This window comes from Chionomys nivalis, chromosome 5, assembly GCF_950005125.1.
Source record: "Chionomys nivalis chromosome 5, mChiNiv1.1, whole genome shotgun sequence".
NCBI classification, from domain to species: domain Eukaryota; kingdom Metazoa; phylum Chordata; class Mammalia; order Rodentia; family Cricetidae; genus Chionomys; species Chionomys nivalis.
Window position 1 is genome coordinate 11,370,621 of NC_080090.1, and position 72,089 is coordinate 11,442,709.

General features: G+C 44.9%; 1 protein-coding gene across 9 annotated transcripts; it reads right to left on the bottom strand.

Moving 5' to 3' along the window:
• Positions 1 to 5,489: 5,489 nt before the first annotated feature.
• Positions 5,490 to 46,306, bottom strand: Rcor3 (REST corepressor 3). Of its 9 annotated transcripts, none has more exons than XM_057769652.1 (12): positions 46,011 to 46,306; positions 45,711 to 45,767; positions 37,503 to 37,580; positions 34,864 to 34,916; positions 32,952 to 33,113; positions 31,825 to 31,949; positions 31,163 to 31,241; positions 27,213 to 27,431; positions 23,026 to 23,103; positions 15,914 to 15,971; positions 9,032 to 9,147; positions 5,490 to 8,454 (listed from the first exon to the last, which is right to left on the bottom strand). In XM_057769652.1, exons 1-12 carry the CDS (start codon positions 46,174 to 46,176, stop codon positions 8,110 to 8,112), a joined length of 1,536 nt encoding a protein of 511 aa, XP_057625635.1. In that variant the 5' UTR covers positions 46,177 to 46,306; the 3' UTR covers positions 5,490 to 8,109. The 9 variants fall into 9 exon arrangements, 7 of the variants coding, with proteins under 7 accessions (XP_057625635.1, XP_057625633.1, XP_057625634.1 ...); XM_057769650.1 differs by having other exon boundaries at positions 8,921 to 9,147; XM_057769651.1 differs by lacking the exon at positions 46,011 to 46,306 and adding an exon at positions 36,996 to 37,356 and having other exon boundaries at positions 8,921 to 9,147; positions 45,711 to 45,742.
• Between the last annotated feature and the right edge of the window lie 25,783 nt (positions 46,307 to 72,089).

Consider the following 72,089-nt stretch of genomic DNA (forward strand, 5'->3'; position numbering starts at 1 on the left):
CATCTTTCTGCTATCTGTAGTCAGAGCTCACCCACCCTGTGTTATAGAGACAGAACTCACCACCCTGTGTTATAGAGACAGAGCCCACCCTGTGTTGTAGACACAGAGCTCACCCACCCTGTGTTGTAGACACAGAGCTCACCCACCCTGTGTTGTAGACACAGAGCTCACCCACCCTGTGCTGTAGACACAGAGCTCACCCACCCTGTGTTATAGAGACAGAGCTCACCCACCCTGTGTTATAGAGACAGAGCTCACCCACCCTGTGTTATAGAGACAGAGCCCACCCTGTGTTATAGAGACAGAGCTCACCCACCCTGTGGTATAGAGACAGACCCTACCCAGAATGTTATCCCAGATGCCCTCCCACCCAGATAGATTTTTATCTTCATTTCCCAGTTACTAGAACCCATCCCTAGGGGAGATGTCACATGTACTTTGTGGCTTACCGACTTCTCTGCTATCTTGTCAGAGACCACACCAGATTCTAGCCTTTTAGCCTTAGAACCTGCCTTCATGGTCACATGTACTCTGTAGGGAGTTTCTGTGCAGCCACATATTTTTATTGAGCTCTACATTTTTCTCTGCTCCCCTCCCTGTCTCTCCCCTCCCCTTCAACCCTCTCCCAAGGTCCCCATGCTCCCAATTTACTCAGGAGATCTTGTCTTTTTCTACTTCCCATGTACATTAGATCCATGTATGTCTCTCTAAGGGTTCTCATTGTTGTCTAGGTTCTCTGGGATTGTGATTTGTAGGCTGGTTTTCTTTGCTTTATGTTTAAAAACCACTTATGAGTGAGTACATATGATATTTGTCTTTCTGGGTCTGGGTTACCTCGCTCAGTATGATGTTTTCTAGCTCCATCCATTTGCCTGAAAATTTCAAGATGTCGTTATCTTCTGCTGTGTAGTACTCAATTGTGTAAATGTGCCACATTTTCCTTATCCATTCTTCAGCTGAGGGGCAGTTAGGTTGTTTCCAGGTTCTGGCTGTGACAAACAATGTGTGCAGCCACATCTTAAGTTTTATTGTGTACCAGGAATGGGAATGATTGTTGCGTGCACGCCAATATCCAAATTCTATTGTGTCTAAATATGCCTACCTTAAGCTGCCTGGTGATGTGGGATTCCCCTCTCTATGCTGTGAATATGACTGGTTAATTAATATAGAAAACTGGCTTGGCCTGATAGAGTAGAGCAGAGCTAGAGGGGAAAACTAAACTGGATGCTGGGAGAAAGGAGGCAGAGTCAGAGAGAAGCCATGGAGCTGCCACCAGAGACAGACACGCCAGAACTTTGCTGGTAGGCCATGGTGATAAACAGATAAATGGAGATGGGTTAAAGATGTAAGAGTTAGCAAATAAGAAACTAGAGCGAATGGGCCAAACAGTGATTTAAATAATGTGGTTTCTGTGTGGTTATTTCGGAAGTCTGGGCGACCTCCCTATGACAGCCTGGCATCAGATTCCCTGAGGTTTGATGCAGGTTGTGTTCTCCCCTCCTCACAGATGGCTCCTCAGCCTTGACAGCTGCAGAGACACCCTCACTTGTTTCAAAACAAAGCAAAACAAAACATAAAAATGCCTGAAGGTATATGGGAAAGACAAAACATAAATGTATAGATAAGAAATAAAGCTGGATGACGTGGTTTAAGCCTGTGATCACAGTCTTCAGGAGGCAGAGGGAAGAGTTTGTCAGGAGTTCAGGTCAGTCTCAGATACATAGCAAGTTTGAAGCAGCCTGGGCTGCAAGAGACTGTTTCAACAAAACAAACAAACTAAAACAAAACAAAACAAAACAAAAAGTCAGGTGCCTTTAATCCTTGTGCTAGGGAAACAGGGAGTTCTCTGTGAGTTCAAGGCCAGTCTGGCCTACACAGTAAGCCCCAGGATAGCCAGGATTCTGTAGAGAGCCTCTGTGTCTCAGAAAAGAAGCACATAGACGTGTAGCACGCTAAGTGTATCCAGTGTGTCCAGCACTTGATCCATAGTAGCCCATTGTCTTGGTCAGTGTTCTACTGAGACACCATGACCACGGCAACTCTTATAAAAGAAGCATTTAATTGGGGCTGGCTTACAGTTTCCGAGGTTCAGTCCATTATCATCATGGTGGGAAGCATGGTGGCGCACAGGCAAACATCTGGATCTGCAGGCAGCAGGAAGAGCAAGCTGCTGGGCCTGGCTTGGGCTTTTGAAACCACGGAGTCCACCCGCAGTGACGTACTTCCTCCAACAAACCCACACCTCCTCCAATAAGCCAACACTGATGACCAAGCATTCAAATAGATGAGCCCATGGGGGCCATTCTTACTCAAACCACACACCCACTTAATTGTCATAGTTTTACAGATTGGAAAACTCATCTATTGAACCATTTTCTCCAAACCACAAAACTCTGAGGTGGAAGATGAACCCAGGAAGTCAGGTTTGGGCCTCTTAGCCATGACAGTACCCTGCCCTCCAAGGCAGCGAGGAGTGGGGACTCAAGCCAAACAGCCTGAAGACAGAGGCAAATCTGAGCAGTTTTATTATCTTAAAAATATTCAGTATTAATTTCCATATCATATTTAACTGTAGACTAATTTACTAAACGCTTAAACTAGATTCACCTACAAAGACAAGAGTTGGACATTACACACAAACTCCTCCTGCAGAAGGAACGGGCAAACACCCGATACTCTGGGCATGCAGTGGGTGCCTGCAGCCAGTGGTCTCACTTCCGGGAGTGGCTGCAGCCTGGGCTGCCAGCTGGTGACGAGGGGAGGCTGCCATCTGCCGGTCGGTGCCTTATTTCCCTCGTTTGACACCGAAGACTGCTGAGGTCGTGTTAGCGGAGGACAAAAAGCACACTTTCAATCACAAGAGATAGAAGTGACCAGACAAGGAGCAAACCTCTTTTCCTAGGACTTGGAATTGCACCGTTATGGGCGACAGTGGAAAGAATGCTTACCAGGGGACACGTAGAAAGTGTGGCACAGCGGCAGACCAGGGGAAAGCAACCCTGATAGCCTGCGTGTGAAATGCAGGCTTCCCAAGTGTGCTTCCTGACCAGTGGCAGACGATCCTTTCTATTCCATCAAATAACCGCCCTAGGCTAAGCTTTTTGTTGACTCCCACAAAAAGGCAGATCTCCCCAAACGGATATAATTAGTTTTGTAAGATACACTCTTTGGAGTTGGTGAGATGACTCAGTGGTTGGTTAAGAGCAATTCAGTTCCCAGAACCCACATGGTAGCTCACAGCTGTCTGTAGCTCCTGCTGCCCTCTTCTGGGTGCTGCCGGCAGTGCATTCACCAGGGTAGACCCAGGCATGCCTACACAAATTCCTGCCAGAGCCTAAGAAGTCCTCAGGATTCTGACACTTAAGGTCATGCTCAACTTCCTTAGCGATCAGAAAAATGCAAATCAAGACAACTTTAAGATACCATCTTACACCTGTCAGAATGGCTAAAATAAAAAACACCAATGATAGCCTTTGCTGGAGAGGTTGTGGAGAAAGGGGTGCACTCATCCATTGCTGGTGGGAATGCAAACTTGTGCAACCACTTTGGAAATCAGTGTGGTGGTTTCTCAGGAAATTCGGGATCAACCTACCTCTAGACCCAGCAATACCACTCTTGGGAATATACCCAAGAGATGCCTTATCATACAACAAAAGTATATGCTCAACTATGTTCATAGCAGCATTGTTTGTAATAGCCAGAACCTGGAAACAACCTAGATGCCATTCAATGGAAGAATGGATGAAGAAAGCATGGAATATATACATTATAGAGTACTACTCAGCAGTAAAAAACAATGACTTCTTGAATTTTGCATGCAAATGGACGGAAATAGAAAACACTATCCTGAGTGAGGTAAGCCAGACCCCAAAAGAGGAACATGGGATGTACTCACTCATAATGGGTTTCTAGCCATAAATAAGGACATTGAGCCTATAATTCGTGATCCTAGAGAAGCTAAATAAGAAGGTGAACCCAAAGAAAAACATATAGGCATCCTCCTGAATATTAAACTTCATCAGGGATGAAAGGAGACAGAGACAGAGACCCACATTGGAGCACCGGACTGAAATCTCAAGGTCCAAATCAGGAGCAGAAGGAGAGAGAGCACGAGCAAGAAACTCAGGACCGCAAGGGGTGCACCCACACACTGAGACAATGGGGATGTTCTATCGGGAACTCACCAAGGCCAGCTGGCCTGGGTCTGAAAAAGCATGGGATAAAACCGGACTCGGACATAGCGGACAATGAGGACTACTGAGAACTCAAGAACAATGGCAATGGGTTTTTGATCCTACTGCACATACTGGCTTTGTGGGAGCCTAGGCAGTTTGGATGCTCACCTTACTAGACCGGAATGGAGGTGGGTGGTCCTTGGACTTCCCACAGGGCAGGGAACCCTGATTGCTCTTTGGGCTCATGATGGAGGGGGACTTGATTGGGGGAGGAGGAGGGAAATGGGAGGTGGTGGTGGGGAGGAGGCAGAAATCTTTAATAAATAAATAAATAAAAAGAAAAGCAAAAAAAAAAAAAAAAAAAAAGAAGTCCTCAGGAAGACCCAGCCCCTATCAGTAGGCTCTAATTTGTGAATAAAGCTTGCAAATACCTCCATGCAGCTACTACCTGTCTTCACTGTTCCTGATTAAGTTGTCCAGGGATAAAAGCTGTGAGGAAAAGGGGACGGAACAGAAGACTCCCGACAAACAGAATGGGGGTGTAGATGCAAGGGAGGGTAGGGGGCTGAAGATGAGAGGGTTTTCTTGGAAACGCCATGCTACCCAATACTTGGTGTGATGATTAGAAGATGCAAATAAAAGACCCCCCAGGAGCCATGCTCCTTCATGGAGGGCCTGGAGAAGATGAAAGCTAGGGGAACGTACGTGTGACGGCTTGTCTTCACTGCTAACCACACCTGGAATCAACTCAAATCCAAGCAGTTTGGGCACCCTGTGACAGGTTTTCTAGATTGGGAAGGGCCATCTCAATATGGACCACGCCTACTGATAGCAAGCCACCTAAAAGGAAACGGAAGAAGTTTTTGTTTGCTTTTTCCTGCTTGATCCCACTCTCGCTGGCAAGGCCAGCTATCCTGTTGCTGAGGCATTCCTTCAGTGGTATCAGGACCTACTTCTTTGGGATTCCACCCAGACTGAAAATCAGCAGCTCTCTCGGACACCAACTCCAGGTCTGCGTGTGGAGACATCCTGTGACTTGGCTTTCGCTGGGCTGCTCAAACCCTGCCTGTAAGCCCCTCTAATAACCCTGTATCTATATGAAAACGTGTTTCCATACTCCCATGGGTCAGCGGCCGTGAAACAGATGTTTGAACTAATACAGCAAGGCTCCTAAGCTTGACTGGGTTCTTCCTGCACTCAGTTACTACCACCTTACAAATAAGGTGATCCTATAGGTGTCTAAGTTAAAACTTCAACACGTTTTGGTCTCTTGTTCATACTCTCCCTGCAATCAGAATGTGGTTGTTATTTATTTTGGGCAAGCCCACAAGAAAGGACAAATCTTTTCGAGTCCCAAGCTACCTTCTTTCTGAGGGTCCTGGTGTCCCTATGCTGCCAGGGCCAAGAATATTTAAGGGGCAGGAGGAAACATCAACAGAACATACCTAGCTAACAACTGAATGTTTGTACTTGGAACCAAAGCACTTCGTAATTTTAGAAGTAACGACTGTGGCGGTCCACATTAAGATAGAGTTTTGCCTTCTCTCACTTTCTTGTGTGCAGTTCTACTCAGCTGTCAGCTTATTCTTGGCCATCACTTAACTTGGTTCCCATGGTTCCCATCCACATTACCGTGACTTCCATACTGGAATTAAATACCTTTTTCTTTAATTTTAACCGCTGTAGCAACAGTGTGATTTATTTTTAGTTGCGCCATGAAAACAGTTCGGTGTAGGTCTCTGGGAAAGGTGAGTTTAGAATCGACAAAAATGGCCATGAAGAGAGTTCTAGGCTTTGTTTTATATCAAAAGCCTGCATTCAGAATTTTACAGTGAAGAGGTCCTAAATTCTCATACAGAATGAGATCATATAAAAATAGAAGACGTGGACACCTTTAAATCTTTAATCCTTTAGGCAGCAAGCATATTACTCTTCCAGGCCAAACACTGCTCAGACAGAAAAGGAAAATAATGACGTGCAAAATATTTACAAAATATGCAAAGCACACAATCAAGACATCTCACTATATACATGAATCATATTCTAATGGAACTACGGCTTTCCTACTGTGTGCTCTCGTGTTTGTAAGTAAAACTGCAACACATTCCTCTGATACAGCACCTAGGCCCATGTCTGGGACACAACAGGCTTTAAAGGAACCACAAGATACTGGACATCTGGACAGACGCTGGTCCTGACCATCTGACTGACATTTCCCCAGACTGTACTGATGGTCTACTGACAGGAGACAAGACGGTGAAAGCTGTCACGGTATAATATTAACACACAAGACAAGTGCTTAAAAGAATGCTCTAGACAGTTTGAGATACACAACCGTCTTCCATGGCTTTTAAAGTAAAAATACGTATAAATTCTTTAATATTACTTTTGAATCAGTTGCATTTTATATGGGACATAAACTATTAAGGTGATCCAATAAGAGAAAAAAGGGCCTCTCCTGCAAGCCACTTTTAATTGTGTCAGAATGGAGGGTCCTTATGAAGGAAACCTTGAAAATTAAAACTGGCCAATGAATTTAAATCTAGGGCTCTTTAAGGTGGGGGAGCCTTTACACAAAGGGACTATTTTTCCAACACTCAGGAACACATGACCTCTTTGATGTGGACAGTCTGTTGCAGACACTAGCAATCTATCCCTCTGCAACAAGCCATGCTTCCAATAAGAAATCATTGTATCAAAACTATCAGTAACACACTGTTGAAATGCTAACATTGCAAAATATTCTTTGTAGGTGCTAATGATTTCATGTTGGAACAAAAAGACTTTCAGTCTGTTTCTTCATAAAAACGGGTCTTAGTACTTTAGTTAACCGCACAATTATTGCAATACCACAGACTCTCAACTTCATCTTGTGAAGGGTGCTGAAGATTTAACCATAAATCAAACCACAAGCACAGGTTGGCTGCAAGGATTGCACCAATGTATCCAAATGTACAATAGAGATTTACCAAGAAAAAAAAACACCCTTCGTATTAAAGGAAGACCCTGCTAATGAGTATGAGGGCAACTTTAAGCTCAGAAGATAAACTGTAAAGAATGGCTTCCATAACCACCATCTCTACATAACCGACAAAATACGCTGTCTTCTAAATTCCAAACACAGGCGATACTAGCTAAAAGCAAATAGCATTTAGAAACTTTTTTTTTAATTAACAGTTTTGAAGAACTTAAAAAATCATCTCTCACCAAATTTTAAGTCCTTTTTCTGCAAGTAAATGATTCCAAACCTCTATTACTGATAGATAACAGGGTCAATGACCTTTAAACAAGGACTTTATGCTAAGACCCCAAACTCTGTTAAAGGATTAGCAGGTTCAATACATTCTTTGTGGTTTCATATAATTGCTTTGCAATTGATTTAATTGCTTTCTTTTAAAGGAATATATTAGAATTCCTTTAGAAAAAAAGCAACATATTTTGAAAAAAGGGATATGAAGCTATAATTTCTTAAATATGAACATATCAAAATCTGAAATGCAGGCTATTTATTCTTGCACTCCTAACATAGGAAAGTGTTTTTTTTTTAAAAATTTAAATTAAAGAAAAAAGCAAAAAGCTAAAAATCCTTAAGGAATTTAAGGAGTTTTTAACAATTCTTAAGTCAATATTTTTGTACTAATAGCTTTGAGTATGAAGAGGCAGGAAAATAAGAAACCTCAACAAAATAAATACAGTAAAAATAAACATTCCCCCCCCCCATATATAGAATCCTTTTCCTCCCATGAGATCCCACTGGTGAACACTTGGAGGCCGACAGGAGGCTCCCCGTGGTGTCACAGCCACTTCTGCTCGCTTGCTCGTCCACTCCATGGCCACAGGACTCGTTAGCAGCCTCGGTACCTAGGAAGGATGCTTTCCTCTTGGAGCACTCTAATGACGGGTGAGAAATAACTGCCACTTTGTCCAGTTTACTCTAGTGCAGTGAGGACTGTGATTCTGTCTGTATTCCAATGAGTGAAGGTGGCTGCTGGCCACCAACTGTGGTCAGCACTGGTCTTGGGTTTAGGCGGGGCGGCATAGAGTTAGCAGGGCGAATGAGAGGTGGCGGAGGCTGGTTGAGAGCTGGCCGGGGTTGGATGAACCGAGCCTGCTGCTGGAGTGGAGGAGGTTGCCGGTGAAGAGCAGGGGCGGCAGGCAGGGTTGGACGAAGAAGTGGTGGAGGCTGGTTCAGAGTGGCAGTGGGGACTGTGGGTGTTGGAGTGGGTGTTGGGGCAGGAGGTGATGGACCCAGAGTCCGAGGAGCCTGTGGGGTCTGTGCCTAGAGGTGAGGAAACAAAAATACATGTATGAGGTTTAAGTCCTAACAAACTTGATACACTATAGTTTGGGCTGTCACAGGAAAAAAAAATAACAAACCAAAACAAATAAAACCAAAACAAAAACATAACACCGGTGTTTATTGGAAGCACAAGCTTCTTTTATTTTTAACAAAACAAAAAATAAACCCTTCCTTCCCCAACAAAAAAAAACAAAACAAAAAAACCCAACAAAGCTACCAAACAGACATCTTTATTAGTAAGCAGTTTAACAGCAGGAATAATACACTTTCCGCTCTGCTAGGACCAGAAGTCGGCATGTCATAGGGACTTGGCATCACCAGAGAAGTGTCACCGAGGAAGTGCTCGCTTAGCTAGTCCTCACACAGCACCCTTACAGAACGCCACAGCCACACCGAAGGGTGACTCCTCAGCTCAGGTTAGCTCAAATTCCAGACACAAACACACCTCCTCTTCTTCATCAGTGCTCTTCCCTGACGGCACTTTAGAAGCACTTTCTGTCTCCTCCCCTAAAGCGGAAGCCTGGGTTCCTTGTTCCGCTTCCCACTCCTGCAATACCTCCTCTAAGTTAAACCGGCGCCTGTAGTTTACAAAGAAGTTCTTCACTTGGCCAACAGTCTTGTTGCCAATTACATCTGCAATAGCTTGAAAATCTTTACCATATTTGCGGACACCTGGAAGGCAAAGTAAATAATACACCTGTGAAGGATCAGTACGAGAGCCGTGCGCAGCACACGTCATGCACACACACACACACACACACACACACCAGCAACCAACACCCTTTCTCGGAAACTCTGTCCCTCCTCAGAGTTAGGTCATGTCATCGAGCCAGCCGCTTGCCTTCGGCTGAAGAATCAGACTTACCAGTTTTTACACACTCAGTTATTTCCTCCACTGCTCTCTTCAACTCTCAAATACAGTCCATTTATTGTAAAGCATTGAATTCTTTGTTCCATCCTCAATTCCACATTCATTTATTTCCCTAGTAGCCAGTCACCTAGATTTGAGCAACACCGTTTGTAAACAAAACTGGACGGACAGGAGCCACCTCTTTACCCCTCGATGGACCAAGTGGACCGTGTGGACCGAGTGGACCGCGTGGCTCCCCACAGTGAAAAGCAATGCAATTTGGGGCTTAATAGTAACAACTTCACCATGATCACGTGCCTACCCCACCAGGTGACCTACAAATAGAAGTAACTAAGTTATAAAATCAGAGCTATGGTGATCTAATGGGCTAAGGAAAGGGCCTTCTATCCCTTGGAGCCCATGGAGCAGCTCTAGGGCCTTGTGTGGGGGACCGCTGGTGCGCTTTTCAGGGGGACTCAGCCCAAGACTTAAGAAGGGCACACACTGCTTCTAGAGCATGCTATGGCTAAGGGAAGGCAGTGCTGATCTTACAGCTTCAAATGCGTGGTGGTCTGCTGAGGTCAATTCTAAAAGACATACAAGGATTCATATTGAAAAAGAGATGTACCTTGCTCAAAATACAAAAGTTTTGTTGTATACTCTGATAACTGTATTGATCTCAGAAAAAAAAATCATTCATGAAAGAGATGAGAAAGACAACCAGAAGGAGGCGTAAATGCCACTTAAGGCAGCCAGAGATGAGAGTGTGAGGCAAGGCTGAGCCGCTGATACTGATGTGAGACCCAAAATACTAATCCGAGGGGAAACGATTCTGCTTTTGAATTCTACTCTTATTTAGAACTGAGAATTTGGGAACAAATATCTCCAAATAAATTCACCCGATGGGTTTGGTCAATGGGAAGTCAGTCCCATTACTTTGGAGCTTTTTGAATGGGAAATCTGGCATTAAGACTGACTACATGGCACAGTAAACAGAAGAGGGTTTATAAGCTTGTGTGTTCTGTCCTAAAGGTAAGGTGTGCGTGACAACACAGACATCAGTTACAAAGTTCAATCAACAGAGATAAATGTATACTTTCTTTAAATCCAAACTGATTTTCACGGCTCAAGCTGAAGCCTAACAGTGACCCAGTTACACTGAGGGTTTCTATGGAAACAGAAATCCCGGGCTACCCATAATAGTTACTGTTCACACGCAAGTTCCTCGCTAGTGTTCTTTAGGAAGCGGCAGCACTAGATGACTTTGTGCCATCTAAACGCAAACTTGAGAAACAGGGGAGAACTGACTAGAAGCCAGACAGGAGGCTCCCTCAGCACTACTTTCCACAAGGGCCACTTAACTCACACACCCCACCCTGCCCCGCCCTGCCCCATCCCACTCCATCTCACCCCTCCCCAGGAATTTGACTACTTTTGACCGGGCCCTTCCTCCTTAATCTTCTCTTGGTTAACAAGCCTGATTTGGGCACCAGCACTGTCATATTTGCAAAATTATAGACTCTAAACTGCAAAGTACTTCCGTGAGAGCGCAGTGTTTCAGAAGACTCTGGTGTCAGACTTTCCTCTGCTCACTCGGGCATGTTTGTGATGAACTCAGGCGAGGATCTCACTACCCTGCGGACCATCTGGCTTGCTGGATGACCCTAACTAGTGTTCTGAGAACAGGTGTACCCAGACACCAATCTCCTCAGCCTGCAGGGCAGGCTTTGCACTAGCTGAAGCTCCTGCGGTTGCCTTTAGACTGCAGCAGTCCTGCTTGTTCCTATGTCCTGACAAGCTCCAGAGTTACTCACCACAGTGTGGAAAAACATGGAGAAAATGCAGAGCAACCAGCGGTACTGCAGCTAAGTCTGGACAATGTGTCCAGGAAATGGGATTTTCTTTATCATAAGTCTTACTTTGCCCGTTCTTCGTCAAACTGTGGTGGCCACACACAGTGGTTTGAAGTGTGTGTGTGTGTGTGTATGTGTTGTGTGTGCCTCTGTGTGTGTGCGCCTGTGTGTGTATGTACTCGTGACTATGTGTTTGTGTGTGTGCCTGTGTGTTCGTGTGTGTGTGTGTGCCTGTATGTGTGTATTTACACATGCCTATGTGTCTCTGTGTATGTGTATGTACGCGTGCCTATGTGTGTGTGCACATGAGCACATGGAAACCAGAGGACTAGCTTAAATGTTCTTCTTCAAGTACTATCCACCTAATTTTCTGAGACAGGGTCTCCTCTCCCTGTGTCCTGGAACTCACCAAGCAGGCTTGGGTGGCAGAATCCCTGGGACTGGCGAGTCACTGCCTCCCAGCACTGGGCCTGTGAGTACACACTACAATGCTACCATACCTGGCCTTTTTTCTTTTCTTTCTTTCTTTTTTCACCTTGGTTCTAGGGATTGAACCAAGGTCCTGTGCTTTACACTTCCCTGGCCAATGGTGGGGCTACTATAACATCTTTGTACTCCCTGACAACTCAACAATCTACTTTGCTAGAAGAGGGAATCCTTTAAAAAAAAATCTACACAGAGCAATAGGCTTCAGCATATTGTCTGTAAGGTGAAACCCTAAGGTCTATATTGTGGTGGGCAGCTGGCTGGTATCCTTCCTGCAACTGCTTCTTCAGAAGAGTCTCCATCAGGCAGCCAGAGGACAACTGGGTGCAGTGAGTGGCCAGGAACACCTAGATCACGCAGTTCCCCTCTGTACCCTGCGGGAGAGGCGGCCCATGCTCTTCATGTGGTCCATAACAACAGGCAATCTATTGCTTCCTCAGCAAGGGGCTAACTTACAATGGTTCATCTATCAAATGGTTAAGGAATATCTGAATGGAAAGTCCCACCACTGAGGCCAGTTTTCAAAGGGCAGTGGAGCAAACATCTGGGGACCCCTCCAGAGCCAAAGTTGTAAATCCCCAGAGAGGAAAAAGCTGTTCTCAGTCAGCTTTCTAAACTTCCTGTTCCTGCAAGTAATTACTTTCAATACTGGAAAGAATTTTTATCTCGGAATTCAGAAAAATGGAACCAAGGGATTGTTACCATCACATTTTATGAAGGCCCACATCTTCCCATCACTATTCAACGTTACCCCACATAAATACATCACTACACAGAAACTTTCAAACAGCTCCTGTTTTTCTTTCGTTAAAGGTAATTTTCTCACCAGTAAAGACTGACACAGGCATTACCAGAACAATCTCAGAGCGTGGTTTCTGCAGTGGGGGATTATGTCCACACACACTCTAGGTGCATGTAGACAGTGATTCCTGCGATAGGGGACTATGTCCATACACACTCTAGGAGCATGCAGACCGTGGTTCCTGCAGTGGGGACTATGTCCACACACGCTCTAGGAGCATGCAGACTGTGGTTCCTGCGATGGGGGACTATGTCCACGCATGCTCTAGGAGCATGCAGACCGTGGTTCCTGCAGTGGGGACTATGTCCACACACGCTCTAGGAGCATTCAGACAGCGGTCCCCAATTGCAGTCATGGTCTCAGAAAGCCAGAGAGCACAGCATGGACACTGCTTCTGGTATTTGGAGACAACAGAAAGCTAAGCACCCAGAGTGCTGAGGAGTCAAAGGCAGCAGAACTTCAGGGGACTTCCCCCTGCTTCTCACATCAAAATTCTTTAGAAGAGAAATTTAATGTGTTTAATATAATTGGGGAATGTAAATTTATCAAAAGTCTATTTTTGAAGTAGTATCTAATAATTTTTATTTTGAATAGATTTAGAAATAATCGTAGTTTTGAAATGGTATCTAGAACCTCTGAGACTGTGGGTTTCGTGCTCCAAGAGATACATTTGTACAGTGAAGTCCAAATCATGTTTTTTCCTTCCACTGACTCCTGCTTCTCCCTGGGTCCTGTACTCACATCTTCCACATTGTAAATTTTATTCCATTGCAAAAACAATGGTAAATTTGGATAATTATCTGAAGGAAGCACACCAGAAGCTGGCGGACTCTAAGATGTCCACACTTACATCCTCTGTTACAGCACAAGGGGTTCTTCTGTACGACAGAAAATACTAGCTTCTACGTCCACCTCCTTTGATCATCCATGGACTGGATCTTTATATTTTCAATCAGAGGTCAAACCAACTAACTGCCTTCTGAGTTATGAACATTCTAGTTCTGGGTTTTTAACTATGAGATAAGTCTAAAAAGGCCATTTCTAGACTCACAACTTCAATTCTCTTTGAAAGATCAGCAGTGTGAGCTCTGGAAGAGACGGTGACTTCGGCACACGCACAGCCCCCTGGACACACGGCTTCCAGTCCCTGTTTCAGAAGCCATGGCAGGTAAAATAAAAACTAAAAACTAAAGCTGACATCTTGATAAAAGTTAGTTTTTCTTGAACTAGCATAAAGATCAGAGAGGTGAATCTTCTACGCACTAGAAAACAAATATACTTCTGAGGTGGACGAGAATTACAAGAGTAATGCTCACAGCACACTCATTCTGTGTGACACAGAAGCGTATGTTTTTCTGAGAATAGCCAATAACTGTCCCATCACATGAAAAAGGCCATGCACGTGGGAAAAACAGGAGAAGAGCTGTTCTTACTGGCGCACCAATGATGTCCCAGTTGGACTCCCAAAGAATGCCACTGAGATCACAGCAGAGCTAGGATGAACACGAGGAAGCTACAGAGGCAGACTTAGTCCTGCCAGAGCTGACTGATCCCTGGTTCCACTTTCCGCTAGGGGAAGAAGGAAGGGGCAAGCTTCAACTGTCAGGAACCAGTTGGTAACGGCAGAAAAGGTGGGATATAGGATTTAAACCTAGGAACGAAAATGATCTTGTTACGCTTCTCGGTTTTAAAAGAGTTAGCAAAAAAGTATATTCCGATCAAGTTCCTGATCTCAACAATGGCGCCACTCATTCCTCTAGGTCACCAGAGCAGTCCATCATGAGCAAGATAAAGCATAAAGCATTTTACAAAAGGTGTCACAGCAGTACACATGTATTGAATATTCAGAATATAAAATGGCACACAAATTAAAACATGTTCCTAACAAAACAATTTGTTACTGTTTTGCAATACTGAAGCAGCTACTAAAGGATTTGCCACATAAAAGTTTATCATAAGTATTAAAGAAAAAAAATTGCTTGCTAACTAGCATCTTACTAGCAAAGTTTACATGTTAAATATACATACCTCAACCAGTGAGCCTCAGACACAGGGCACTGCAGTACTGTTTATGAGATACACGTCTAGCGATCTAAATGTGTGGGCACGGAGGGCCTCTTGGGCCTTCCTAGAACTGCTACTTCAGACACAAATAGATAAATGCTGCTTTGTTTCATGTGCTAACAATAGAAACAAAAAGTCCAAACAAAATGAAAACAAAAATTCCAAATAATTTTAGTCTAAAGAACTAAACTTGAGGCATCAGCACATTATTTTAGAAGAATCTTCAAAATCTGAAGAGCAAGCATACTTCCAGGCAAAGGGCTGTTAGAGCCATTCACTTAGCGGTGACTGTCTAAGCGTGCATCGTAGAACCCACGCACGCCCGACTCAGCTTCAACACTTTTAAGCTGTCTGCACACACAGCCCAGGCTGCATGCAGAAATCTCGCCACTGCCCTTTCCTTGAATGCAGCTTTGTATAGTCCAGCCAAGCTGTTAGATTCAGTGAACTTTGCCCCTGAAAGCGATCAAATCTCAAGTGCTATGTGGAGAAAGATTACTCCCAATTTCCCTTGGCAATTCTCTTCAGAAAATCCTTTGCTTGAATAATTTCTATTATGGTACAAAATTAACACACTAGCAAACGCTGGAAAGCAGGGCTCAGTTCTTATCAGGCAGCACTTCAGGGAGGAGAACGGGCTTTGCGTGAGTGAAAGGAAGGCCTGCTCGAACTCCTGGAAGAGCTCTAAGCCACCGTTCTAAATGCCACGATGCAACCTCTAGACAAAGAGAAGGCCGAGTGTTTGGATATCACAGACTGTGTGCTCACACATGACTGGAGTCCATGCTCACAGCAGCTAAGCTCCATAAGAGAGTTCTTGGGACTCAACACAGTGAGCTCACCAAACGATAGGCAGACCATATTTAAATTACACAACAAATTCTGCAGAAGGTTCATCTTAAAGAGAAATAAAATCTACGCTGAACAAAAAGTAAGCAATTTGCCCTTAAGCAGCTCAAACAGAAGAAACCCAAGTGTACAGTGTTCCCCATTTGCCCGTGGGCTCACGCCACTGAGCGTTCTCACAAACAGCGCCAGACAGCGCACTCCGCTCGGTGTGCAGCCCCTTAAAGGCACACAGGGGTCTATCTCTTCGTAAGGAATGACACACCGGAAACACATAGTTAATATTTTCATGACCTCACACTTACAAAGTAGAAAACAAAGAGCAATTAGATAAATAAAAAGCTTATAGTTTATGTTCATAGCGAGTCATCAATGTGACAGTCACACACCCTGGAGCTGGGCCACAGCTCAGCCATATGACGAGGAGTAAACAGGGTCAGGGTGTGCAGTCCCGCTTCTGAAGGAGGGAGGAGCTACGGCAGCCCCTTTTCATGACAGTCAATAATGAACAACAATCACTGCTTATCTTTAGTATACCTTGCACTGCTAGAAGCTGCTCCTCTGTGGTCCAACGGGCATTAATTTTCTGATTTGACTACAAAATTAAAAAGAAGTTTCCTAGTGAGGATGTGAAGGCAGACATTTTTCCAACTTGCTTTTCAAAAACGTTTCACCAAATCACAGACATGAGACCAACATGCTGACTCATGGGCTTCATTTTCAGAAGGGCTGAACGCGCCTCGAGTTACCTTTTATCCACACACAAAGATAATGCCAGAAAAATGCACCCATTTGGGGACTGAACAACACCGATATTGCACCATTTTCCAGTACAATGTTCCTATTACGTATCACAGATTTGGTTTTGGCCCAGCTTTTAACGTTCATGAGACCGTTTTCGAGAGGGTCCGTGACTCTAATATTTCTTGGCTCCACATTAAGTAAAAGCTGTGCTTTCTTCCATTACAATTGTACAAATCAGACTAAAAATGGAGGAAGCCAAGTCTGAAAATATTTCTTTAAATTTCCGAAGCAGAAAATGATTCATTGATAAGACCTTTTATTTTTTCAAATCCCAGGACCTCTTAATGTTTCTCTCAAAGTCACTGTTAAAAATCCTACAGCAATCACCACCGAGCCAGACTCCAATGCACTGAGGAGTAAGTCAAGAACCTTTCGTAGTAGAGGGGGAAACCGGTACACCAGCTCACGGATGACCACAGGACACACTGCCAAGGTAAAGCAAGCTGGCACAGTACCTGGACCTACTGGGCAAGTGAGCAGGCAGCGTCCTTCGAGACGGGACATCAGCTCTCACCTCTGGGGACGCCAATGAGACGAGGCCTACACTTCTAATAAACAAAGTATTCAGAAGAAAGAAACAACTTCAAAGTCAGAAACAAAATTTTGAGAGACAAAAGGAAAAAGGTCTGGAAGAGCAAGGAAGGAAATAAACCGAAAAATAGAAATAGAGAATTTCAGGAGAGATAAAAGGGCACAGCAACACAGCCCAGGCAGCAACTAGCCGGTAAGCTGCAAGGACCCTGAGGCAGAGAATGACAGTTTCTGAGGCACACAGAGTTGACCAGTGGGGCCTGGGGTTGCAGGACTGTAATTCCAGCTGCTTGGGAGGCTGAGGCAGGAGGATATCAAGTTCTAGACCAGGATGGCTACAGTGTTCAAGGACAGCCTAGACAACTTAGTGAGACCTCTCCAGTGAAATAGGGCACAGACCCCAGCACCCTCCCGTCAGGGAAAAGGAATCAATAAAACCAACCTGGACACCCAAGCAGTTCACAGAAAGACAGCAGCGTGGAGGAGGGTGTGAGCTCCCAAGCTGTTAGGTGGAAGCCAAAGGAGCTCACTGCCAACTCCTGCAAATCGGTACCGGAACCATTTAAAATGGATCCGGACATTTCAGAGTGGAGGTGAGAAAGAAAAGGGCCTACTGCAACTTAATCTGACCTAGAAAACAAAAACATTATAAACTGGCTCATTCTTCTCATAAAGTAAAGCTTTTATTTACTGTTGTTGTGTGTATGGTGCATGTCTATGCTGTGCACACATGTGGATATGTGGAGGTCTGAGAACAACTTTACGTGGGTTCCAGGGATTGAACTCAGGTCTCCAGGCCTGTGTAGCTCCTTTGCCAGAAGAGCGCTCTTGAGGGCTGGCTCATCCTGAGGCCATTCATGATGTGGCCACGGGCTTTCACTTGTTTTAGCACAGCTTTTCTGACTACAGAATGGAAGGAACGCTATGACCCTTTGGTTTTGAAAATCGCATGATCATAACATGAGGTTTTGTTCTTTGAAGCCTTCAATATTTTTCTCAAGCCTTTAACTCTTTGTTGATCAAATCATTCCTTTTGAAGTCCTGGCTGCCATTCTGTTCAACTGTTGCTTCTGAGGGAGTTATCCGTCAACAGTCTTACAGGTGATGGGAGCTGTTCTCTTGTACAGACGTCATCAGTTTTCATCTGGGCAAAGTCTAGAGTCTTGCTTGGTTTGCATTGCATTTGCATTTTATCAGCCACAGTAATGGACGCACACAGTGCTGAGGTGGTTAATGGGGGAGCCAGCACCTTGCTGCCGGCAGGTGAGTTCTCCTGCACAAGCAGCGACACTTGCTTCATAAACTTCTCGGAGGATGATGAGAGACAGTGCCCAGGTCAGCGAAAACTGACCGGTGACTATGACGTCTGCTCAAGCCCAAGGGAAAAGGGAGCAAAAATGAAACAGAAATACAGACACTATAAAAATGCCTTTTATGTAGACGTTAGGCCTGTCTGAAAGGCAGGGTCCACGGGCAGAGTCCTGAGGTCTGGGTGGGAGACGTCCTCTCACCAGCACAGCAGGGTTAAAGCAGAGCCGCTCACCACAGCCTGACAAGCAATAGCTGTGCTGGCGGCAGGGAGGAGGGGATGTGCAGTGGGGGTGTGACTTACACCAGGAGGAGACTCTTAAGCCTGGAGAGCCAGCAGAAGGTGTGGCTGAGAGGTGCTCATGGGAGGTGGGAAAGGTGAGTGTCATTTGGGACACACTGAAAACGAGGTACTGGGACTCAGGTGGAATTCAGGTTCCGCACGGATAAAAACACAATCTTCATGTATCCAATCCATTTTTGAAGGTTTAAGATTTTATAATGGAGTCATTCATATATTACTTAAATGTAAATGAAGTTGTTAAATAAGGCTACATGCTTTCTTTAAAGAAGTAATGTGTGTCTCGTCCAAAAGGACTCCTGAGTGTTCTCCCACAGGCAGCTGGGGACACGCACTGTTCACATACATTCGCCAGCCCTGGGACAGAGCACTGGGTTTTTACCTGAACCCAAATATGGCTGTTAAATTGATGTGGACACGTGTGGCAGAAAGACATGCAGCATCCTTAAACACTAGGAACTGCTCGCCCTCCAAAGGGATACACTAGAAAGTGACCGGAGAAACGGGACTCAGTTTCCAGGCCATGACTGTGCTCCCTGGCTGTAGACTGGATAATGCCATCCAAGGAGCTGCTGGAGCTGCTCCCACACCTGCCTGCTGCCCCTCCACTTCCTCAACTGTTTGAACGAAATTCTAATGTATTTAGGATGTAACTTGGATGCTGTGAAGGGATGAGATCATATTTCTCCAGGAGAAAAAGAGAACTTAGACCACGCCTGTATGCGCGTGTGTAGAAACTACTGCTGAGGGGAGACAGCGGTAACAAGAGAACGCCGTGTCTCGGTGGCCAAGGAGAAGGAAAAGAGGGCTAACCACCTAAAACAGCTTCCCATTGGAGGGTCTGGTCTTCCGTGGCAAGTTAATAGCCTTTAAATGTCACCTCTGGGTGGGAGACTGCAGGAGGGAGATGCCAAAGCTGGTTAGGATCAAATGTCTAACAAAACGGAGACAGGGAAGCAGGACAGACGGAAGAGAAACAGGACAAGGCATTTTAAACGTGAGAGGGTCCTTTAAGTTATCAACCCCAGAAACTTTAATTTGAAGAAAGGATAACTAGAGTATGGCTCGTGAATGTAAACTAAACTGTGGTTGTCACAGCGACCTGAATCTGGAATGCCTATTTTAACAGTAACCGCACAAAACAGAACAATAACGTGACAATACTGTCAGCCTCCAAGAGCAGGCCGACCAGACACCAGGCCCGCGGCTCGTCTCCCTTTGCCTCTCCATTCTGTCAGTGGCATGTTCCCATTATCTGGGAAAGTTACCAGTTAAACTTCCTGCTCAAGGCTGGAAGCGTGAGCGCCTGTCATAAAGGCTGGGAGCAAACACACGGGATGGGACCCCAGTGTCATCCCTTCCGGTATAACTCTTCTCCCTCCCCTGACCCCCGGATTTCACTGCCTCTACCTGTCCACACAGTCATGAACCACACACAGCTCCTCCCCCCAACACACGTGGATTTCTAGCTTTGAAATGGCGTTGTCTCCTGTTCTCATTCCTCTGCTACCCTGCTAGATTCACTTCTGGCTGCACACCGCTGTGCTGAACGTCTTAGCAGCAAGCATGCTTGCCTACTGCAGTGTCTCTTGCAGCTTCCCTAGGATGATGCCATTTCGTCACCCACTCTTTAGAGAAGCTGCAGGGCCCCCTCGCACCTGATTCAAAGGTGCAATTCTTCTAGCTCCGCAAAGGGATTTATCTCGAAGCATCCTTGCTTGTAACCCACACCAGGTGTTCATTCTTCTCTGCATCTAAGATCGCCTTTCTAGGCAGAAACGATTCTTGAGAAAAGACGCCTTTTACTTCCACCGAATCTCAGCATCAGCTCATCTGCCACCCTCCGCCATTACGCTCTCTCTGCCTACCCCGCTGAACTCTGTGTGTGCACATTTACCGCTGTCCTCACTGCAGCATCTGTCCTGAGGGGCCCAGCCAGGGTAAGTAATGCCCGGCTGCTTTCCGAGAGCATTTCTTTCTAAGTCTACACGTTATCAGTTTATCAGATAATGTCTAGATTACAAGTATTTTTCAAGCAGGCAGGGAACAATTGCCTTATGTCCTGTTCTCCCCTCCTCCTGCATGTCCCACCATACCTAAATACTGCCTTACACGAACAGGGCATTAATACATAGTTGTAGAAGTGAACGTACTTTCTTCATCAAATTTTATTCTAGATAAAATCAAAACTCAAAACCAAATTAATAAGTAAAGCTCCTCAATAATGATGAGAACTGCGTCTAAGGCATAATCCCGCCAAGTTATTAACAGTTTTGATAAAGTGAAGTCTAATCCAAGGGGGAAAGGACTGCCTTTTGGTGTCTTTCATGAGACCTAACCAGTGTTTCAGAACATATCCATTCAAGTTGCCCGGTCCTGAAAGCAACAAGAATATGAGAAACACAAGTGTGCTGTGGAGATTTTCTGGATGATAGTGCTCTGTGTACCTCAAGTCAGACGAGATCATTAAATCAGCCAAGTGCACCCAGACGTTGGTGAACCCATAAACAACGGTAAAGATTTTGGTGATTTCATTTTGCTCATTGTTCTTAATTCAAAAGATATAATAAGTGTTTGATAACTTCTATCCCAGTAGCTGACTTAAACGTGAGAATCTACCAGTTTTGCTATTCTGTGATACTTCCTGTAAGCTGATGGTAGCATCAGGCACACCGGCCAGTCAGGTCTACAACCCCAGGCTAGCTATTGTTCACTACTGGGTGATCTCGAGTAAGTCGGCAACCTCTCGCCGGGCTCCTCACATTCAGTTGCCCAGCTAAAGACCAAGGAGGGAGCCCATAGTCAAGACGAGCTGCTTATGGCACCTTCCCATCTTATGCCATAGTAATGACTGAAACTAGCTTGTAATGCTAGAAAATTGAACGTTAGAATTAGTTTTTCTTGAGATTTGGTACTTTTTATGTAAAATTATCTGGGCTTGTTTTCTTGTGAGAGAAAAATGTTGATTATAACTTACTCAGCCTTTCCCCACACCCCTTGGAAATTTTAGTAGAACATCTAGAAATTCTCTATTTTATTCAAATTCTTAAATATTTATTTTTGTTTTTAAATTTTGTGTGGGTGTTTTTGCCTGCATACATGTCTGTGTAGCTTGTGCATCCTAATGCCTGTGGAGGCCAGAGGATAGCATCAGACACCCTGGGCCAGGACTAGAGATGATTGTAAGTCATCATATAGGGAACTGAACAGCTGTGCGCTAACTACTGAGCCATCCATCTCTCCGGCCTCTAAATTTCAAACCATGGCATAAAAGTTCTCATGAGTAGTTCCACAGTTTTGCTTTTACATATATGGCATTTATTCACTTATTTATGCAGTGTGTGGAGCACGCATGTGCCTTGGTGCATGTGTGGAAGTGACAGACAACTTTCAGGACCAGTTCTGACTCCATCATGCGATTCTCGGGTTCTAACTAATGCTGTCAGCATAGGCAGTGAGTGCCCTTACTCCCTGAGCCACCTAAGCCAGTCCCCTTCACCCCGGCCCGCACCCGCACCGCCAAGCCAGCCCCCTTCACCCCGGCACCCGCACCGCCAAGCCAGCCCCCTTCACCCCGGCCCCGCCCCGCCAAGCTTGTTTTGTTTTTTGAGACAGGATCGCTCTATGAAGGGCTGGCTGTTCCTCTGGTCTCTGCCTCCTGAATGTTGACATTTAGGTGTGCGCTGCTACAGCTGGACCCTGCCCTGTACTTTATACCCACTGTATTCATATAATCTCTAAGTTATGAAATTATTAGCATATGAAATTTGGCTTTATATATATGATTAAATATAAAATAACCAATTCAAATTTTAAAGTTTCCTCTTGCAATAATACATGAAAATAAAATACTTTGTGCTATACCGCCCTTAATTCAGTGCCACTGGAGTGTATTTGGTTTACTTAGGGCTTGAAATGAGATCCCAACCTACGCATTTCTCCTTGTTTCCCATAATCTCACCCTGATATGGGGAGCACTCTTTATCCTACTGCCCCTCCCAACCCCCCATCTTATCTGCAGGTATTTCAGTCAGACATAGGAGACACGGAAAGGACCCACAGGAACACAGACAGCTATTTGGTCACCATATACATAGAAAGACCAATTCAGAATATGAATCATAACTTGGGAGTCTTTAAAAAATTAAAGATTTTACAGCTGAAACTTTTGTAAGAAGATTTCATTGGTTTTTAGGGACATTTGAATTCTATTATATTTACCAAGAACAAAGAAACAAAATACAAATAAGGCTGAAAAAATGGATACTATCTTTATCTATGAGATTTTGTATTTTCAGGCAGAGTGTATAAAAAATATGCACAGTAAAATCCTCATTGAAATATGAGCACCAAATAAGTGTTTTAAAGTAAGATTTTGTTCCAGAAAAATCCCTTGGGATTTATTTTTGGTGCCAAGTCACGTGGCAGAAAAGGACCCCAGATGTATGCCAGCCTTCCCACAGACCTTCAGCCTCATGGGCTCACTCTCAATGATGGTTTTCAGAGTACTTGCTGAGGGCAGGGCAAGTGAGTTAATTTAAAATAAAAAGATCAGTCAAGACTCAAAAGATAACTACGTGAATGAAAAATTCAGCATGATAAATTGTCCATATTGTGAAAACTTCTGAAAGGATAGAGTAGAACCTGAGCACCGGGTAACTCAAAAGAACAAGGGGCTTAACCACAGGGGCGTTTAGCATCCTACCTCGGGAGGTTTGAACTCTTCAACTCCACCTTCCATTTTCTGCTTAAGTGCACTGTTTACTTGCTTAGCATTCTGAACCTTCACAAAACAACAAAGTTTGTGTCAGACCATGTACTTGGTACATTTTTACGAGTACAGATAAGTGAACAGAACATATATCAAACATATATCAAAGCCATCTTAGGTTTCGGTTCAGGAGAACAGACATGATCATCACAGGGAAGCACGTCATGCCATGCTGCCATTCAAGGAGCACATACCCGAAAGACTGACAGACAGATGATAACACACATGCAAACACACACACGCTTACACACGCGTGCACACACGCACAGGCACGCGCACACACATTTCATGGAGGAGCAGTGCTGAGCGGGATCAGGGCTCCACTCCTGGAAGGCAAGCACCTTCCTCTCATCTTAAGCAAGCTACTCTCATCTTAATGACAAACTTTTTTTCTTTAAAAAAATCCAAATATGATTCAAATCAAAAGTCCTGTCATTCTTTTTGTTTGTTTCTACTTTATTTTGAGACAGGGTTTCTCTGTATAACCCTGGCTGTCCTGGAACTCAGAGATCCGCCTGCCTCTGCCTCCCAAGTGCTGGGATTAAAGGTGTGCGCCACCACTGCCTTGCTAGCTCTGCCATTCTTTAAGCACCCACAGAGAACATCACAGTCTTTATAGACAACAGCAGCAGGCATACACAAAGATTAAACTATCACCATTTCTCATTACCATAATGTTGACAAAATGGTAACTATTCCTACAATAGCAATGATGATAATGCCTAATATTTGCTAGGTATAAAACATCATTCTTGATATGTTAAAAATCCTTCAATTCTCACAATCATTCTGTGTGGTAAATACAATTAGTTCTGCTATACCACAACATACATGTTCTCAGAAGTTACTATATTATGTAAAATCTTCAATTAAAAAACCCGTATCTTATGGGGAAAGGATACTCATTGGGCACAACATTCAAAACCTTCAATGAGAAACATGAAAAGGCAGGAAGCTAGCAAAAATGGGGGTTTTCTCTACTCTAAATGGTTAGGAAATGTATGAATGCTATAGTAGAGATGGCACTTGACCCTCTAAGGATGTCCAGGCTGGTTTGAAGATGGGTGTCAGGCTGACTCCGGCTTCTGAGGTACTGTCTGTGGCAGGATGGCACCTGTAATTCTCCCCACATTTGACAGCAGATGTCCGTGGTTCCCAGCACACAGGGAACTGATATGGCTGCCACACAGTGGTGGTTGTGGCAGTGCTCAGCCAAGCAGGTGTAGCGTTCACCAACAAAAAATATATATCGGCCAACACAAAATTCATCCTATGCTCAAATTGTTCCCCAGTCTATCAAAGTACTGGAAGAAACATTTGTTCTCTGCTTCCATTGGAGCCGTTCACAGAAGATAAAAACATAAGGCACGCAGAGGTGAAGAAACCTTTCAGGACAATCATGTAAGAGGTACGATCTAAATGTAAACCAAGTGCAAACTCCCGCTCTTTGAGCAACAGCCAGTCTCCAGTCAGAGGCCTGCATGTGAGCACTGTCTGCTTGCTGCTCACTGACTGGTCTGGTTCTCACCAGTGTGGGCAATCAGATAGCATTAGGTTATGCATCACTTTTTTTTTCAGCCAGGGTATCTGGAATAAGTCACCAGATGGTTTAGAGTAAATTAGCTGGCCAAGTTAGAAAGCCACACAGAGGGAAAGGAGAGGGAGGGAGAGTAAGAAAATAAAGAAGGTGTTTTGTGGGCGGCGGGGAGGGACGTTCCAGAGGAGACAGAACCTAAACCAAGTTTTAAAACATTCAGCCAGCAGCTAAGGTTGGAGGGACAGAATGAACTGTAGGCAAGTAGCATTCAGGAAAAAAGGAAGGATGTCGGACCAGAGCAAAGAGCCAAAGAACCATGTAGTACACCAAAGAATCTCAATTTTGCCTAAAGACTGAATGAAATTGAAGACTTTTAGTCAAGAAAATACGATGACACTTGCCTTTCAGAAAGGAATGTTTAATAGGAATGCAGAAGACAGAGTGAGGTGAGAGCTGAGACGAAGACAACTCAAGTCAGAAATATTAATCACACAATTAAGAAGCCTCTCCTCGCACGCCTTTAATCCCAGCACTCGAGGGGGAGGCAGGTGGATCTCTGTGAGTCTGAGGCCAGCCTGGTCTGCAGAGTGAGTCCCACGACAGTCAGAGTTATGTAGAATGACAACATAAAACAAACAACAAACAAAAAACCAACAAGAACAAAAACTAGAGAAGCTTGGAAACAAATTGAGACTCTTTTCATCAAGACGACTGTGGAAACAAAAGGGATCTTGGATGACGTCAGTTGAGGAAGTGCCTGTGTGTGGCGATGCTCACAGATGGGAAATACAAGTGTGGAGACAGCCACTCATCAGTGCAAGATGAAGTGCTGCTAATATACACTTCACTGTGGTACCTATCAAATGAATAACCACGGAGAGAAGCTTGCCGGTAAATGGCTCCCAGCTAAGCGCTTGAGCCACTAAGGCTGATGACCTTAGTTATGAAGATGTAAGGAGAAAATGGACTCCCCCAGGTTGTTCCCTCCTTCACGAGGGTGCTGTACATGGCATGCACAAACACAAATAAGAAAACAAACAAATGAATAAAGGAAAAAGAGCTAAGTTATGAGGAAATGTCCTAAGAGCAGAAGTCAAATTGCAAATGACAACAATAGACCTCCTCCCTCCCGTAATCGCAAAAGACTGCAGGAAAAGTAGCTAGAACAAGGGTTCTCAACCTGTGGATCATGACCCCTTTGGGGGTTGAAAAGACCTTTCAAGAGGTTGCCTGAGACTTTCAGAAAACACAGATAAATTACACTGTGGTTGATAACAGTAGCAAAATTACAGTTATGAAGTAGCAACAAAATAATTTTACAGTTGGGAGTCACCACAGCATAAATAGTGTATGGCACTAGGAAGGCTGAGAACTGCCGATCTGAAGATTTCCATGGAGAAGTGCTATAGTTTAGAAAACGGGAATCTTTGATGGCAAAACCAAGTAAGAAACAGATAAAGTGGATAAGAAAGGCCAGATCCTATAAGCCGTGTGGACAGCTCACTATGTCAGCCACTGCTTTCAGTTCCCGTCATCCATGATCTTGGTTCCAGCCCTGAATGATAACTCCTGTCCGGATGACACAGAAGCTGCCTAGGTGAAGACAGGCGGAGGTCTGGTTAGACGGACTGACGTAACCACCCATTACCGCAACACTCTTTTCTATCAATAGCAGTTGATTTGCATAAGGTCTTATGAGCAACCCTCAGTGCTTACATACGAGGGTCTTTGTTGTAATAAGAGCGGCAGGGCTGCTTCCCACCGCCACCCGGCTAGCTTTACCCGAAATAATTACACGGAAACTGTATTCTTTTAAACACTGCCTGGCCCATTAGTTCCGGCCTCTTATTGGCTAGCTCTTACATATTGATCTAACCCATTTCTAATATTCTGTGTAGTACCACGAGCTGGCTTACCAGGGAGCATCTTAACCTGCGTCTGTCTGGAGTGGGAGAATCATGGCGACTCCTGACTCAGCTTCTTTCTCCCAGCATTCTCTTCTGTTTACTCCACCCACCTAAGGTTTGGCCTATCAAATGGGCTAAGGCAGTTTTCTTTATTAAATGAAAGTAACTCCTCCATCAGGTCTTAGCATTAAAAAGCCATGTGGACATTTTAAAAACACTGTTACTACTTCAGCCCACAGTGAGGACAGCAGCAGTGGTGGTGACTCACTAAGGAGACACAGTGTGCCAAACAACCTACACACAGCGCTACAGGCAGCGTTCAGCAACCTGCAACAGTATGGCTATTGTTCTTGTTGAACAGGAAAACTATAGGCTAGAGAGTGAGCTATGGAACTAGCTTAGAATCAGTGCTGATGACAGCCATGCTGGGATTTGCATCTACACTAGCAGAGGAATTTCATAAAGTAAAGCAAGCTAGGGGTGTGGCCGAGGAGTACAGTACGACAGCTGCGGCTGTGGAGCCAAGCCCGGACCCTGAAACAAACACTGCCACCCTCCCCACAAACCAAACATTGTGACTTCTAGAAAAGAACATCTGCAAACTCTAGAGATCAACCTAAACAAATGCAGATACACCAATGGACAAAGTCTTAAAAGACACCGCTTCTGTAAAATACCTGACGCTTTAGAGAGATCAGCTCCATGTCCAGTTGTCTGAGGATGGTGTTGGCTGCGTTGGGACTGCAGGAGACAGCCACCACGTCCTCCTGGGTTAAATACATGCCCTTGGGTGGGCGGCACTTGGATCGCTGGGAGTGGTGGCGGTGCTGCAAACTCTGGTACTCCCTCCTCCCGAGGCCAACCTTGCTGGTTTGGACAGGCTGCTCAGTGCTACCCTGGGGAGTGCAGGTGGAAGAGCAGAGACTGTGTTTTCATAAATGTATACAGAGTAAACAACCTCCTACAAATAGGAAGATCTCCTGCACTGCAATACTCCCGACAAGCTTTATTATTCACGAGTCCAAATAAGACACACACACTGCGGTGTGCTGACACTATGACAAAACATATACATATTTTTTGATCTTTCAAGGCAGTTTCTCTGTGTCGCACTGGCTGTCCTGAAACTCACTCAGTAGACCAGGGTGGCTTCAAACTCACAGAGATCCTCCTGCCTCTGCCCCCCAAGTACTGGGATTAAAGGTGTGTGCTACCACCACCCAGCGACAAAATATATTTTTGATTAATTCAATAAAATGTTTAGTTTCTTCATCTTGAGGTCCATGAATACAGAAAAAGTAAGTTATACTATAAAATTTTTCCATTTGCTTATACAATGAAGAGCAGGGCAACAACCCTGCCCCAGACTATAAATTATACATATAAGGGTCTACACAAAGGACAAAAGACAGTTTAGGAAATATATGTGTATATTAGGCAGCTGGTAAAAAAAGAGAGGTTTTATTTTACTTGGAGTTTCAGAACAATGTATGGCGTTGGAGGTTAGAATGGATACAAGATGACCTTGATTCTGATGGTGGGGACATTGTCAAATGTGTGCGTGTGGTTCGTAGACAATAAAACTCTAAACCCAATATTAGGTATCAGTTCATGCCCCAGAAGAGTTAAAAAAGTTGTCCAGTAATGATGAGAATGAGCTACTAAGTGGCATTAATATTTAATGTCCTAAAATGGAAACACCAGTGTCACTCTATGCTTCTGAGAAGAATCCATTAAGACCTAACACATATCTTACTGATACATCGAGAACTTCATTCTTCAGGAAGTGGAGTTGAATCCATACAGCTGTGTAGTCAAGTGTAATTTGCCTTACTGCTGGAAACTCAAAGCAACTCAGGCAAATCTGACGTTCAGAGAGACGCCTCCTAAAGTCTTTGGATCAAAGCTGATGGTGACTTGAGGCCCTTTCTCAGCAGTGGGGTCGTGAAGGGCACGAGAGACGAGGGCAGAACGCTAGGAGCACCCATCAGTGTGGAAAGCAGGGAAGACACCCCCGTTGGCTCTGCCCTGGTTCGCTCCGCCACAGGAGAGGGCTAGAGGTGGTCTAGAGGTGGTCGTGCCCGTGCCAGTCTTGGTTAGAGAAACAACTTTGAAAAGTCTTCCCTGAGAACTCCCAGTCAGAGTCCTGCCTCAGACAGGCTTAGGCCCTAAACATCTATGATCTTCGTAGCCTGAGAAGCCCCACATAAAACATTTTGGAGGCATAGGATGGTTGTGCCTAGACACACTCAGAAGCAAATGCAGAGACTGTTTGCAAGAACAGGGATGTGTATGAGCTTCTAAAGGATATTCCTCAGGAAAAAGCAAAGAAAGGACAGAATCAAGAAAGAATGGTGACCTAAATAATCAATAAACATATATGTTAAAAAAACACACACCAAATTTAAGTTTGAATAAGTTAAAACCAAAACCAAAACAAGATGTAACTGAAACTGTGGGTTTTACACAGATCAGTAGGGTTTGGAGTCATGGCGTCTGCTGGCTAGAAAGTCTGGGAACACCAGCACTAGAATCTAACCTAAATATAGGAGACAGAGTCTCCTGGGTCCACAAGAATAGAAATACAGGAATAGCCAGCTCAAAGTAGCAGTAAAAGAATGGGATATATACTCCTCTAAAGTAGGCCACAAAGGAAGGAAGCCAAGAAAGGCAAACAGATTGGATGGGAATGGGCTCAGCAAGGAAAGAGTTCACAGTGCAGCATAAGGACCTGGGCTGTGAACCCCAGCCCCACAAAAAGGCTTGGTACAGCGGCACATCCATAACCCCACACTGGGGGTGCAGAGAGACAGGAATCCTGGCGGCACATTGACCAGTTTGTCTGGTTAGAACAGCAAGCTCAGTGAGAGACCGTGCCTCAAAAGAAAGAGGAGAGGGAAAAGGAAGGGAGGGAGGGAGGGAGGGAGGGAGGGAGGGAGGGAGGGAGGAAGGAAGGAAGGAAGGAAGGAAGGAAGGAAGGAAGGAAGGAAGGAAGGAAACTCTGGCCTGAACACCTGGAAGTGTGGATGAGTGCACTAGACAGACAGACGGACACACATACACCTGAACAAGTACTTTGATTCTAAGAAGGCTACAGCAAGAAGAGTGAAAAGAGCTAGAAAAAACAGGAAGAAATCAACTTCAAAAGTGAATCGTGGGGCTAAGAGCCACTCAGTGGTTCAAAGCACACCCTGCTCTTGCTGGGGACCCAAGCTCTGTCACCAGCACCGGCACTGGGTGGTTCACAACTGCCTGTGACTCCAGGTCCAGGAGATCCAAGGCCCTCTTTTGGCTTCCGCAGGCACTTGTACTCAAAATGCATATATTTAGATGCTGCGCGCACGCGCGCTCACACACACACACACACACACACACACACACATACACACACACACACGTGATTAAATCTGCCGATGGCTCAAGGAAGCCAAAGTCAAGAGAACGAGAGTGATGAAGAGATTAAGAAATCTGAAAGCAGCTGGCATTCAAAAATTATTAAAATCTAAAAACTAGGAAAGTTAGATAACATCAAAGTAAGGTCATTAAGGATTTTAAAACGTCATTAATGGAGAAACTTCAAGGGAAGGGCTGGACCAATCGGGACACGGGGTCTCCTGACAGAGACAGTCGCGGTGGAAATGACACATTGTACAAAGGCGGACCCAGGTGAACACAGAGACGTGCAGCCCCTCCACTCCAGGGCTGTGCCGTGCTCACTGCTCCCCTCGCCAGCTTCTGCCTTCCACACTCTGAACATGTACAAATACAACTCCTTACCTTAGGAAACAGCATGTGCATCAACTTAGCCTTTTCTTAATGACTGTAAATCTCCTTACCACCAGCACACTGGGGCAGCTGAGCACTTTTCTATGGGGTCCTTCCCCCTCTCACTGAGCCAGCGTGCAGTGGTCACTGCTCTCCATATACCTGCTACTACTTTCTAATTTGCTATAACATGGAAAAAACATTGCTGAGAAAAATTGGGTAACAAAACCAGAAACCCTAAAATTTTACCTAGCACATCTTACCATGTAAAGGTGTGTTTAATCTTTTTCTAAGGGATTAGACTAAGAATTGCAACAGAGTCGGCCCATCTGTGACCAGAGGCGATAACCCAACACCACTATGTAATGGCTCAGTAGTTTCCAAGCTTGAAATCTCCACTGAGATCTACTTCCTAAACCAATATACAGAAAGTCTTTCTTCACTTCCCCAAAGATTTATTTTTAATTATTTGTCTGTGCGTGTGTTTGTGTGTATGCGCACTGAAGCAAGAGGTGTCGGACCTCCTGGAGCTGGAGTCACAGGCCAGACCTGAGTGCCCGGAACCCAACTCCAGTCCTCTGAAAGGGCAGTAAGTGCTCTTAACCACCAAGCCATCTCTCCAACCCCCGTTCTTGTCTTATTTTTGAGACAGGGTATCAGTGTGTAGTCCTCACTGGCCTGGAACTCTCTAAGTAGATCAGGCTGGCCCCAAATGCACAAAGATCCACCTGCCCCTGCCTCCCAAGTGTTGGTACTTCAGGTGTGCCTCACCACAGCTGGATTTGGGGCTCTTTACCCCTCACTGCAGTCAGTCTTTACAAGCAGGCTACTCTACAGAGCGAGGACCTCTAGGGATCATCACCTCTTTTTTGGCTTCCTTTTTTGGGTCATAGTCACTGTCGTTTCCATCCACTGGGTGAGTCTCTTCCACATCATCATCACTGAAAGAAACAACAGATCAGGGGATCTTCTAGTAACTTTACTAAAGGTTCCTAGGGATTGCCACTGGGGACAGCTGTGCCCCGCCTTTCTATAGCTCTAAGAAACAGTCATCCATTGCGGCATTGTCAACTAAAATGTAAGAGACTTGGTGGGAAGGAAACTTAGAAGTTCCGCTCGGAGAGAGGGCACGTGCAGTGTGACGTAACTGGTAACTTCAGCTCTGTCTGCATGTGGTGTAAAGAGACAAAACGCAATCACAATAATGGGGACTTTAGCTACTCAGGAATGTTACTTCAGCAAAAGAACAATGACCATTTTGCATAGAACACATTCTTTAATATATTTGTGTGTGGAGGGCTGGGAATGGAACTCCACACACAAATGCTAGTGCTCTACCACTGAGTAACATCCCCAGGGTGTCTTTCATTCACACTGAGCAACCAACGGTAGAGCAGTGAAGTCCTTACAGTCAAGACTCTGACCACTTGGCTCTTCAGCTCTGCAGTGGCTTCTGCCTCATGGAAAACACACCCCCCAGAGAGAAGTCCCCAACAGCGTAGCAAGGTAAAGCATCCGACCCACCTGTCACCCTGATTGTGTCTGTTGGCTAGTTTACGGGCCTGGCGATCCATCAAACTTGTCCTTGAGCGAGTTTTTTTCCAAGAATAGTAATACTTTACAAGACTTGCAATTGTCTTATCTGGAAGCTTAAAAAAAAAAAGTCCTGTTTCTATTGAAAAGTTTAATTCATAAACTCTGACCAACACATGAATATCAATGTCATATTCTTGATAAACAAGGCATAAATGAAAACTATGCCATAGGTACCTTTATGAATGACAAGAACCTAGACTTCTGAGTGGCCAGGCGGTGGTGGCGCACACCTTTAATCCCAGCACTCGGGAGGCAGAGACAAGTGGATCTCTGTGAGTTCGAGGCCAGCCTGGTCTGCAAGAGCTAGTGCCAGGACAGCTAGGGCTGTTACACAAAGAAACCCTGTCTTGAAGAAACCAAAACCACTTCTGAGCAGCAGGGCACAGTGAGCCTGAGAGTCATGAATGACAAGAACCACAAAGCACAGTTAATAGTCACAGAACTCCACAGCACCAATGTCACTGACATGGCTGAACCAACATCCTGTCTTTTCCTGAGGGGAAGGGAGATGTCACAAACTAACTAGATGGGAAGGGTCCTTGAGGTCCCCAGCATGGCCATGCCAGCACTCAGTATCTGCTTTCTTTTCTCTAGCTTACGGCTGTGGTACATGACCGAAATCAACGTATGTCGGCCTCGGAAAGGAGGTGGGGAACACGGGGAGAGCTGAGGGAGACGTGTGTAGATACAGTGCTCATGCATTCTCGCAAAACTCAGATTAAAAATATCGCCTTTCATATGCAAAATGAAAGAAAATCCTAGAGGTAAAAGTAGAAACATTCAAAAATAAACTTAAATTATTATTCTCCCCAAAAAACAACCACCAAACTTAGTAACTATAACTTCTTTGAGATTAAATAAAAACCAATGCCTTAATGTAAAAGCATATACCTGATATGCACAGGTGATTGTAGAAAATACTGTATGCAAATACACCCATTTCAAAAACTTTTTAATATTAAAATGGAAAACATTTTATAATTAATAGGTAGGCAGTATTCAATAGTATCATAATCATCCTAACAATAATTTGAATAAGACCAAAATCACCGTACCATTTGTTGGATCCTGTGAAAGCTCTTCCCGTGAAAACTAAAGGCTTGCTCAAACAGGACTTTGTCTTCCACCGTCCACTCATCCGGAAAGGGGGTGAAGTTTGGGAGGTCCGCAAGGGACTTCTCGATGTCATGTTTGTGCCAGAACAACATGCCAAGTGCCTTTGAAGAGAAACCGTCCCCTGAATCTTAATGGACCTACTTCCGCCACTCTTAAGAGCTAAACACAAATCAGATTAAAATTGAGTCTGTGATTTCAACTTAAGACAAACTGAGTTTGGGGCCTTTAACAGGGTCACAAGCTAATTATTTATTTTAAGTCAAGGCCTCAGAACAAGTGCTTGTGCATGTCCTATTCAATGTAGAAGTAAGAAAAGAGAAACTCTAAAGCTCACGACAAGACCTTTGCTCACATCTTAGCACTTTGTCAACATGTAGGAAAACAGCCTAAAAGAAAGCTATCCAGTAAGGAACGGCAATCAGTAACAGAACAAAATTATCAACTATAACACAAGAACCAGAAATATTCAGTTGGATTTAGCAGAGGAATATCAAGTTTTAACCTTTTAGAATTATGTTATGTGCTAAACAATTCTAAGACTGAAGGGCACTTTCACTGCAACAGTCCCAATTTGACTATTCTGTCACATATTTAATAAAATATTAGTGTATTTATTTTGCTGTTACCATAATGTAAACATACAATTATTAGAAGTCATCTAAAAAACTCCAGTGACTTCATCAGCAAGTCATTTCTAAAAGTGCATACTGTCCCCTCTATTTTAAGTAGTGAGACCCTCCCTTTCCTAGACGGTATTTTAGTATTATTTAATGAGTGAGTTCTCATTCTGTTAAAAAAGAGACAGAACTTTTAGTGGTGAGTTTAAAAGTAAATTTCTTTACTTTGATAATAAAATTGTAACATAAACATGAAAATAAACCAATATTTACTCATATTTTGAAAGATTAACCTTCTCCAATACGAACAAAGAAGGCATGCCTCTAATCCCAGCACTCGGGAGGCAGGGGCAGGAGGATTCTGTGCGTCTGATGACAGGTTGGTTTGTAACTGAGCTCTAGGACAGCCAGGAAGACATAGACGGACAGACAGACAGACAGACACAGACACACACACACACAAACAAGATGGGTAATAGGGTTGACTATAATCCCAGCACTGGGGAGGCAGAGCCAGGATTCTGTGTGTATGAGGACAGGCTGGTCTGTGTAATGAGCTCTAAGACAGCCAGGAAGACATAGACAGACAGACAGACAGACAGACAGACAGACAGATAGACAGACAGATACAAACAAACAAGATTGGTAATCGGCTTGGTTATAATCCCAGCACTGGGGAGGCAGAGGCAGGAGGGACACTGTAAATTCCAGGCCAGCCAAGGTTGTACAGCAAGACACTGTGTCCAAATCAGTCAATCAAACAAACAAAAAAATCCCTAAAATCATAAAATAGGCCACCAAAAGCTTCAAAAAAGCTTCGAAAGGTTAATTTGTTTAGCTCTAGAAAAGCAGGTCGATTCCAGAAACTTCCAGTGCTGCACCGTGGAGTGAGCGCCCAGAGACCCACTTACACAGAGCTGATCTCTCTAACAGCAGCCTACCCCTTCTATTAGGGATTCCGAGCACGGGTGAGAAACTTGGCAAAATGAGCCTTAAGAGTGTCTACTTCAAAGCAGGAGGCAGTGGTGTACCCGGCTGCGGCAGGATGATGGCCAGCCTGGGCAACACAGTAAGACCTGGCCTTTTGGGATAAAAAGAAAAGAAAAAAAGGTGGAAGTACTTGATGAAGACAGGCTGACACTGACTTCCGGCCTCTACAGGTCCACACATGGGGACATACTCCAGCACACACATGTGCACACACACAAACACATACACACACTTCTCTCCATACCTGTTCGACATTGTAGCCATGCTTCTCCTTCGCAATGGCGATGTATTCGTCCACTGGAAGGGAACAAGGTCACGTCACTAGTTTCACAAACTTCAGTCTCTCAGATGTGTTTTTTTATTTTTTTAACATGGTAAGATAATTTATCATTCTGAGTTAAAAATAGCCAAAGCTAGTATGAAATGTCACTAAAGGAGACTTACACACAGAATCTGCGACTCCTCATCTGCTGGATGTAACAGGTTAGTTGGTAATGAGTAAAATTTCACTTGACCTAATAACCTTATGACCATATATGATATAATTATTACTAAGTTAAGTGACATTACTGTAATTATTTTTGTATGCTGACAATCACCCATGTGGAAGTAGACAAAGGAACCTAATCATATTGTAAAATCCTAAAATAATCCTTGAAATACTTGGCTGTGTACGACCCCTTTCATATATATAAAAGGCTGACTCATGTGTACTTCTGCAAGCTGTCCGAATAGCGTGCTGTGTGCACACGCATCCTTAACACTCCTGTGAGCTCTCCAGAATGATGTGCTGTGTACACACGCACCCTTAACACTCCCGTGAACTGTCCAAACAGCCTGCTGTGTGCACAAACATCCCTAACACTCCTGCGAGCTCTCCAGAATGGTGTGCTGTGTGCACACGCACCCTTAACTCTCCTGCGAGCTCTCCAGAATGGTGTGCTGTGTGCACACGCACCCTTAACTCTCCTCTGGGCTGTTCTGCTTGTTTTGCAGTACTTGGGTCCTGTTTTCACTTGTCTGCCACACGTGACTGAATGAACAGAGTAATTCAGACAAGCAGTTTTCAGAGTGATGTGCTGGCTATTTCAAGGCCTCACTACAAAATAATCTGTTACCGTCAAAATTCATTCTGTGGTGTCCACAGTCACTCCTTTATCGTTTTAAAATTATTTTTACACATATGCATATGTAATTAATTCTTTAAACATATTTCTAAGAAGCAGAACTCTTAAGAATTTTGACCCTGGAGTGGCTACTGTCTACCTGAACTTGCTTTTCTGTCCATTTCTAGTATGGTGGGGTCATTTGAACTTTTATACCTTAGTTTCCTGCTCTAAATTCATGATTAAACAATATATTCTCCCATGATTGAATGAATTAACACTCAGAAGATGTTCAGGAGTATTTGGCACTTCCTAAGTACCTCTAAGGATCTGTTATTACTATTGAACATTATAATTTTATATATTATAAATATGCTAGAAAGCTATTTTTAAATGGGCGCTATATTATATCTTCCCAAGTATAATATACTTTCTGATACAGGAAGTTGAAGTTTTATATTTTGTTTAGACTCTACTTAAGTACGCTACAGACCTAGATGGATGCTGATGAAATATAACAAAAGTCTATCACAGTCCTTTCGATAGCCAAGTTCATTAATACCAGTTGACCAAAAGTGGATCAGCCCCAGCTGGGCATCAGAACCAAGACGGAGCTTTAAAAGTACATACAGGCTTTGCCTCTGAAGATGTGGGCTAGTCAGACACCAATACTTTTAAGGTTCTAACACACGATATAACCGGGGTTGACCATTGCCACAGGCCTGCTCTGTAAGTCCCTGTGGACACCATTCTTAGGGTCATGCTACCTTTCTGCAATTTGTCTTTCACTATGTACCAGCGTACCAAGCAGTGACATCCCATGACACTGTGATGCCAATTTTATGAATGAAAACCTCGGCAGGCCATACTGAGCAAACCTCTTCTGGGTTCTTGGTACGTGTCTCTGACTGAATGCCTCCAGGGCACGGGATCCCAGCTTAACAGTGGGTGACCTGACCTAGTACTCTAAAGCTTTTAAGTCAGGAGGATTTCTAGGTGTGCAGATGTATACTCATACTCATTTTCTTTCTTTCTTTTTTTGCATTTAGCTGCATCGATACCATGATTAGACTCTACACACAGGATATATAGGACATGGCTATTTTTCTCCAGACTAAATAAATCACAAGACATAAGTTCAAAAGATGCTAGGACAATGCTTTTAAAGACAAGCTTATTTGATGTCTGCTCGAAGGGCTGTTTAGTGTAGCTGTTGTTGTCATTCATAAACTCGATAGCTGAATGGAGGGTGGGATCTTAGTGCTGTTACCTGTATGTTTCCTATATCTGGTGTGCCGCAAAGGATTCCGGTCTGCTACATCACACTGAAGTCTAAAGCCACAGCATGATTCAGGGGTCCAGAAGGTCTCCGTCCAGAGTGGAGAGCACAAGATGGCCTGACGGCTGCTGAAGTCACTTCTCTCACCTCTCCTCTTTAAAGTGGGAATGAGAGTGGGCTCTCTGGAGTCTGAAGGCATCTCTCTTACTGCTCCATAGACGGAGGCAAAGCCTGGGCGGTTGTCTACATAATTCCCTCCCCTGCTTGAGGGTTTAAGCAGCAAAGCCATCAGAGCCTAGGTGTTTGCTTTCTTCGTGGGCCTGACACAAACTGAATGACCAGATTCACTATCCTTCAAAAGGAAAGACATTCTCATAGAGAAAACAAAGGCAATTCAGCTCTTAAGAGAACCTAAAAGACTAAGCACAAACGCAAATTACATTTTCAACAGGCTGATTCCCTGTGGATCTTAGCGTTTGATCTCAGAAAAGAACTTACGTTTGGCATCTGGGACACTGTGGTAAGGCGACCACACAAGCATCCCTCCATTGTCTTTATCTGTGTACTTGGTAGCACCTGAGGAAAAATGAATTATTTTGAATATGATAGCTTTGTATTTATATTCCAAGTAAACACAAGCAAAATCTTATGTTTTAGTATAATACCTGCAAAGGACAAAGGCACAAGGAAACAGGAAGTTTATGAAAGTCAGCAGAACACTAGGTTGTGGATGAAGGACACTGTGGCTCTCTTAAAAGCCGCTCTGAAGCAATCCCGCCTTCCCTTCTGGTCACCTGAGAGAGCGGCTTTCTGTTCGCTGGGTAGGGAGCTTCATCAAAACTGACCTTTCCCCTACAGAGCGCCTGCCTCACCCGTGCTGTCTAGACAGGGCGCAACCGCTGCGACTTAAAGACGAGCATCTCTCATGGCGTGTATCGGATCTTATCCCTAAGTCTGCTAGCTTTCCTTTCCACACTCAATTTCACCACTCTTCATAGCGATAAAAACGCGCGCTCCAAGACAAAGGCATAAAAGTTAACACATTTCTTCTTCACATGATCTGGCTGAGTCTAGAAGCCCGCTATCCTCTCCTAGTTATTTTTCACGTTAACCTAAGAAGTCCAAAACATCAAGCCTCATGCCTGTAGATACTTTTAATAGAACAGGAGTCTTTTTCTGGCTTCTACCCAGTCCTTAGCTACAAGTCAGTTAAAACTACTAACAGGAGGCTCTGCTGCCAGGTTAAGACCACCGCGTTTCATGAGGCAGATATCTACCTAACACCAACAACCAGAATTTCAAATTAACCACATAAATACTAATAGAATTCTGAGGTTAAACTCAGATTATTGTAAGGGATTTGGAATACAGACATTCCTTACTACATTTTCTATACAGAGAAATCAGTTATGAGCCAATAATTTACTTCACTTTCAGAGAATCATCATATACTACTACTAAATGTACTTATTTAGGTAAGAATTTTTAGTTGGAAGAATCATACTCATATGATTTTAAACCTACATTTTATGATCTGAAAAACTAAGGCTGGTGAACAGGTTATCTAAGTATTAAAAAAAACCTCAACTATACAAATACAGTTAAAAAGCAAAACCTTTGTATTGTGTTGTATCTTTAAAAAAAAGAGGCAAAAAGAGGAACTTAAAATCTTCACAAATTATCTGATCAGAAGTTTATTAATATTGAGATATTCTTTAAAAACTGCTGCATATCTGTAATACCATTCTTTGGGGGGCAGAGACGGGAAGATTGGGAGTTCAAGGCCATCTTGGGTTACAGAGCAATCCTATCTCAAAACAAACCCACTCCAGTACCAGCAGGTGTGTGACACACTCAGGACAGAGGATCAGGAGAGAGAGCTGCAGGTGTGTGACACACTCAGGAGCAGAAGATCAGGAGAGAGAGTTGCAGGTGTGTTAAACACTCAGGAGCGGAGGATCAGGAGAGAGAGCTGCAGGTGTGTGACACACTCAGGAGCACAGGATCAGGAGAGAGAGCTGCAGGTGTGTGACACACTCAAGAGCAGAGGATCAGAAGAGAGAGATGCAGGGTGTGTGACACACTCAGGAATGGAGGATCAGGAGAGAGAGCTGAGCTGCAGGGTGTGTGACACACTCAGGAGGGGAGAGTCAGGAGAGAGATCTGCAGGTGTGTGACACACTTAGGAGGGGAGAAGTAGGAGAGATGCAGGGTGTGTGACACTCAGGAGCAGAGGATCAGGAGAGAGAGATGCAGGGTGTGTGACACACTCAGGAATGGAGGATCAGGATAGAGAGCTGAGCTGCAGGGTGTGTAACAAACTCAGGAGTGGAGGATCAGGAAAGAGAGAGCTGCAGGTGTGTGACACACTCAGGAGGGGGGAAGTAGGAGAGAGAGATGCAGGGTGTATGACACACTCAGGAGTGGAGGGTCAGAAGAGAGCTGCAGGTGTGTGACACACTCAGGAAGGGGGATCAGGCAAGAGAGCTTCAGGGTGTGTGACACACTCAGGAGGGGAGGATTAGGAGAGAGAGAGCTGCAGGGTGTGGGACACACTCAGGAGTGGAGGATCAGGAGAGAGAGCTGCAGGGTGTGGGACACACTCAGGAACAGAGGATCAGGAGAGAGTTGCAGGGTGTGACACACTCAGGAGCCGAGGATCAGGAGAGAGCTGGAGTTTGAAGCAAGCTTCTGTAATAAGAATTTAGTGAAAATCTTCCAACCAACCAAACAAGCGAACAAAATGTCAAACAATAAGGTTAAAAAGAAAACCAAACAAACCAAAACAAAATGCTTTCAATTTTAAGAGATTTAATTTTTAGTTATGGGCCTCACAGGTTAAAAACCAAAACAATAGACAAACAAATAAAAAACCTTCTAAATGCCAAAGTCAAGTAACTCAAAGGAAATGAAACAAATGCCAGCCAAGCCTTTAGCCTAGAAAATCAGTTTCCAGCCAGTATCCTAACTTCAATTCTTTGTCAAGGAACAGATTCTTTTTACACAATTGTGTAAAATTGTGACAAGAAGATCATTAAAACTTCTTTAATAGAACATAACAGAGCATATAAAAGCTTCCATTAAGTCTCAAGTCTTAATGTATTCCATGATAAATAAATGTACTTTCTTGCACCCCATTCTTTAAAAACATGTTTCCATATTAGTATGTGTCTTGCTGTATACATGCCACAGACCATGTACGGCCACCCGAGATAGAACCCAGGCTTGGTGACAAGCACCTCTTTCCACGGAACCATCGCTCCGGTCCATGAGCCTCATTCTTGCATTGCAGAAAGTCTGATGTGTCTCATTAAATAGCTCTTCTCAAACAAGTATTGCTTTTTCTCCATTTAAAATACCAGTTATGATTCTCCCCAAGTTTTTCCATATTGTAACTAAGGGTCTAATATGACAGAAGCCAGCATCCTACTTGAGGACACTAACCACTTCTAATGTGGGACGATAGAGGACTTTATGTGAGTGGCCTAACGACAGAGAAGGCGCAAGTAGGCACTTTACAATGTTCTTTCCCCAATTACAGACCCCAACCTTTTCAATTATACATCACCCAAGAAATACTGATGTTTACAAGAAAGAGTATAGATTACAGACTTCAGATTCCCAGTCACTGCAAGCGTGCCACCTTGGAAATATCTTCTTGTGCCTCAGTTTCCCTCATCTATAATAACAGGAATATATATGAATCTACTTCAGCGCTTCTCAAAAGGAAAACTGGTAAGCTGATAATGTACACACATGGGACAATCGACTACTAAGATACAAAGTGTAAGGAATAAGGTAGGATTTCTAGTCTAGTGCAAAGTGCAAACACAGCAATCTGTAACTTTCCAAGACCGTCTTCGAGAAATTAAAGGACTTTGGTGAACAAACAATTAAACTAAGAATTTAGATCCTGAAAAGTGGTCTCAACACCTAAAAATATGTTTATAAACCAAACTAGGTTTTATATTATATTCTGGGTTTCTAGCTTCAAATGGGGTGAAGACTTTCCTCATGATTTGGAAGCATGAATAACTTATGTGTGCACACGCATGTGCCTGTGTGTATGTACAAACCATGTGGTAGTCAGAGATCAACAGAGAGCATCTTCTGTCAGGCTCCCGTATTTGTACTTCTGATACAGGGTTTCTCTACGCAGCCCTGGCTGTCCGGGAACTGTGACTGCATAAAGCAAGTTGGCCTGCTTCTGCTGGAGTCAAGGGCATTCACCACCACTCCTGACTATACCCCTTTTTTTTAAAGACAGAATTTCTCACTGAACCTAGAGCTCACTGCTTCAGCCAGGCTGGAGGGCCAATGAGCCCCAGGAATTATTTCCACCTTCCCAGACATCGGTATGCACCACCATAGCAGACTTTTCTGTGGTGACAAGAATCTGAGCTGAGGCCCTCACACTTTGTCTACTGAGCTCTCACCGGCACCATGCACTGTAAGGGACTCGACTTTCAGACTTGTGAGCTTCCTGTTCTCTTTCTCAACATAACCTGCCTGAAAAGTCACCTGAGGTCTAAGTTATACTGTAGTCTCCCTAGTGGAAGACTTCACCTTCTATCACCAACTATAGCCGGAAGATACTAAATGGCCCAATCCAGAAATAAAGAACACGTAAGTTTAAACTCCACAGCAGCCTGAGCCATCATGACCTTCCGCAGCTCCGCTTGGTGCTTTCTAGGAAAGCTGTAGCCCTGTATGCAAGGACTACATCACGGATGTTCTAGGAATAAATGTCCTCTCACATGGAACAAACATGCTTCTTCTCTTAGAGAGCGGACTCCAGGTTCTTGTTAAAGCTCTCCTCTACTGCACAACCACTGCAGTGTTAGCCAGTTGTGCACTAACTCACTGCAGTGTTAGCCAATCGTGCACTAACTCACTGCAGTGTTAGCCAGTCGTGCACTAACTCGGGCCAGAGGAGGCTGAGCACTCACAACATACTGGACATAGGTAAAGAAGCAGACGGGTTGGGCAGGCAATCAAGAAAGTACTTTGTATGTGTCTGTGCCCGTGTGCACGAGCGCCCGCAGAGGCCAGAGGAAGACATCAACAGGACATCCATGACTTCCTCTCCCACTCTCTGCCTCATACCATGAGACAGAGTCTCACCGAACTTGAAGCTTGCCATGATGGCAAGACGGGCTGGCCGGGGAGCTCCTGCAGCTGGGGTTGCAGGCATGTGCAGCCACTTCTGGCTTTCACGTAGATGTTGGTGATTCAGACTCAAGTTTCCTTGCCAGCACAGCAAGTGTTCTTATCAACTGAGCCATCTTCCCAGTTCCAAATAAAGCATTTTTTAAGTATGCAGATACAGTAGGGGAGATTCTGTGGGCAATTTGCACAAAAATGACTCAAAAACAAGAACATAATACCCAGGTATTTTATAAAATGGATACTATCACATTAATGTTTATATATAAATAGGTGAATTTAAAATAAAGAATTTAATTTTATTTCAAAGTGTTAATATTTTAATATACCAAAGATTACATTCCTCATCAGTCATTTAACTCAGCAACAAATAAGAGATGTCAACTTTAAAATACATAACGCTTTGTCTCTTCAAACTTCTTTTATGGGTCTGCAAATCACTGCATCCTACTTATTTTCACTTAATCTTGTCATGTACTTAAGTCTCCCTTTTATGAACAAGAAAAGGTCAGGCAGTTCACCCCAGGTAGCTAACTGTACCTCAGAGACTGGAAGGCTTACGGTCACCAGGCAAAGCCGCTCCTCAGGGGCAGCAGAGTTAAGCAGCAAATAAAAGAACTGGTAAAACAACCGATTTACAGCTGGTAACCCTCAGAACTAGTTAACAGTAGATTTACAGCTGATAACACCCAGAACTAGTTAACAGTAGATTTACAACTGGTAACCCTCAGAACTAGTTACAGTAGATTTACAGCTGATAACCCTCAGAACTAGTTACAGTAGATTTACAGCTGATAACCCTCAGAACTAGTTACAGTAGATTTACAACTGGTAACCCTCAGAACTAGTTACAGTAGATTTACAACTGGTAACCCTCAGAACTAGTTAAAAGTGGACTTACAACTGGGGGATGACACTCAGAAATCCAGTTAGCCAATCATAATGACCTCGGCACGACCACTTAAGGCAAACTCTCCCTAATGGCCACTCTTCAGGAACTTCAACACAAACCTCTCCCGGGTTTATGAGATGGAACAGTAGAAATTCATTCTCTAGCTCCATGCTGTGCTTTCTATACCACCATTATCATCTCTTCTAAAAACACTTACTTTTCTACATTCTCATCAGAACAGTCCCAGCACCTAAGGAATTTTCTTCCCTGTGACTTACATCTGTGGCTATGGTGAATGATTTCCATAAAACAGTGGTTTATGGGGGGAGGAAGAGACAAGTGGATCCCTGAGTTTGAGGCCTCTAGCCCTAACCCTGAGTTTCAGGACAGCCAGGGCTGTGAAGGAGAAAAGGGGGGCCTACGCCCACTTTCTCAATTTCTATCATTAACTAACACATTTCCCTTTTCTTCTACTATCGTTTCCACAGTAATACTTAAATTTTCACCTAACTACATTAAGTCAACATGAAATAAAACCTTTGCAAAACAGCACAACACTTAAACAGGAAGCAGCATTTCCTTGAGAAAAATACCTTAATGATTCACATGAAAAGTAAATGCTTTTAACTGTGTCTTGGACTGCACTGTTAGGCAAAAAGTAAGTGTATTTAAGTAATATCCTTATTCTATTAACCATGCCAATTACAGTCAGAGTGAATACACTGGAAATTCTAATTTAGACACAGTAACATCTCACTGGGGTCTTGCTACCCTTCACAGATGTTCTATGTAGGTGGACAAGCAAAACCTGATGAATTAGGTTAGTAAATCCAAACAGTGACATGTAAGACCACCTGAAGAGATGAACTAGTCTTCCCGGTTTGAAATCTGTTGCACGATTTATATTTAAAACGACAAATGCTTTGTTGCTAACACACACAAGCAAGCAAGCCCCTCATCATGTCACACAACCACGGAAACACACGCTGACTGAAATCGACCTAACTGGGCAGAAAGACAGGTGTGCTTATGACATAAGTCAGCGCTGAGTGCCATCTGGAAATGACTTCACCAGTATTAAAAACAACTGAGTACCAATGAAAGCTCCAAATCGTTCTTCATAATTATGAAATCTAATCTTTACTGAATAACTGCCATATGCCTAGTCATTTCATCCTGGCAAGAGCTCCATGCAATAGCTTTTTACAGCTCGGAAAATTGAAGCTCAGGGAAGGCCAGTGACTTGCTCAGAGCACAGAAACAAGAATTGAGAATTAAGTTCGGTCTATGCATAGGCGAAGGTGTCTTCTTTCCAATGTCTAAGTCCCGAAGCATGTAGGTAATGTGGCAGAATTCACCTACGAACTAGCAGTGCCTGCAAGAATACTTACCACGAAAACATTTAACACTATTGGAAGCCCACCACTGCAAAAATATTTCAGCAGCTGTCACTGTGAAGGTAACCCAGATCGGGTGAGCGCTCTGATATCGATCACCAACTGCAGGATGCGGTCCTAGTCAGGCTTTTAACTCACTACTCCACCCTTCTCCCTCCAGAGAGGGGCTATTACCTAGCTGGTGGATAAAACATACTGACTAAAGCCCTTGGTACTAAACAGACAGGAGTGGTTTCCTTGTGAGATTTCAAGTAAGCCCTGTGCATAGCTAATTTACAACTCGAGCGGCTGACTCTGGCAATGCTGTTAGAATGTGCTCTGGACAAAAACTGACTGCAGGAAAAGTGGGAGGGCGGTCCAGGCAGGGCAGAGCCCACTGAGCTCACGGCGAGTCTGGCTGGGTTAGAGCAGCCAAGCACTCCAGGCCCAGAGGCTCCAGCAAGGGCGCCTCCATATGCGGAACTCTCGCCCAATCCCCGAGCAGCCTCGCATCCCGTGACCGCCTGGGAGCCTGTTTGGAGAAAAGTAGAGAGGGAGCCCGCAAGCTGAGCGGGCGGAGGGTGCTGGAACCTGGCTGCTCCGGAGAAAATGTCTCCTTGGCAGCCGCGGCCGCTGTCCTGCGGTCTGGCTCTCCCGGGCCGGCTCGGCGTTGGGGGAGGGAGGACAGGGGGGCGGTGTCGGGCACGGGCGTTTCCCCGCCCAGGTCCACACCGCCGCGACGGAAAGAGAAGCCAGGATTCCCGAGTGCACGGGGGTCGCGGGGCTCGCCCTTGGCCGGGGCGGATGACAGCAGCCCGGGGCTGCCGAGCATGGGTCTGCGGAGCGCAGTCGAGTCCCGGGTTCTCCGGGCGGGTCGGTGTGGCATCTGACCTGGGGTAGGTTCACGCACACACCCCGTACGCCCTCTTCTGCAGCCCTCCGCTCTGCAGCTCCCCGCGCCCCGGGCCCCGGACCCGCGACCTCGGTGTGATGCCAGCAGCGTGCAAGTGCCGCGGGAGGGAACCATGTTCACCTTCCCATGCACACATCCACCCCTACGCCCTGTGTCACTGCCCAGGCGAGCCTTTCAGCCTCCCAGCCCGCGATGCCCTGCCCTGCCCTGCCCTGCCCGGCCCGGCCCGGCCCTCTCCCGGTGCTCCCCACACCCGCATCCGTAACTCCCCCATTCCGAAGCCGGCCACCCCAGAGTAAGCCCGGGAAAAAAAGGGAGAGCGAGAGAGACGGGGTTTTCCTGTGAGCAAAAATATCTACCTGGATCGAATTCAGGGATCCGAGCTTGGTATTCAGCTCCGACTCTCATCCCAACATCTGCAAAGCAATGCCAAGAAATATGGTAAAATGATAATAAATAAGGAGACGCGCGGGGAAAGGCAAGGCAAGAGGCTCTCCAGCCGCGGGAGCGCGGGCGAGGCCGCGGCCGGGTGGGGGCGGGGAGGCGCGGGTCGCGGGCTGCCGCGGCACCGGGAGTTCCGGCGGCCGCGGCTCGGCTCCGAGGGGAGGAGGGCGCGGGGAGGGGGCCGGGCGGGCGGGGCAGGGAGCGCGGCGAGGTACCCCCGTGCTCGTCGTCGCTGCTGCAGCCGCTCTCGGGCTCCGAGAAGTGCAGCCCGCCATTGGCCGAGGAGCCGCCGCCGCCGCCTCCCGCCGGGCTCTTGGCGCCGCCGTTGGCCGATCGGTTCTTCCCCAGTAATTCGGGCCCTTTCTCCATCATGCCGGGCATGGTAGAGGAGGGGGAGAGGTGGCGTCAGGGAAGGGGGCTGACGGCTGACGGGCGCGGGCGGGAGCGCGGAGGAGGAGGAGGAGGTGTTAATATGGAGCCGCCATCAGCGCCCCGGTCGGGCCGTAGCGCAGTCGCCCCACAACAACCCGCCCCGGCCCCGCCTCTCTCCCCTCCCCCGCCCCGCGCCACCCGGCCGTGCGCCCCTCGCGGCCGCGCGCTCCTCCCTGGGCGGCCCCGAGCTCTTCGCCTTCGGGGGTTCCGCCCGGAGCCCCGAGACCCTGCGCGTCCCCGGCCGGCCCGGCGTTCCTGAGCGACGGCGGCTCGCGGCCGACGGGCGAGGCTGGGAATCGGGCCTCGCTGCTAGGCCGCACGGAGGGCGGCGATCCGGACGCTGGACCGTGTCCGAGCGGAAGAAGCCGGTTCGCTGAGCGCGGCCCTAGACAGGCGCTGCACCGGTGGCGAGCAGCGGGGGATGGCGGCTGCTTGGGAGACGAACGGCCGGCGCTGGCGACTGCTCTGGGGGACGAACAGCCGGGGATGACGGCAGCACCGGTGACGAGCGACGGGGATGGCGGCTGCTCGGGGGACGAACAGTCGGGGTTGGTGGCTGCTCGGGGACGAACGGCCGTGGATGGTGGCTGCTCGGGGGACGAACGGCTGGGGATGGTGGCTGCTCGAGGGACGAACGGCCGGGGATGGTGGCTGCTCGGGGGACGAACGGCTGGGGATGGTGGCTGCTCGGGGGAACGTGCAGCGGGGATGGTGGCTGCTCGGGGAACGTGCGGCGGGGATGGTGGCTACAGCCGGCTGCTCGGGGGACGAGTCGCCCGGGATGGCCTCAGGTTGGCGGTTACTCGGGAGAGGAGGAGATGGCCACCCCTGGCCGCGTTCTCTCCCTCCGGTCTCGTAGTGGACTTTGCACGGCGTCCCTGGGACCCCGGCCCTAATATCTGCTCATCTCAGCACTGAGGTCACTTTACTTTTTTCTTTTGCCAACTAAGAAGTGAATACCATGAGTGTGGAAATAAAATGAGGACAGAATCCTGCCCTGCCCATGGAGTGCTTTCTGGGTCGATGCTGAAGGAGTGGTCTGGAGCAGTTCTTGAGAGAGTAGAGCCCCGCGCGCGGAGGGAGGTGAGGCCAGCTGCCTTCGGTTGGAAGAGGATCGTCCTGGTGGCCTCGTCTGAACTGCATTTCTTCACTTGAAACGCTGCCTGGCCTTGGAGGGCTATATTGTGTTAGCCTTTCTGTCTCTGGAGGAAGACGGAGGACTCACGTGCAGATGTTCTGCAGAATTTGGGAGCAACAGTAAAATGGTTTTTGCAGGACAAAGCTTTCCTTAAGAATTCCATTACTGAGAAATAATATATCCACTGAAGAATTCAGCCAAGAAAACTCTGGGATACAAATATTAGTCAGGCCAGGTGTCTGAAGGAGGGAGTATTCTGCCCAGGCGCAGAACTGGTTCTGATAATGGAAATAACTGAATCTCTCTTTTGAGAGCCTTATATGCACCTGTTACTTACTGGAATCACAATCAACCCTTTGTAATCAAATACATTCCTGAGGAATATTTTAATCCCATGGTTTTATTTTCTGCAGGGAGAAATGTCGTGGACAAATGAGGAGCACTTGCCTTGGGCAGTTACATTCTTCATTGTGAAGTTTACGTTGATGTTTTGTTTTTTATATTCCGGCTGCTAATGAACATGACACATCTCAGTCCTGGAACTTAAGCTCCTTTGGTCCTGGAACACAAATGTCAGACCCTGCCTAGAGGAAATTGAAGAAAAAAAAAAAAAAAAAAAAAAAAAAACACTTGAGGCCTATTACCAGGCCGGCTTTCTGGCACCCCAGCCCTGCAACACTGCCCCACACTTTTCTGTAGAAAGAAATCTGAAGATTCAAGGACGTTTGTGACAGTGTCATCTTGATTAGCAAAAACCTTTGACATAAAATGGTTCTACTGGAATATAGAAAAGGATGGAGCAAAGACAACTACATTCATCTTTGGGGAAGGGATTTGGGGTGAAGGTTTGTGTGTGTGTGTTTAAGGAAAACAAATTCCTCTTTTGCTTCTCAAGAAAGGGAAATCACCTTAAGCCTCAGAAGGATGATACTAATGGACCCTAAATGGTTTCTCAACACATAATAAGGGCTGAGTAGGAACCCCAGGGAGAAAAGCTGGGAAATGCCTGCTTTTGAGTGCATAGAGAGGAGGATTGCGCCCGGGTGGAGAAGCGCTCTAAGGGTTAATAACGTCCAGGGAGATGGGGGAAGGGGACTGGTCTGTTGGCATGATTTAAAATTTCCTATTTTAACATTTAACATTCTCAGAGTTACCAAGACCAAAGATAAGGTAGAGGTTGGGGTTGGCTAACTTGAATAGTGCGTACCTATCGCTGCCTGGGCTTGTCCTTGACAATCAGGTCAGTTCCAGAAGAAGCAAGGACATAGGCAGAGACCTTCGTTTCAAAAAAGACAGTATTTAGAAGGCCAAGGGATTAAGGTCCACCAGCTCTTGGGATGACTTGTCATGTTACCTCCAGGAATGAGTCTTGTGAAAGACACCCAAGAACTCTGCTGAAAATAGTGCTAATGGGGGCCTCAGTTCAGTCCTCAGAACTCATATGAGAAAAAAACCTAAGCCTGGTGTAGTGGGTTGGGGTAGGTGGAGAAAGGTCAATCTCTGGGACCTGTTGGCTAGACAGCCTAGCCTAATTGGAAAGTTCAAGGGACTATGTCTTCAAAAGCAGGATGCTGGCACCTAAGGTTTAACTTCTGGCTACACACACAGAACTGGCATAGGATAGAAACCCATGACATGTTGTAGAAAAAATTGTAATGACTTTGGGGCAATTAATATCCATCTGTTAAAAAAATCCTTGGTACTTCTCATTTAAAGTGTCTGGAAGATGGCTCAGTGGTTTAGAGCATTTGTTAGTCTTGCAGAAGACCCAGGTTCATTTCTCAGAACCTGAATGGTGCCTCACAACCGTCCATAATTCCAGTTACAGAGGATCCAATGCCTGGATCTTCTGAATCTTCAAGTACCAGTCACCCATGATCCACACAAATTCATTCAGGCAAAACATTTATACACATAAAATGTAAAAAGCAAAATAAAAACCAAAAAACCTTTAACAAAAACTTAGATTGTGGACATTGTGATAAAAGATAGCACTTTGGGTAGTCAGTCAACATAATTTGTAAAAGAAACAACCTAGGTACAGAAAACAATATAGGAAAGAGCAAACCATGAGTTCAGATATTATACCAGAGAACTAAGAATGGTTGGGTATTCCTGGACTGTGAAGAGAACGTAGAGCAGACAATGCCTGAGCCACACGAAACCGTTTGCTACAGACAGAGGGCTAGGCAAATAATCCTACAAAGAACCACCAGAGAGGTCTCGGCAGAAGAGTCATTGGATTACATCTCAGAGTCAAGGTGCAGTCTGACAAATGTGCCTGTTGAAGTGGCCAGGAAATGAGTCTGAAGCTGTGGCAGTGGTAGCAGGACTAGAGGAAGGGCAGCCGGAAACTTAGTGGGATTGGAAAGGTCTGGGGAACTGAATTAGAATGAAATGGAATGAAGGGATCTAAGCTGGCCCCAGTGTTCTGGCTTGGGGGTCTGGGTGATTGTGTCAGCCACTGAGATGGGAACAACACTGCATAGTTCACAATTTCAGGAGCGATATGGTGAATTTATTTTGGTGTGTATTGGGCACTTAGTGAGATGCCCAGCATGCAGCTGGATGTGTATGTATTGGGCACTTAGTGAGATGCCCAGCATGCAGCTGCATGTGTATGTATTGATACTTAATGAGATGCCCAGCATGCAGCTGCATGTGTATGTATTGGATACTCAGTGAGATATCCAGGGTACAGCTGGATGTGTATGTATTGATACTCAGTGAGATATCCAGGGTGCAGCTGGATGTGTATGTATTGATACTCAATGAGATACCCAGCATGCAGCTGGATGTGTATGTATTGATACTTAGTGAGATACCCAGCATGCAGCTGGATGTGTATGTATTGATACTCAGTGAGATACCCAGTATGCAGCTGGAGGTGTAATGGAGATCAGAGCAGGAGAGAGGGATTTCTTTGGGGCTGATTGTAGCTGATCAGAGTCTTAAGATCAGTCTTTGTTTGTTTGCACTACAGTAACAAAACTAGCCTGGGTGACTTGTAAACACTATAACCTGTTTTTACAGTTGCAAAATAGTTCAAGGTGCTGGTGTGTTTGCTGTCTGGTGAGGGCTTTCTGCTTCATAAGAACACTGATTCTGCTAAAAGAGCAGAGCCCTATGACTTAAAAACTTCATTTATTTTAAATTTTTTATTAATTTTACATACAAACCACATTTCCCCCTCCTTGCCCTCTTCCCACTCACCAACCAACACCTCTCACCGACCCCCATCCACCTCTCAGAAAGAGTAAGGCCTCCGATGGGAGTCAACAAAGTCTGGCACATTAAGTGGGGCAGGACCAAGCCCCCTTCCCTGCATCAAAGCTGTGCAAGGCATCCCACCATATGGAATGGCCTCCAAAAAGCCAGTTCACACACCAGGGATAGATCCTAGTCCCACTGCCAGGGAGGGGCTAGGCCTCCTAAAACTATTTATTGCACTGGGTTTCCAACATAATAGATTTCAAAGAAGCGCATATATTTAAATCATAGCAAGACTTAACAGATCCCAGGGAGGGCAAGTGAAACGAAAACCAAGAACAACAACATTGAAAGATGAAAAAAGGAATCCCCAAAAGCTTGAGGACAGGGGAATCGGAATATGGCTGGATGTCATTAATTCAAACCAAAAGTCCAGAGAGGTCTGAAGATAACCATGATGACCAGAAGTCCATTGAGATAGAACTCAAAATTCTTACAAGAAAGGTCTTGAGTGGTCTGGATGAGAGCAGTTCCACTGATACTGATGGCCCAGAACAGCCACACTGTGGTTGGTGGATCAAGAAGGAAACAGGAAGAAATACAGTGTGAGTCTGTGCCAGCGATGTTTTCATATTGGCAACAAGGAAGCAACAACACAGAAGCTCCAGGAGTATACTTAATGTCTTGAAACAAGCAGTACAGGAAATAAAGGAGTATACTTAATGTCTTGAAACCGCAGTACAGTTTGAGCCACCAGCGCCCCATGTGTGTGAAGCTCCAGGAAATAAAGGAGTATACTTAATGTCTTGAAATAGCAGTACAGGAAATAAAGGAGTATACTTAATGTCTTGAAACAGCAGTACAGGAAATAAAGGAGTATACTTAATGTCTTGAAACAACAGTACAGTTTGAGCCACCAGCGCCCCATGTGTGTGAATTTTAAAATCTGAGGTGTTAATTTTTTCCTTGCTGTGATAAATACCTGACTTAAGGGTGGGAGGTGCTGAGCTCTACAAGTTATGCAGTGAGATTTCAGCTGATAATTTACCGGAAATATGCATTCAGATGGAGACAAGCCCAAACATAGGCATCGGGAGCACCGCCTTTCGAACCGTGGCTGTTCTTGCTCTGGATCCTTGTGAAGCCATAGTGCTACTCTCTGCAATGGGCCTCAAAGCGGTGTAGCAATTATTGGGCACAATTTTCCCTCTGTACAGGTGTATTGGATGCCTTTTTCCCCACACTGTGGACCCTGGTGTGAAAGTAAGTAATGTGGTCAAAATCGTTCTTATAGTCAAATCTCTGCTCCATTCCCGGATGTAAACTTAGAAGCCAGCTCCCCCCATTGTGTTCTATGGCAGGACATTTGGCCAGGACAAGAGTCTTACAGAAAGACCACCATCGGGACCTTCACAAGTAGGTTTGTTGATTCATAGCCCCCACAGATAAGGAGGACTGGGTGCCCTGGATTCACCCTCAGCTGATATGGGGAAGTACAAACCTAGTTAACCCGCTCTAAATTTAACAGGCTATTAATACTCCATATTTACTTTCACCTTGGTTTATGGATACAAGATCTTAGTCTGGGAGATTGACTGTTTGTGTCTTAACCCTGAGAGGTAACAGGAAAAGGCTGTAGATCACTTGACTAGCTCTGGAGAAAGGTAATTCTTTTCACACAGGCGCCATGGGAACAAACACCACCATTTGGTCTGGGCAGCTGGAAAGTGTCAGGCTTCAAATTTTATACTATGTAACTACAGGTCTCCCCTTTGTTCTAACCGCTTAGGGTGAAAGATGTAATTCTACCGAGTGGTGGTGATGCACGCCTTTAATTCTAGCACTTGGGAGGCAGAGGCAGCAGATCTTTGTGAATGAGTTCAGTGCCAGCCTGGTCTACAAAGTAAGGTTCAGGAAAGCCAGGGCGCTACATAGAGAAACTCTGTCTCCAATAAACCGTAAAAAGAAAGATGTAATTCTTAGATCTGAGAGGTCCCCTTTAGCCAGCTAACATTTGATGAAAATGCTAATTCGGAACAAATGCTGCAGTTTATGCCGGTTGCCATGGCTACCCTGATGCTGTTCCCAGAGCTACTGTTCCAGAAAGCTACCAGAGAGCCAGGAAACACTGTCTCTGTGTTTTCCCCCTTATTAACTTTTATTGATTACAAACTTCTAGCTTAATTAGTCACACTTAGGAATGTAGTATAACACGCGAACTCACCTTTTCCCTTCTTAGAATTTAAAGCTCCTTGGTTGACCTTTTTGCCTCTTAGAGTTGTCAGGGCATTTTAGACGCCTTGCCTCCCTTGAGCCATGATGTAAGCTGACAATTATTGCTTTGTGCAGCTCTGTCTGTTCTACAACCTTGAGAAATTCAAGCCTTGTAACCTTGCTATTGCCAAAGAATTGCTGGTTGTGTGTGTATATGAACTGGAAACTTCAAAATGGCAGAAAAATAAAGAGAGGACAATAAAGAGATTGGCTTGGAAAAGCACGTGTGAGAGAATTCATTCACCCTCAGAAAAAGTCCTTTCCCCTTGCTGTTGTGTCCAATCTGAACCCTGAAGAGGTTTTTGGGGCTGGACCCCAAAGGCTCATATTAGAAAGGGTTTATTTTGGCTTGCAGTTCAAGGGCTTTTGTCCACCACAATGGGGACGTCACCATTGCAGAAGCGGGAGGCAGCTGGTCTCATGGCATCTACAGTCAGGAAGCAGAGAGAGATGAAAGCCGATGCTCATCTCTATTGCTCCTTTTCAGTTTGGGACCCTGGTCTATGAAATGGTGCTTTCCTCATTTGGGGTGTCCCATACAACCCCCGCCCCCCCACCGTGGTGGACTGTAGTCTTAAACTGTGAGCCAAAATAATTGCATTGCTTTTTAAAGGGCATTTGTCACCATAACAGCGGCAGGAAGAGAGTTGAACAGACACTATCTCAACAGGTGGGTGTGGTAGTGGACCTTTAACCAACAGTCAGGAGACAGAGACAGAGCTCTGTGTGTTCCAGGACAGGTAGGGCTACATAGAGAGGTCCTGTCTCAAAACAAAAAATAAATAGAATATAGCAAGATTGAAGACACCTGACTTCAACCTCTGGCTTCCACATACACATACATACCTGTGCACAACCTGACTTCAACCTCTGGCTTCCATGTACACATGCATACCTGTGCACAATTGAACATTTGCACACAAATCACAAAAAGAATTTTATAGGTAATTAAATTACTTTTATTTATTAGTGATGCTGTTGACTTTTAGTTTTTAATTTTACTTATGAGACAGGGTTTCTCTATGTAGCCCTGACCATCCTAAAACTTACTATGTAGACCAAATTGGTCTTGAACACACAGAGATCCACCTGCCTCTGACTCCTAAGTTTAAAGGCATGTACCACCATACCTGACTCCAAGGCTTTTGGCTCCTTAAAACCAGCACACATAATGGAATTTAAGATCTTTTCAGCAGTAAAGTATACCTGCTTATATTAAATGTTGGCAGATTTTGAAAGTATTTTAAGGAAAAGTCATTGGGCAGGGCTAGGGAGATATAGTTCAACCAGTAGATAAATTCTTGTGGACCTAAGATCAGCCCCCACAACCTACATAAAAAAGCTAATCAGCTGGCCTAGTGGACTTGAAGTAAAGGCAAGTGAGAGACCCTGTCTCAAAAATGTATATAGTGGTCTCAAGATGGCCCAGTGATTGAGAGCATGTGCTGTTTTTCTAGAGGGCCGGAGCTCAGTTGCCAGTGCTCAGATCATGGCTCAAGACCACCTGTGAGTCCACTCCAGACACTTCTGGTCACTGCTTGCATTTCACGTGGAAATACCTCCCACAATGTAAACACATAATTTAAAATAATAAAAAATTAAAAATGCATAAGGCCTAAGGTTGTCCTCTGGCCTCTACTAGCACTCACATGAGGATGCACACACCTACACACATGTTCTGATGTGGGATTTCCCTCTGTGTGCGTGAATATCATTGGTTAATAAAGGAACTGCTTTGGGCCTATAACAGAGATATAGGGGAACAGAGCTAGGCAGGGAAAACTAAACTGAATGCTGGGAGAAGGGAGGCAGAGTCAGGAAGAAGCCATGGAGCTACCATTGGAGACAGATGTGCTGAAACTTTGCTGGTAGACCATGACCTGTGGTGATGCACAGATTAATGGAGATGGGTTAAATTAAGATGTAAGAGTTAGTAAATAAGAATCTAGAGCTAATGGGCCAAGCAATGATTTAAATAATATGGTTTCTGTGTGACTATTTCAGGGCTAAGCACCCGGGAACTAATTAGTGGCCTCCTTACTACAAATTGGCACCAACATGGCTAACTAAAATCCACTTAAAACCTGAGAAAGCTTAAAAAGTAATTTTAGACATAAAAATATGGAGTTTAACACAGCTATTTGCTGGCAGCATGCTGCAGCTCCTTTAAGAGAGGTTTTCCTGACTCAGTGGTAGCAGGAAGAAAGCTGCACTGTTTTGAAATGCCAGCTTTCTGGGTCATGCTGCCAACCCTACCTCTGGCTCTTTCAGGAGACTGAGCATTTGAATGGGGTTTGTGAGCAAAGTGCTAGGGCTTGCTTGGTGGCAACATGGACCAGCTGTGTGCCTAGAGATAGGGCAGTGTGCATGGCTCTCAGAGGTGGCAAGCAGCTCCGCTATGCTGGACTGAGTGAGGCAAGCAGACAGTGCCGTATTTCCCCTAGCAATGGTGCAGCTTAAGTTTTTAAGAAGCACTTAGAATTTTAAGAAGTGCTTCTGGACAGTAAAGAAGTACAGATACACAATAGGAGAGATTCAGACATAAAAGACCTCTAAATGGGTCACAGAGTTGGATAAATGTACATAGGCTTGAGAGAGAGAAGAAATAGAGAGTCATAAAAGGGAATAAATTGTTTATAAAAAATAAAAGTCTTTAATGAGGCAGAGTACACAGACAGTCATAGATTAAAGAAGTAAAGATAATAAAATAAATATTAAAAAGTAATAGAGTAAGAAAGCCACGTAAAGATAGAATATGCATAGATAGTCTAGATTATGTACATTATTGCATCTTCTTTGAATTTTTTGACTGTGAAGGAGCTAAGTACAGAGAAACATTTTATTGTATGGCCTGCTAAGCTAAACCAACATGTATATTATAAAGGTATCTTGACTTCAGAATTTGGGTCTAAGGATATATTGCTTTGGAAAAGAGGTTCTTTTGTTTCCACAGAGGATGAGAACCTGTGAATCCTCTCAGACTAATATGGTTTGATGGATCAAGAACTCCTGAAAGGTCGCCTTGAACACACATCAAAAAAATACCTCACTCAACAAAAAGCAGGAAACAGTTTGGAGAGAACTACACCCATATTCCTAAATATTGTTTATAATTTTTTATATTTAAAGGGAGATATGCTATAGATATTTGCATGGGTATGGATCTTGGTTTATTGATACAAATTTAAGGTCAATTTTGTTATACTGTGTATATATATTTCTGCTCTTGATTAAGGCATTGTGATTGTGCAGCTCATTTAAAAGTGTAATGTATAATTAAGAAATATAGGTTAATAGATAATCATCTATAATAGTCAAGCTTGTAGTCATGTTAGATTTTCTAGCTGTACAGATATATATTTCAGATTGATAGGTATTCTTTAAATCTTTCAGAGGCCTTCAGAATATGGCATTTAAAATGTTTTAATAACTTAGGACTTTTCATGACAATAAGACACATCTGCTCCTGGAAGCTCCAGTCTACTTCAAGAGGAACATGGGCATTGAAGAAGCCCCTATGGAATTTGTTAGTCATTTGAGCAAGAAACTGTTCTTGCTTGGACTACTTGATGAACTGGACATGCAAGACCCACAGAGAAATGACTGCTGAACTTGCCTAAAGGTGAGACTGTCCTTCAGGGTTCCTGCTTCATGAAAGAGTCTGCCAGACATTCTGCAGAACACAAAACAAAGTTACTGACAAACTGCCAATATAGATGGAACTGTCTTTGAAATTTCCTGCTTCATGGAAAAGTCTGCTGGACACTATGGGCCTGGGCCTAAAGGCTGAAGATGGATGCCCTAGTGGTACAAAAGAACTTTGGGTGACTGTCCAGGCAGTGAGATGTCTCTGTCAATTCTAGAGTTTTGGAAGTTGCTTATAATGCACTTCTTGTTAACTTCTGGAGTCTTTGATGGAGTTGAAGAATTGATAGTTATAGTTTTCCTTAGTTGTGATAAAAGATAAAGTAGATATACTATTGTAACTGTAATTCTTGCTTGATACATGTTTTGTTAAAACCTTTTTTCTTTCTTTTTCTTTTTTTTTTTTTAGTTTTTTCGAGACAGGGTTTCTCTGTGGTTTTGGAGCCTGTCCTGGAACTAGCTCTGTAGACCAGGCTGGTCTCGAACTCACAGAGATCTGCCTGCCTCTGCCTCCCGAGTGCTGGGATTAAAGGTGTGCACTACCACCGCCCGGCAAAACCTTTTTTTTTTAAACAGAAAAGGGGAGGTGATGTGGAATTCTCCTCTGTATGCTGTGAATATCATTGATTAATAAAGGAACTGCTTTGGGCCTATAGAAGAGCTATATGGGAACAGAGCTAGGCAGGGAAAACTAAACTGAATGCTGGGAGAAAGGGGGTGGAGTCAGGGAGAAGCCATGGAACAGCTGTTGAAGACAGACATGCTAAAACTTTGCTGGTAGGCCATGACCTCATGGTGATACGCAGATTAATGGAGATGGGTTAAATTAAGATGTAAGAGTTAGCAAATAAGAAGCTAGAGCTAATGGGCCAAGAAGTGATTTAAATAATGCAGTTTCTGTGTGATTATTTTAGGGCTAAGTGGCTGGGAACTAACTAGTGGCCTCCTTACTACATAAGGTCAGTATATATAGCTACCCACATATGCTCAGAATATTTCTTCAAGAGTACATAAAAATTGGTTACTTCAGGAAGTTGTGCCAGAATCTGGGATGAAAAGTGGTCTCTCTCTTCTTGTGTACTCTTTATGGTTAGACTCTTTACCATGGGTCTATGTTACCATTTTAAGTGGATACATGTTTATGGAATCAATCAACTAACAGATAAAACAAATTGCTATAATGTAAATAAAATAACAAGCAATGAAAAAGAGCTATAACAGGACTTCAGAAGTAGAACGGAAGAGGAGAGCGTCTGTGTGCTCATTTAAAAAACAAGCAGCACTACCCCTGCTCTGCCAAGCACTGGAGGTTAATAGAAAGCATACAAGAGGTCCTGTTTGTTCATTTTATCCCATTTCCAAATGATTTCCTTTCTATTAAAAATTTTGCCAAAGAATTTATTCTCTTGTCTTTCCTGAAAAATAGCAACTTTAGAAATGTTTATCTTAGTCTAAGTTTAATATGAAAACAATCAAATGGTATTATAAAGTTTGGCTAGGAGACTGCCTAAGGTCGACCCAGCTCCTGCTGGTCCAATCTACCTTACCCCTCCATTTACTTGTTTATTTACGTATAAGATGGTGAAAGCAAATAACCTTTAGTTTGCTTGTTTTTTTTGAGATAGGATTTTTGTTGCCCATAACCGGCTTTGAACTCACTGTATATCCAAATATGGCCCTGGTCTATTGATCTGCCTGCCATTGCCTCCTACTTGTTAGTATTGATATTGTAGGCATGTGCCATCATGTTGGTTCAACCATACAATCCTAAGAGTTAAAAGAAATTGACAAAAGTCTCTATCTTATATACTTGTTAAGGTTTTTTTGCTGTGAAGAGACACCATGACCACAGGAACTCTTATAAAGAAAACATTTAATTGGAGTGGCTTGCTGCGGCGCACTCCCTGACCAGCAGGGAAGGACGACCACGAGTCACGCTTTATTGGAGCCTCTTGGTTGAAGGGAGAGCGGAAGCGAGGGGCCCCCGAGCGCCAAGCGGCGGCTGCTTATATAGGGGGTAAAGAAACGAGTCGTGCCTGGATTGGCCGATGCGCGCCTGCCGATGCTCCTGGCCACGGGATTGGCCCTAAGCACATCATTGCCACTGTGCATGCGAGAGGCACGGTTCCACTGCATTGCCTAATATGGAATTGTTCACCAAGCAAGGCCGGGGCCAAGCGCCATTTTGTAATGGCGGCCACTCGAATCAGCTCCCAGCAGCTTGCTTACAGTTTTGGAGGTTCCGTTCATTATCATCATGATGGGGAGCATGGCAGCGCGCAGGCAGATGTGGTGCTGGCTATATCTTGACCAGAAGGCAGCAGGAAGTTGACTGGCAGACACATGAGGGAAGCTTGAGCAAAAGAGACCTCAAAGCCAACCCCCACAGTGACACACTTCCTCCGACAAGGCCATACCTCCTAATGGTGCTATTCCCTATAGGTCAAGCATTCAAACCCATGAGTTTATGGGAGCCATATCTATTCAACAAACATACCTGCTGAGCTATCTAACTGGCCTGTAGTTGGACTTCCCTTTGGGCAACCAGCTCACAAATACCGGCCCAGAGACTTATTATTATGAAAGTTCAGCCTTAGCTTAGGCTTGTCTAACTAGTTCTTGTAACTTAAATATCTGCTTTTATTAATCTACGTTTTACCATGTGGGTTTTTTTATCTTTCTTTCATTCTATATGTCTTTCACTCCAAGTCTCGTTGGCATCTCCTTGCTCCTTGATTGTCTCCTCTTTCTCTCTCTGCCTGGAAGTCTGACCTATACCTCCTGCCTACCTATTGGCCCTTCAGCTCTTTATTAAAACAATCACAGCAATATATCCTCACACAGTGTATAAATATCTCACACTACTGGCCAAAGAATACTTTTTAAATTCTCAAATTATTTGTGTAGGAATTGCAAAATCCCCATATATTTAAAAAACAATATATTGGTCTGGGATAATTACATTTGAATGTTTACAAAGCCTTCTAAACATGATTTAGTGACTTGTTATACTTCTTCCTTCTTTGTAATGATGTATTGGTAAAGTGACTAGACAAAGATTTAGAGTTTACATCTTAGCCACTCCTGAGGACGTGCTGTTTCTTGCCCAAGCAGAGGTGATGTAGGAGGGTCTATCATTTGTCTATGTGTTACTTTCATTGGTTAATAAAGAAACTGCCTTGGACTTTTGATAGGCCAGCCCTTAGGTGGGTGGAGTAGACAGAACAGAATGCTGGGAGGAAGAAGGCAATGGGGCAGATGCTGTAGCTCTCCTCTCTGAGATGGACGCAAGTTAGAATCTTCCCGGTAAGCCACCACCTCGTGGTGCTACACACATTAATAGAAATGGGTTAATCAAGATGTGAGAGTTAGCCATCACTACACAGAGGCAGCCACCCTCCTGTTTGTTTCCTTCCCAACAAATCTCTTCTGTGAGGTTTGATGTGTGGTGGAACTTTGTGGTACTCCTTGGCTTCCAGATGCCAGGATACCTTTCCATCTGAGCTGCAGTGCTCACGTTTTCTGCATTAGTTGCTTTTTTTACTGCTGTGACAAAAATCCTGACCTAAGCAAGTTGGAGGGTCTGTTTGGTTCAGAGTTCACGTCAGGCATATTCGTTTCTGTGGCTTTGACAACTCACTGTTTGCCAACGGCAGGTTGAGGAAGAGTGTTTCTGATGGTTTCTGGTTCCAGTGGGGAGAGAGTCACTCATGGTGGGGTGGGGCATGCCAGCGGTGGCAGGAGGGAGCGGAGAGAGCACATCTTCAACCACAGCACAAAGCAGGAAGTGGGCGGAAAGTGGGCAAAGCTTCAAATGCGGAATCTGCTCCAGCAACATACTTCCTCCATTGATCTGCGCCTCCCGCAATTGCTCCACCCAGTGCCACCACCACCGAGGGTCCTGCTGTCTGGCCCTCACAGCTCCTGGCTATATCATAACATGCCATGCAGGAAGAGCATGGTGGCAGGAGAGTGAGGGGGCTGGTCACATTGTGTCAAGTCAAGCAGAGAGTGCTGATACAGTTTGTAGGCAACAAGAAGTTCACTGACTCACTGGGCAGTATCCTGAGCTTAGGGAACCTCAAAGCCCTCCCCCACAGTGGCACACTTCCTCCCACAAGGCCATACCACTCTAACAAAGCCACACCTCTGAACAGTGCCACTCTTTGTGAGATTATGGGGGCCAGTTACATTTAAACTACCACGGGGGGATGGTTGGCTGCTTTGTTCTGTTGATGCCTTCAAGTCCTGGATGAGCCTGACTTCTTAATGGAGGCCAGTCAGCTTTACTCAACTTGCTGCCCTGAATGCTATGGTCATCCAGAGCATACTCACACTCTCAGGATGACGTGATCCTGTGCACGGTGATGGTGACAAGTAAACTTGTCACCACAGCCTCTTTGTGCCATAATCACTGCAAATGGCCGCTCTCTGCTTCTCCCCCCCCCCTCCAGGAAACAAGAAATGTCCTCAGTATTTGATATTAGTTCACTTCATGGAGAGGAGAGGTAGGGAGTGCAAGGGGGAGGTACAAGGTGAATTGTCCTTTTGAGGAGAGCTTTATTATTAATGCCATGCACAGTGCAGGGGGATTCTGAAGAGAATTTGCTGTCCCCCTCTTAGAGGTTTCCATAGGAGAGGGAAGTGTTGAGAGCTATTGGGGGCTATGGACCCCCACACCCTGAATTCCCTGTGAGTATCTTGTTTTTCCTATGCTTGCAGCTGCTCTGAGCATGAGACCCTGATGGCAGGCTGGTGGGTCTGCAGCTGAAAGATCCTGAGAGCTGGGGCACGGCCCAGAGCCCTATATAAGCTTTCCCTGAGCACAATAAACTTGGCATTCTTGTATCTAGGATGACCCATGTCTGTGTCTCTCTGTCTGTCTGTGCGTGCATGTGTTTTTAGTCTCCAGCTTAGTTCCCGGCTCGCGTACCACCCTGTCGTGGCAGGGGGGCTAAGGTAGCGTACTGCAGAGCATAATGTGGGCCATGTGCTTTGCATACGCCCCGTATCCTGAGACAGTAGCCTATGCTATGTTGCCCACAGTCAGGTTGCCTCTGTTTGATTCCACGATACCAGGGGGATGAATTCGGTACTCTGTGACTGCAGGGTCAGAGCAGCTTGCCTCCCTCTTGCAGCTGGTAGTGCCTTTCCAGGGAAGAAAGACTGGGGATAGCATGCGGCCTGATGTGCGAGGCTGTGATCCGCAACTCAACAGCCGAGTGTACTGTTGCAAGAGAAACTAGTTCTGTTCTGTACAGTGGTGTCTTTTTAATGTGAATACAGAAAGACATTTCTATCCAATGGAATAGAATAGAGACATACATACAAATGTTAATATCAAATAAGTATTTATAAAATTTTACTATTGTTCTACATTGAAATCTGTCTTTTAGATCTTAAGTTGGTCGATGGGCTTTTTGGCTAATTGATTCTCAATGTTTTATTCCCCATTTTTATTTTAAAAGACTTATTTGTTTTTATTTCAAGTATGTATATGAGTGTCTGCATGCATGTATTACATCATGCATGTGCCTGGTGCTAAGGGAGGCCAGAAGAGGGCGTCAGATCCCTTGAAACTGGAGTCACGGGTGTTTGTGAGCTGCCACATGGGTGCTGGGAGCTGAATTCACATCCTGTGCAGGAGCAGGCAGTGTTTCTCACCCCGAGCATCCTTCCAGCTCCTGTCCTTATTTATTAATAAAACAGAAAAGGCTTGGCTGCTTCTTAAAGTTGTTCTTACCCACTTTTAATTTCTTGGTTTGAAAGACAATAAGCATACACCAAATCCAATAAATCTCAAGGCTTTAAAATTCATTCCGCCATTTATTTCACAAGTTTACTCATCATAAATGTGGGATAGCTGGGAAACAGAGGTGAATAGCAGATAGCTCATGGCTTTAGCGGACCCGCGGTCTTGCAGAAGAACTGAGCATAACCCGAAATGTCAGTTTAGAAGATCTTTCTTTCTGGTCATTCACCCCACTTGCTTCTCCTTTTACAGGTGGAAATGGAAATCAACCAGGTGGGCAGACTGTTATAAGTGGATCGACCGGCCAAATGGAGTCTATCCGGGTGACCGCTGCTGTGAGCGTGTACCTTGCTCCAGTGCAGCCTCAGAGAAGAATGCAGCTGGGCATACTGCTCACGGAGGTCAGAAGAGAGCATCGGAGCCCCTGGAGCTGGAGCTGTAGGCTTTTGTGATCCACCCAACATAGAGGCTAGGAACAGAGCCCTGGTCCTTCACAAGAGCCTCACGCATCCCTAACTGTAGAGCCTTCTCCCTGGACCCACCCACTGTGTTCTACAGTCACTCCTTTCTTTCCTTCAGTCAGGAATGTTTCAGATATTTTTCATGCCTCCAACTTTGCCGCCCACCTGTCCTTAATTTTCATCGGTAACTTTCTTACCTCAAACCACCCTTTCCCTGCTTAGCTACTCCCAAAAGACGACATGCTGGGCACCAGAACTGCTTTTCTTCCCTTGCAGAGATCATCCGGGAGGTGGAGTGCAAGGCCAGGTCCTACACCTCCCCAGCTGTCCACTCTTCAGGCAGTACATCCTTTAGCCAGCTGTACTTTTCCATAGTTCATTTCTGTGAACTAAAATGCACTGCTGGTCACTGGGGTGCAGTGCTCTTCATGGGACTGTGGATGTCAGATTGGAGGTTTGTACTGTCTGGTTTGTGTGTCAACTTAACACAAGTGAGAGTCACCAGAGAGAAAGTTGCCTCAGCTGAGGAAATGCCTCCCTGAGATCCAGCTGTGAGGTATTTTCTCAATTAATAATCAATGAGGGAGGGCCCAGCCCATGGTGGGTGGGGCCATCCCTGCACTGGTGGTCCTGGGTTCTATAAGAAAGCAGACTGAGTAAGCCATGGGAAGAAAACCAGTAGACAGCTCCCCTCCAAGGCCTCTGCATCATTTCCCGCCTCCAGGTTCCTGCCCTGTTTGAGTTCCTGCCCTGACTCCTTCAGTGGTGAGCAGTGATGCCGACGTGCGAGCCAAGCCAACCTTTTGTTCTGTAGCTTGCTTTTTGGTCACGGTGTTTTGTTGCAGCAATAGAGACCCAAGCGACGACAAGAAATGAGAGTCTCTTCCAACAGACTGGCCCAATTTTAGAACTGGAATTACCTGTGTGGGATAGGAAAGGCTGAAACTGCAGCAAAAGGGCTCTGAGCTCTCTGTAGCCTTCTTTGCCTGAGGGCTTTTCTGCACCCTGGGAGCTTGCTTTTCTGCAGGCCCCCAGGACATGAAAGTGAGCATGGATTCACCCCCAGAGGCCATGTATGAGAGAGAAAATCAGTTTGTTCTTTAAGGTACCTTGAGTCAACTTAGGTCCAGCTACAAAAACCAGAAAACACAGACTCCTGCCAAAGCCTTCTCCACCCAAACTAGAAGTCTAGAACAGTCAAGTTCATGTGCATCTGAGGAGCTGTAAAATAAATAGGTTGTAAAAACACAGAGATAAAAAAGCACACACTGTTTTTGCTGGGGGAAAAGATAAGATCTAAGCAGTGAGTAAGGTTGTCTGTCCTGTTATAAAGAGGAGGACGGGGCTGCACGTTAGGGTCACGGACCTCTCTGCATTCAGCATACCTGCCGCTCAAGGCTGATGCCCAACCTTGCAAAACTGCTCTGGGTCCCCTGGCTCTTAGGAAGTGAGGATCATTGTTTCTCACACAATGTACGGTAGGAGTGAACTCAACCCCGGCTGTGTTCTGCTCAGTTTCGCAGGACCTTCATGCAGCAAGGTTGGTTCCCCATCCCCAGCTGAGGCAGCCAACTGTGCCTAACCCTTAACTACCACATTCCTCACTTCCTGGTCCTGCTCTTCATCCCCACATCTGTCCTTGTCAGAAGCACCTAAAGAAGGGTGTTCTAACCTCAGTCCTTGACCCAGATTCTTTTCTCCAACAGAATCTTACTGGGTACATTAACCACACTTAGGGGCAGCCTTGTGCCCAGAAGTAGATGGCAGATTGCCAACACAAATTGAACTGAATGATATTTTTGTAGACATTTTTATCTCAAATCACTTTATTTGGTCATTTTTTGTCTTATTGGTCTTTTGCTTTGGGTTCTGTATTTTGTTTGCTTTTCTTTCTTAAGACAGAGAAAGAAAGGACATGGTAGGTAGATGAGGATGTGGGAAGAGTTGGGGGAGGGGAGAATTGTCATCAGAATATATTACCTAAAAAATTGTTTCCAATAAAAAAAATTAGGGCACACAGTTAGGTAAATGGAATGAGGTTGAATCTGAAGAAGTTGGGGGAAGTAAATGAAGATGGCCAAATTACAATATAAAAAATGTGAAAGAATTAAAGCATTTTACAGAAAGAAACTCAAGCTAAGACAAAACTGAAAATGGGTTTCTTTGGGAAGGGTGTAATATCCATGAATTCCAGGCTATCCTGGACTACACAGTGAGACCAAATCTCAAAAAGAGGATTAACTCTTTGATGGATCCTCAATATGAGGTACTATTGGGAGGTGGCAAAAAGATCGGAGGCAGGGCCTAGGAGGAGGATTAGTTGGGGTGTTTCTTTGCAGTCCTATCTCATGTTGGCCACTTTTCATCAGCTACAACATTCTCTACTTCCTGCCCACGTTCCCAGTGCCATGATATTCTGCCCAAGCACATGGGGATAGAACCCTCTGAGCTGTGGGCTAAAATAAGCCTTTGTTCCATCCAGTCATTCTTGTAACATGAGGGGCCTGCTCATTAGGGTATCTGTCCCGCCCAGTACCCCACAGCTGGAAAGCCCCAAAGAAAATCACACAGAGATCTCCATAAGTTATAAAACTGATTGACCCATTTAGCTCAGTCTACTTATTAGCTCTTATAACGTATGTTAGCCCATTATTTTTACCTATGTTAGCCACATGGCTCAGTACCTTTCTCAATGGGGTATCTTACATCTTGCCTCTCTGGTGGTCTGGGCAGAACTGGGGAATGCGCTTCCTCCTTCCTAGAATTCTCCTGTTCTCATCACCCTGCCTCTACTTCCTGTCTGGTTGACCCGCCTATACTTCCTGCCTGGCCAATCAGTGTTTTATTAAAATACATGATTGACAGAATACAGATAGTTTTCCTGCACCACATTCTGTCATATATTGGGTCATAGGGATGAAAACCAACTGATAAAAAAGGTTCTGTGGAGCTGGGTCATAGAGACCCTAAACTGCTGCTCCTGTTTTCAGGCCTGTTTCTGTGTGAAAACTCTCACAGACCGAGGCTGGGGATGTAATTAAGCAAGCTGAATGCTGACCTAGCATCGTGAAGCCCTGGGTCGGATGCTAGGACCTCAGAAGTGCAATGATATTGTGTTTGTGTTTTAATAAATCTTTTCTAAAGACCAGAGTGCTGAGCTAAGTCACTAGAGGCCAGGCAGTGGTGGATCACACCTTTAACCCCAGGATTCAGGAAAGAGGCAGACAGATCTCTGTGAGTTTAAGGCCACTCTGGGCTACACTAAATTGATCCAATCTCGAAGAGAAACAGAGCCAGGTGGTGGTAGCTCACACCTTTAACCCCAGTTCATGGGAGTCACCTACCTTCAATCCCAGAACTAGGGAAGTAGAGACAAGAGGGATATGGCTGGGTGGAGAAAGGAATACAAGGCGGGAGTAGACAGGAGTTCAGAAGCAGTCTGAGGTTTGGTGGAGACAGATGCAGTCTTAGGATGCAGTCAGAACTGGATCGTCATTTGGTCTGAGCATTGGTAGAGGTACAAGATCTCTCTAGGAGCTAGCTGCACTGCTTCTCTGATCTCTCAGCTTCCACCCCCTAATATCTAACTCTGGGTTTTTATTAACAATTAGAATCCATGCTACATGGAAGTTGGGTGTGGAGGTGTGTGCCTGCAACCTCAGCACTCAGGAGTAGAGGCAGGCACACTTTGAGGTTACCCTCAGCTACATAGTGAAGTTGTGGCCAGCCGGAGCTAAAAAGAGTTTCACAGCATTGTGGCCCATAATTCATTCCAGCCACTGCTTCTGTTAGCAGTTATCTGTGTGTCAGTTCAGCTGCCTCCAGATGCAACCTGATCATTCTAGCTTGATCTCGCCTGAGTTAATTCACCTTCCACCTCAGGCTGGTCCACTGTGCTCTCTCCAACTGGAAAGAGCTTTTGAACATCTGGGGAATTGGATGATGGTGATGATGGTGGTGATGGTGGTGATGACAGTCATGATAATGGTGGTGATGATGGTGATGATGACAGTGATGATGGTGATGATGGTGATAGTGGTGATGGTGATGATGATGATGGTGATAGTGGTAATGGTGATGATGATGATGGTGATAGTGGTGATGGTGATGATGATGGTGATAATGATGGTGATGGTGGTGATGGTGATGATGATGATGGTGATGATTGTGGTGATGGTGACAGTGATGATGACAGTGATTATGGTGATGATTGTGGTGATGGTGATGATGGTGATGGTGATGGTGGTGATGGTGATGATGATGATGGTGATGATTGTGGTGATGGTGATGATGGTGATGATGATGGTGATGGTGGTGATGGTGATGATGATGGTGATGATGATGATGGTGATGATTGTGGTGATGGTGATGATGATGGTGATGGTGGTGATAGTGATGATGATGGTGATGGTGGTGATGGTGATGATGATGATGGTGATGATGATGATGGTGATGATTGTGGTGATGGTGATGATGATGGTGATGGTGGTGATGGTGATGATGATGGTGATGGTGGTGATGGTGATGATGATGATGATGATGGTGATGATGGTAGTGATGATGACAGTGATTATGGTGATGATGGTGATAGTGGTGATAGTGATGATATGATGGTGATGATGATGGTGATGGTGGTGATGGTGATGATAATGATGGTGATGATTGTGGTGATGGTGATGATAGTGATGATGATGGTGATGGTGATGATGATGATGGTGATGATGGTGATGATGATGGTGATGGTGGTGATGGTGATGATGATGGTGATGATGATGGTGGTGATGGTGATGATGATAATGATGGTGATGGTGGTGATGATGATGATGGTGGTGATGATGACAGTGATGATGACAGTGATTATGGTGATGATGGTGATAGTGGTGATGGTGATGATGGTGATGATGATGGTGATGGTGGTGATGATGGTGGTGATGGTGATGATGATAGTGATGGTGGTGATGATGGTGGTGATGGTGGTGATGATGGTGGTGATGATGACAGTGATGATGACAGTGATTATGGTGATGATGATAATCATGATAATGCTAGTAGCAGTAGTAATAGTAATTTCACTAATGAATAACTGACACATAATTTTAAAAAGAGGTTATGCATTTAATTTTTGATTTTTAATAATTCAGTCATTTTTAACTTTTTTGTATTCATGTATGTATTGTGTGCATATCTGATGAAGGTATTTTCTCAGTTGAAGTTCCTGTTCCCAGATGACTCTAGTCAAGCTGTGTCAAGTTGACAGAAAACTGAACACACTTTGGTTCATGATTTTCCTTGTTTTGGAGCTTATGAAAATGAGCACACCATGGTGAGAACACGTGGCAATGAGCACACCATAGTGAGAACACGTGGCAATGAGCACACCACAGTGAGAGCACACGGCAATGAGCACACCACGGTGAGGGCACACGGCAATGAGCACACCACGGTGAGGGCATGAGGCAATGAGCACCCCACGGTGAGAATACACTGTAGAGGAAGCTGTTCAAGTTATGTAAGTTATGGGGCCACAAAATAGAAGGGAGGGAGGGAAACAAAGAGAGAGAGTCAGAGACATATACACAGAGACATACACAAATAGAAGAGACATACACAGAGAGAGACAGAGAGAGAAAGAGACAGAGAGACAGAAACATACACAGAAAGACACACACAGAGAAAGAGACAGAGACAGAGAGAGACAGACATACACACAGAGAGACATATACACACAGAGACAGAGTCAGAGAGAGAGAGAGACATACACACCCAACACTCCTAATAACTCTTTTTTTAAAAAAATATTTATTTATTTATTATGTATACAATATTCTGTGTGTATGCCTGCAGGCCAAAAGAAGGCACCAGACCCCATTACAGATGGTTGTGAGCCACCATATGGTTGCTGGGAATTGAACTCAGGACCTTTTAAAGAGCAGGCAATGCTCTTAACCTCTGAGCCATCTCTCCAGCCCCCCCCCCCCAATAACTCTTAAGGCCTCCAGCTGTTCCCCACTTTCTAGAGTTCTTATAACTCACCGATAACATCACAGGTTGGTATCCAAACCTTTTTACACACACCATCAAGGACTATGAGTACTAAAATATAACAGATACAAGTCTTCCACGAGTCCATGTCCACACCCACCCAAGGACAGTATGGTTCAGCCCCTCAGCACATTGGGCAGACTCAGCAGAATATTGGTAGCAATCATGATACTCTCCTGAGACTGCACATACTTATCCATCTCTTTGGATATCATCATATGGCCCTGGACATGTAGACAACAAGAAGTCAGATTATGAAGTACCATGGAGGAAAGCCATTCTCAGCCTGGTTGAGGGCATTTGTCAAGAGGTCTGGAAGCTGGATGTGAGAGAGAACTGAATTTGTACCTTCTCAGGGACAGCCTGCACTTTGCCAAGGCACACCACCCAGCACTGACTTATTTCCCCTTAGCTTCCATGATGTTTAAAATAGGGGAGCATCTATGTATATAGTAATAAGTTACAGTTCTTGTAGTGGCAATTTTGAAATTTAGTGAATCTGAAATGCATACTGAGAAAATAGTAAGCAAAAAGATGCTTAAATCTCATTTAAAATTAAAAAGCTTATTTCATTTTTGTGTTAACTGTTTGGTAAATAGCTTAGTTATAACAATATTAGAGGATACACAATAAAACAATATGTAAACTACAAAGTGCTACACGGGGACTCTTCTATTTAAAAGCTATTTTTTTAATCTTCCTAGAGAGAATAATTCTGAACTAAGCTTTTTTTTAAAAAAACAACTTTTTATTTTCATCCATATAAATTGAAACTGCATTGGCTAGCGGGCAGACGTACCCCACATTCATCCAATCTGGCACATCCTCTCATCAGGCCAAACTTCTTGCTCCAGGCCATTGTAGGCCTCACTTATTAGAATTCTAGTTTTTAGACATAAGGAACACTGTTTATTTCTTACTGAAGTATTAGACTCAATTGTGTTACTATTCTCAGCAGTGCTTGCTTGAAAACCCTAAAAAAGGGTAACTTCAAAATTATTCCAGATAAGAAAGAACATTAGCTCATCCTCTCAATCTCTTTCAGAGGGGACAGTGTGACATTTTAGGCTCTGGGGAAAGAGATTCATTCTTCATTTACATCAGATAGTGATGAACCCCTACCTACTTTCCAGAAAAATCTGTTACCAGACTCAGTAGCTCACTATCTGTAAACTTCGGGCTAACTTTTCAAAACTTAAAATTTCTTCATTTTCTTGAGAATTTCATATATGAGCATTATATTTACATCATATTTACTTCCCTCCCTCTCCAATTTCTTCCCCTCTAATGTCCCCTCTTGCTTAAAAATTCATAACTTCTTTATTAATTATTATTGTTTTACCCCCCACATGAATGTGGATTGAACTATGCATGGCTAATTTAATAACAAATGTGCACTGATTGCTTATCTTGTACCAGTTTCTGGTCTTATGGAGTGTGTGTCTTTGAAGAAAGGCAATATACCATGTATCTCTCATTTTTCCAATAATGGAGATGAACTCTGGAATAAAACAAACCAGATACAGAAAGACCAATGCTGCTCACTCTACAGACCTGGAATTTGTGGAAGTGTACGATGTTGCAAGTCACCTAAGACTGAGAAGTGAGGTACAAACCCAGTTACCAGTCACCCAGCCACCCAGCCACCCAGTCACACAACCACCCAGACACCCCAGTCACACAGCCACCCAGTCATCCAGTCACCCAGTCACTCAGTCACCCAGTCACCCAACCACCTAGCTACCCAGTCACACAACCACCCAGCTACCCAATCACACAGCCACCCAGCCACCCAGTCACTCAGTCACACAACCACCCAGCTACCCATTCACACAGCCACCCAGACCCCAGTCCACAACCACCCAACTACCCAGTCACACAGCCACCCAGCTACCCAATCACACAACCACCCAGCTACCCAGTCACACAGCCACCCAGCCACCCAGTCACTCAGTCACACAGCCACTCAGTCACACAGCCACCCAGTCACACAGCCACCCAGCCACCCAGCCACCCAGTCACCCAGTCACACAGCCACCCAGCCACCCAGCCACCCAGTCACCCAGTCACACAGTCACTCAGCCACCCAGACACCCAGCCACCCAGTCACACAACCACCCAGCCACCTAGCCACCCAGCCACCCAGTCACCCAGCCACCCAGTCACACAACCACCCAGCCACCTAGCCACCCAGCCACCCAGCCACCCAGTCACCCAGCCACCCAATCACACAACCACCCAATCACACAACCACCCAATCACACAGCCACCCAATCACACAACCACCCAGCCACCCAGTCACCCAGTCACGCAACCACCCAGCTACCCAGCCACCCAGCCACCCAGCCACCCAATCACACAGCCACCCAATCACACAACCACCCAGCCACCCAGCCACCCAGTCACCCAGTCACACAACCACCTAGCCACCCAGTCACCCAGTCACCCAGTCACACAGGCAGGCACAGAGTAAGAGTGAAAGTAAGATACACAGAAGTAAGAAAAGGAAAAAGCTCAGAGGCAAATGGTAGCCAGGATAAGATAAGAAAAGCTGGCAGGAAATAAGCCAAGCTAAGACCAGAAATTTGTTACTAAAAATAAGCCTCTGTGTGTGATTTATTTGGGAGCTGAATGGTAGGCCCCCCAAAAGAGTAAAAAGTCAGAAGGAAAAACCAATAACAGCAGAGGAGAAGCTATCTTGGTCGCCTTAGACTGATGTGGGAAGATCCACGCAAATCATGGTCTGCACATTCTGGTAGTGGCCAAGATAAAAGGCCATGGAGGAAGCAATTCTGCTTTTGCTCTTGCTTGGCCCTCACTCTTGCAGGTGGATTCTGTGGCTACCCTGGTTGTTCTATCCATTCTAGTGAGAGGTCCTAGATGAATGGAGTACAGGGGATGGTACTGATGGGGAAGTGGGTTCTCCACTCAGGAAGCAGAATTGGGGTACCAAGGGTACATGTGAATATGTGATACTGTGAATGACCGAAAGACCACCTGGTATGCCTCATCTCCTAAAGTGTTCACCATCTTGTACTACCTGGGCCCAAGTGATGTGGGATTCCCCTTGGTATGCTGTGAATACCATTGGTTAATAAGGAAACTGTCTTGGGCCTGTGCAGGGAATAGAGGTAGGTCGGGAAAACTAAACCAAATGCTGGGAGAAAGAAGGCAGAGTTAGAGAGAAGTCACGTAGTGCTGCTAGAGACAGATGCACAGCCACGTAGTGATACACAGATTAATAGAGATGGTTAAATTAGGATGTAAAAGGTAGCCAGTAAGAAACTAGAACTAATGGTCTAAACAGTGATTTAATTAATACAGTTTCTGTGTGATTATT

Excerpts from the sequence above, each read along its gene's own strand:
- Rcor3 (XM_057769650.1), bottom strand. The coding sequence starts at position 46,176 with ATGCCCGGCATGATGGAGAAAGGGCCCGAATTACTGGGGAAGAACCGA. Across the intron at positions 33,114-34,863 it reads ATGGCTACAATGTCGAACAG|GCACTTGGCATGTTGTTCTG; the intron begins GTATGGAGAGAA and ends TTCTCTTCAAAG. Across the intron at positions 15,972-23,025 it reads AAGAGTTCAAACCTCCCGAG|TCAAATCAGAAAATTAATGC; the intron begins GTAGGATGCTAA and ends TTAATTTTGTAG.